The sequence below is a fragment of the Phalaenopsis equestris genome, unplaced genomic scaffold, assembly GCF_001263595.1.
Source record: "Phalaenopsis equestris unplaced genomic scaffold, ASM126359v1 Scaffold000354, whole genome shotgun sequence".
Classification (NCBI taxonomy): domain Eukaryota; kingdom Viridiplantae; phylum Streptophyta; class Magnoliopsida; order Asparagales; family Orchidaceae; genus Phalaenopsis; species Phalaenopsis equestris.
The window spans coordinates 87,996-160,084 of record NW_018164796.1 but is presented as its reverse complement, the minus strand read 5'-3'; the positions used below and the strand labels follow the sequence as shown (position 1 = coordinate 160,084).

General features: G+C 33.8%; 2 protein-coding genes across 5 annotated transcripts in view; both read right to left on the bottom strand.

Annotated features, from left to right (window-relative positions):
* Window positions 1-21,350: 21,350 nt before the first annotated feature.
* LOC110026173 (UPF0183 protein At3g51130) lies at window positions 21,351-55,330 on the bottom strand. 3 transcript variants are annotated; one of them, XM_020727025.1, is made up of 15 exons: window positions 55,059-55,330; window positions 54,299-54,381; window positions 51,903-51,977; window positions 51,248-51,315; window positions 51,068-51,170; window positions 50,873-50,933; window positions 50,615-50,781; window positions 45,197-45,259; window positions 44,730-44,777; window positions 44,465-44,578; window positions 44,288-44,387; window positions 44,138-44,211; window positions 22,262-22,366; window positions 22,131-22,178; window positions 21,351-21,581 (listed from the first exon to the last, which is right to left on the bottom strand). In XM_020727025.1, the coding sequence occupies exons 1-14, from the start codon at window positions 55,216-55,218 to the stop codon at window positions 22,131-22,133; spliced, it is 1,269 nt and encodes a 422-aa protein (XP_020582684.1). In that variant the 5' UTR covers window positions 55,219-55,330; the 3' UTR covers window positions 21,351-21,581. The 3 variants fall into 3 exon arrangements, with proteins under 3 accessions (XP_020582684.1, XP_020582685.1, XP_020582683.1); XM_020727026.1 differs by having other exon boundaries at window positions 50,615-50,778; XM_020727024.1 differs by having other exon boundaries at window positions 21,352-21,581; window positions 50,615-50,787.
* Window positions 55,331-61,454: 6,124 nt separating this feature from the next.
* Window positions 61,455-72,089, bottom strand: part of LOC110026171 (protein ACCUMULATION AND REPLICATION OF CHLOROPLASTS 6, chloroplastic) — a 13,954-nt gene continuing 3,319 nt past the window's right edge. Inside the window, exons 3-7 of one of the 2 annotated variants that reach the window (XM_020727021.1) lie at window positions 68,930-69,154; window positions 67,908-68,168; window positions 66,630-67,590; window positions 65,510-65,646; window positions 61,455-62,019 (exon numbers count right to left, since the gene is read on the bottom strand). In XM_020727021.1, the coding sequence (XP_020582680.1) occupies window positions 61,729-62,019; window positions 65,510-65,646; window positions 66,630-67,590; window positions 67,908-68,168; window positions 68,930-69,154 (1,875 nt within the window). In that variant the 3' untranslated portion in view covers window positions 61,455-61,728. The remainder of the gene's footprint in view (window positions 62,020-65,509; window positions 65,647-66,629; window positions 67,591-67,907; window positions 68,169-68,929; window positions 69,155-72,089) is intronic. The other variant, XM_020727022.1, reaches the window with a different exon arrangement.

Below are 72,089 nucleotides of genomic sequence, written 5' to 3'. Positions count from 1 at the left end.
GTTCCTTGGCCAGCCTAGCAAGAGCATCAGTTTTGTCGTTCAAGGAATGAAAAATTTTGATCAATGTAACATCGCAGATGTGCTCTAACAATGTGATCACTCTCTTATGATAAGGTAAGAGATATGGTTTGAGAACTTTGTAAGTTTGAACACATGGCTAAAGATGATTTATGAATCCCATACAACTTAATCTATTTGATATTCATTTAGATGGCTAACTCCAATCCAAAAATCAAGGTTTCACATTTCACCTCATTGTTCGTGCATGACTCTATCAAGTTATAAGAAAAGCAAAGAATACAATGTTCAGGGGACATAAAAATGAGGTTGATGCCAGCCTTCACCCTCGAGAGGGATCCGAATTGGCCTTCCTTCATGGAAGATGCCCCATCAAAGTACAAATCCCACTTGGGGGAATCGTTGATCAACATTTGTTCATCTGGAAAGTCATTGTTAAGCAGCAAGTCAGCCGGGACTAGATGAACTGCAATAAAATCAACTAAAGTCTATCCTTTGAAGGCTTGTTGAGGGACATATGATATGTCAAACAGTGATAGAAGCATGACTCATCTCACTCATTGCCCAACTAGAGTGGGATGAGTCGTCAACTGCAAATGGTTTACCTTTGAGAACAGATCGATGTGATGTGAGAACATGTAATGCCTCAATTTTTGAACTAAAAATATCAATGTCAAATAATGTTTCTCAATTAACAGATATTTCATTTCATATCGGATGAAACACTGACTAATGGTAGTACAGAGCATTCTCTTTCTCATCATTGTTAAATTTGGTTAGCAAAGCTCCTACCAACTCATCAAGAACAACGTTATGCGGAAGGATTCAGTGTGTTATTTTTGCAAGTATTTTTCAATATTACAAAATATGCACGGCAGATACAACAGTAAATATATAAATTAATCTCAACAAAAATAACTTTAATGAAAATAGTTTTATCTTTTAAAAATCTTTAGTCTGTCAAATCCTCTAAAAAATAACGCAAGTATACGTATCGCTTAAGTAATAAAGGGCTCTAATTGAGTCATAGATATCGATCCCACAGGGAAGTTGAAAATGCTTACAGGTAAATTCTTATGATTATAATGTAAACTAGAATTTAAACTACAAACGTGAAGTAGAAAATTTGAATCTAAAATAATTAATTGAATGCTAAATAAAATGCAGTTAATTAAAATAATTGCTAAACTTTCAAAAGTAAACTTAAGAAAACTAAACAAAGTTTTTGTGATGAAGAGTTCAAATTTAAGAAAGCATCCTTCCCAATTACAATGAGCATATGAATTGTGAAGAAATTAAAATCATTTGAATATATATATATAATATATATATAGCTGAATATGAGCAATCCAATTCTTTACACTCTACCGAGTGCATAAAGATCATTGACTAATCCAAAATTTGGTCCCTAATTCTATAGTTAGGCTAGAGGATATCGGTTTCCACTCTAGAGCTCCCACTACTCCCTCACCTGAGGGCTAACAATCTTGTATTAGTTTCCAATCAACTGGATTAAATTGAGGATTTTAATTCGTCACCTTAAAATCTCAAATTCTACATCTAACAAAGTATATTTCCCTATTTATTTGCACTCAACTCCATGGATGACATCCTCTCCCATGAAATCAAATGTGATTCTCACTATGTTGTAGAAATCATAGCCCTTTCGGAATATTTATTTCTCAACACATTTTAATAGTTCAATTGGTCAAATAAAAAAGTAAATTAAGATCGGAGTTCAAATCATCAAAAATTTTTCACATTTAAAATCGTATAAAATAAAATCAATTCTTCACAAAGTCATGTGTCAAAGTAGGTTTGAAGTAGGGAGAAGGATAAAGAAGACTACTTAGAATTCATGAGAAGGATACGACAAAACACGAATTTCATATATAAAAACAAGTTTATGAAACAAAGAAATAAAAGACACAACGTATCTCACAATCCTTCCCAAGAAAATCCCTAGAAGTTCTCTTCAAGCACTTTCCCTCTTTACAAGCACTCTCAATTCACTCCTAGAAGTGTAATGAAGAAGAAATCACTCATCTTCTCTCTCCTCTTACAATCCTTGAAGAAAATCTCTAAGCTCTTGACTTTCTCTCTCTCCCTCTCACTTGCCTTCTTTGAAAATCCCTCACACGCCTCTGAAAGCCTCCTCTTTTTTTTCATGCCACCCTCTCTCAAGCCCTAGACTTCATTCTCTTTTATTAGAGGTTGCCTCCCTCCAAAAAGAATTAAAATTCTTTCAAAAGTTTATCCAAACGTCAACCCTTTTGAATTCAAAAGATATGTCTATTCATCCAAGAGACACATCCCTCATCCCTTCATAAAAGAACATTCAAAGAACATTCCAAAGTGTCTAGATGCATTGAATCACTCCGTGGGGCGTTTAAAACAAGTGTCCATTTTGAAATTTGTGAAAAATTTGTCCCGAACCGCCTTAATCCTCAAAAAAGTCTTCTTCGGCGGTTCAGGCGCCATCCTCCGCGATGTTCTGGGTTTTGGCGCTTTAGGCACCAACTCTCTGTTAAATGACATTTTATGTGCCAATTCTGGCGCTTCAGGTGTCAGAATCTCAAAATTCGCTGTTTTGGCTCCAAATTTCGTTCTTTTTGCTACTTTTGCTCTAAATGCCTAAAATTGATATACCTGTAACAAAAATATGAAAATACCCTTCTTTAAAGTGTAATATCACAAAAAATAAACATAAAATGTATGCTTAAAACAACATATTATTTTGATATATCACAATAATATATAGAATCATGAGTTTCTATGGGATAGGAGCAGCCAAAACTAACAGATTTAGGAAGTAATGCATGATATTATTGAATCAATGGAAATGAACATCCTTTTTGGTCAATGTCGAAAAAATTATACAACGCCCAAAGAGCCTCCTAAAGAATGTAAGCTTCCCTTGAAGGGAGCGTAATTGGAGTAAGCTTCTAAGAGGTTCAATCTCTATGATGGATTTAATCTTACTGGTGTCAATCTCGATGTCCCTATGCTGGACTATAAAGCCTAGAAAAATCTTGAAAAATAGGTCAAAAGTGCACTTCAATGGGTTCATCCTCAGATTGTATTTTCTAAGGCATTCAAAGAAGGTCCTTAGTTCTGAAAGATGATCTTCTTCAGAATGAATTCTGAGAACATCGTTGATGTAACATTCAACTTGGTGATTGATCCCAATCTTATATGACAGTATTACGATGTATGCAGTTATATTCTTAATTTTTCCTTAAATATATTTTTTGCTTTGCAACGGTGCCAAAAACTTGACTTTGAAGCAAATAAAAGTGCAATTATTATATTTAAATATGGGATAGTACGCAAGTAAGATAGTATGCAAGTATACGTATCATTATCAAGTAACATAGGACTTATCAAGAAATATAGGACTATTTGATTAAGCCCCGAATATTAAACCCACGGGAAGAATTTCAATCTTTAAATAATTCAGAAGAAATTAGATAACAAATTCTACTGCTACTATGCAAAATATTCTTACTCAAACTATAAATGTTATAATAGGTAGGAATGAAAGTTTGATTCTTTTTGATAATTTTTTATAATTGAAAATAAAGTAAACAACTAACTAAATTTAACTAGATATTTGTAAGATGAAGGCAATATAAATAAAATATATTTTTCCTTATCATAAATCAGTAACAAATATAGGAATTTTTTTGTGAAAGTATTTGAATTGTGTTGTGTCAAATAGGAGTAATATTCTTCTTTACCCTTACTAAAGATGCTATAAAGAACATTGGCTAATTTAAATTTTGAATGGCCTTAAAGACGGGCTAGGTAGGAAAGATACTAGATCTCACTCTAGAGTTCCCTCTTCTCCCTCCACCTGGGGGCTAACATCTCATATCAATACCTAAAACTATAAACTAAATTGGGGGCTTTAGCCTTTTACTCCAAAGTCCTCCAACTCTACACCCTTCAAAGATGATTTCCCTATTTATTTGCACTCAACCATATGAATTACAATCTCATGTGATCCTTACCATAGTCTACTGAGACAATTCCATCATGGATCTTACATGTTCTCACAACAAATATTAATATCTTAATCGGCCAAATCAAGAAGTAAATGAAGTACAATATTTAAAATCATCACAACTTATTCCAACATTAAAGATTAATACTTTACACAACTTCCATCTAACACTTAATCACTTACTATTTTAAGAAAAAAAGATAAAGAAAACTACTCAGAATTCATGGAGAAAACACAATCACACTTAAGTTTAAAAGTAAAAATCATGTAAACAAACAAGAAGTCTAAATTAAAACCAAATGTAGTCACAAAGATAAAAACTTATCACAAATCCTCTCCACCAAACTCTTGAAGTTCTTTTGAATCACTTCTCTTCCTTTCTCTTACAAAACCCTCAACTAACACACTACAACTCCTTTTCTTCTTCTCTGTAAAAGTATCTTAATTAATCTATGAGAGAGGCATTGGTGGTGTGGTTAGGGGGAGCGCGGGAGATTTTTCTTCAATCCAATCCAAGTCTTATTTTATAATTTTACAAAAGGTGTTTTGGTGTCTCTTCAAAATGTGTCCATATTCAATGAATCTATTCAATGTGTCCATATTCAATGAATCTTCCAAGAGTTGCCTCCTTTCAAAACCCATTTGAATGTATTTTTGCGTCTATTAACCATATCCCAGATTTTCACCAAGAGTTATTTCAAACACCCCTTCAAAAACTCGTCCAAATTCATTGAATCATCAAGCAACTACCTCTGGAGCCTAAGCGCAAGATCTGTGGCGTGTAGGTGCGGCCTTCTCGGTTTTTCTGAAGCTTGAGCGCCAGTTCTGGGTACTTAGGCACCGCAGTTATTTTGCACCTTCTTCATTTTTGCTCCAAATTTGATTCTTTTTCACTCCTTTCACCATTTTCATCCATTTAATTGTACCTGAAAGAAAAAAACACACAGATACATTCCATTAAAGCGCAATATCCTAAAAAATAGGTATAAAAATGTGTACATAAATGTTATATATTTTAGGTGTATCAGTGATGCAGAAATGATCCAAGTTGTGAGCCATGACACGTTGGTAGGTCACCAGGCATTTATTTAAGGAAACTTTCATAACCCTGTAGCAAAAGATGCCTATAGGTGTGTGAAACGTTGTATGTTGTTCCTCTTTTGGGGCCATCCAAATCTAGTTATATCTGGACAAGCCATCCATGAAGGAAACATCACGTGCTAATGTGAAATCTACATCAACTCTGAGATTTTAGAGGAAAGTCATCTTTCTGGCAGACCTTATTCAGGTCCCAAAAATCGATGCAAACTTGTATATGTCTACTCTTATTCCAAATAGGTGTGTTGTTTACAATCCATGTAGGGTAAGAGAGTTCCCTAATGAAGCCAACCCCAATGAGATTTTTGATCCCTTTGATGACCATCAGCTCTATCGTGGGCTGCATTCTCTATGGCATTTGTTTCATAGGAACAATGCTAGGGTTGATGGCAAGATGGTGGAGGACCACCTCCGGGACAAAAATAGGCATTTCTAAATAGCTTCACGCAAGGCAGTCTCGAAACTCCTTGAGAATTTATATGACCTTATTGGCCATAAAATTTGATATGAGCTTACTTATAACAGTATAACAAGTAGTCAACCGTGCAAAAATTGACCTCATTCAACTCATTAACGATAGAAGAGACGCCATCCTCCAATTGGAGAGGGGCATCCTTAACTTCGACCTCCTCATATTGAGAGGTGAAAATCTCATTATCGTGAGATGTGGAGATCATCATGCATGAAGCGTCGGGGAATTTAACATCACCCGGCCATTTAACATATCCTAGGCCAGATTTTCCCAAGGGGATCTCATCTGCCACATAGCCCTACATAATTTGGTTTAGCAAATAAACAACTTCTTTGGCAATAACCTGTTATCCAAAAGCTTAAATATGTGAGGCAAAAAATAATAAGAAATAGGGATGTCGTCTACTTGTTCATTATCATCATTCAAATAGATTACATTATTGTTATTAGTTACACAATAATCTACTTTATAGAATAAAATTTTTTTCTCCTTAGACAGGGTTATAGAAGGTGCATAAAAGGTCTTCAATGATAGAAGCATTTGTGGCTATCAGATCCTTGCGATGACCTCACAACACTTGATCGATAGTCAAAACTTTATCCACCAAAGATAGCTTGGATAAATGTGGGACCATGACCTATGGTGGTCAAAGTATCTCCTCATTGGTGTCTTCTTGACCATCCTTGTATGAGCCTTTGGGCCTATGGTGGTCAAAGTATCTCCTCATCGGTGTCTTCTTGACCATCCTTGTATGAGCCTTTGGGCTTGTTCACCGAGAAGGCTTCTTCTGGCTTAGAATAAGTGTCAGAATCGACAACTATCCTTACTTTAGAAGTTGGTATAATAGAGAGATTCTTAGTTGGCTCCATGGTGAGTAGGGCACAGAGCCTTTCCTCCTGCTTCACTGTCTCTTTACCTTTGACAAGGTGAAAACTAGGAATATGAGGGGTATGTGGACATCCCACGGTGCTTGAGGTTGGTAGAGATTCCTTATTATGAGGAGCAAAATATTTTGCATCGTCGTATGCACCGACTTCGCTGATGAAGAACATCTGGATATCACCTGGGATGGAGAGCTCTTCTCCTTCACACATGTACTTGATGCACTGATGCAAAGTTGAAGGTATCGTCCCATACAAATGAATCCAAGGCATCCGAGCAAGGCTCTTAAGGTGTGTTCCTGTAGATGAAGTGGAACTTGGCTTCACTTTTGAACTCTCTAAATTGAAGAGGAAGGTTTATGGAACCTAAGGTCTTTTTCCCCTTCTTACTGAAGCCATTTAACATGATCTCATCTGAGTTTATCGAATGCTTAATGAAAGCAACTCGAGGGTGTGCGCTCTAATGATATTAAAAAATGCATCGAGATCAACTAATATATGTTTCAAAGGTGTTTTGTATATCATAGTTGTCACATATAAGGGACGATTGTGGTCCATAGTGGCCAATAATAAATCATCCTCTGAAAAGTTGATGTCAATTATGTCCTGTGGTATGACCACCTCCATCATCCTTTTTCTCGGTTTAATAGGTATGGAAGACTTCAGGATCCAAGAGAGCTTTCACCAAGGTCTCCCTCAATTCTTAGGGCAAAAGGAGAACATCGTAAATGCTTACAGATGTTGGCAACCTTTTACGGTGTGTTACATATTGTAATCTACCTTGTTAATAGGATTTTTAGTTCCTTTGCTTTGGGCAGGAGCCTCATGAGGATCATATACGTCTTGGGAATAGTCACCCTCAGGGGAAGCTTTGCAAGCAGACCTCCTGAATATCCTTACTAGGGGACCCAGTGGGATCACTCCTGATGGAACACTCAAGCAATGGCACTATGAGTAGGCATCTCACCTACACCATCTAACGAATCGCTCTAATCATCATGTATGCAATAAACGCCATCGAAGGATAATAATAATGGGTATTGCTCCTATCCTTCACTATGATAATATGGTCAGAGGACCTTATAAAAATTAAAAATCAAAATTAAAAGAGTCAATATGCAAATTTCTATTTAAAATTAATAAAAATTACTAAAAATTAAAACAATACAAAATAATTCAGAAACTTACCAAAATATCCTAAAATGAAGAAAATGGTCTTGTAAAGTATTTGTAAAAATTTTAAAGTAAAAAAAAATATTTTTAATAAAAAAATATATTTTCTAATTAAAAAGGATTTTTGGCTTAAAATAATTATAAAAAATAAAAGAAAAACCAAAAAATTATGAAATTTGGTTTGGAGTATTCCTTGAGACTAGAGCGACTTAAGAAAAATAAAATTGAAGTTAAATTAAAAAGTTAATTTTTAGGCATTTTTTCTAATTTAAAAATAATAAAAAATATCAAAAAATCACAACAATAGAAATATACTTCCAAATGTCATGCATCAACTGATTGCACAAATAAAGTGTAAATATATATATATTTAAGTACTAAAATGTATTTTTCCTATTTTTTGATAAAATAATTATAAAAAATAAAATAAAAATCATAAATATTAAAATATTATTAAAAAATTCATGGAAATTGTTTCTAAAAGTCCTTTAACCTGGGTGAACCTCCCAAAATTTTCTTAAGTACATAAAAGATGTTTTGGTTAACTAAATTAATTAGTCTTGAAAATTTCTAGTTTTGGAATAAAATAACTATAATAAATTAAATAGAAAAACAGAAAAATATAAATTCTTCTCTAATGTGTAAATTAACCCATGAGTAGGGTAACATCAAAGTTGTAAAGTCTTCGAAATTAAATTGAGGGAATTATAAAGTAAAGAGCCCTAGAGGTAAAATAGTAATTATGAAATTTTTTACTCTAATTAAGATTTAGGTCAAGTTAAAAGGTAAATGGGTAATATTGATCACAATTGATTCTCTAAAATGATTAAAACATAATGGGTTAGAAAAGTAAAAACCAATTCACATCATTTTCTATAGAAGGGTAAAATTGTATTTAATCAAATTGTTATGGTTTGGAAGATAATTAAGTTTGGATGATCTTGATGTGAGAGCTTGAGTTAGGAAGACAATAATTCACCAATTGGAAACCCTAAAATGATGGTGGAATGATAATTTAGTCTTTCAATAAGAATTGAACACACTTCACTTATTTTTTTTAAAATTACAAGTTTACCCTTAAAGGATCTAAGACCTTGGTAGTGAACTAGGACTTGATCTGAAATCATTCAATGAGGTTTAGAAAAGAAACACAATCACTTGCAAACACCTTTAAAATGCTACAAGCTCAAGTTCAATAAAAAATTGGTACATAATTCCTTAAGGATACCCTCAAGGGTACTTACCCATAATTGTTGAGCATAACATCAAATGAATGTCTAGTTACCCTACTCATGGGATAATTAAAACATTAAAGTTCACTGAGCATAAGTTAAAACACTACAACTAAATCATTTAACTAGGGATGATCAATTCAATAAGATAATAGACCCAAATGAACTCAAAATGATTCAGAAGATTTTGAAGTTGTTTAAGGTAATGCCCCAAACCCCTTTGTAAGATTCTGGATATTTTGGAGAACATTGGAACTTATTATGATTTGTTGAATAAAATCATCCTCAAAATCTTAGGGACCCACTAAGATACGACACAGAACCCGTTAATTCACACTTCTAGTAAAATACCCTGCACTACTTATCCTATTTTTATAACCCAAAGCTCAAGGATTTGAGGCTTGAATAAGGTATTCAAATCCTTGTGAGCAACTGGGGATATTTGTTAATGCCACATATGGATCATCGAACTTGTGTAAGTAGGAGGTCTAGGTGGCAAAGACGATGACGACATTGCATATTTGTGTTAAGCAAGGGATATGATGTGGGATTTAGAATAATATCTTCTACCTCAGAGACCTCTATGGGGAGAGGATAGAGCTGATGATACTGCTCACCAACTTTTGGGAAGAGGTTGCTTCCAACTTTCTTAAGTTGTCGGTAGTTCTAATCCGACCTGGACGATTAACTTATGGACTATATAATTTGCCAAAATACTTATATAAGGCATAAAAAATATATTTTTTTTCTTATGACACCACTACTTTTGATTATTAAACAAACTTCAAGTGCACGAAAAATTGAAGAATTTTGAATGTGATCCTATAAAGTTCACTTGTCAATCATTCTGATTTAGGCAAGAAATTTCCCTCCTTAAAATTGCTTTGTTGGTAGCTTCGACCTAGGGTTGGATTATAAAGCACACAACCCAGCTCTGAGCCCCCACCTTTACTAATTTCTTACACTTAGCCTCGTTCTTTCATATGTGACATCAGGTTTTGTTCCACTTGCTCGTGTTTTCTTACGACTTCCTTGGATTTCCTTATACCAGGTTTTCTTGTAATTTACTTAAATTTCCTATCATCATACAATGTTTATGATACTAACCTTACAATAGCAGCAGGAGTGCCAGGTATGCATTTACAGTTTATTTACTTCAATTTTACTACTTTATTTTACTATTACATTACCATGCATACTTTACTTGTAATACTTGGAAAACAAAAAAGCACACACACACACACTTTCAAAAATAACATATATACTTTCAAATTAGTGAACGAACATAACACACTTTCAAAGATAACATATATACTTTCAAATTAGTGAACGAACATAATTCACCCATTTTAGATTTATGAGAATCACTCAGATGAGGTAACATATGGTTGCTAACTAGAATTCTTCGGTTTAAATAAGTTTAACTTATTTAGCCTAAGTAAATTCAAGAGAAAATAATGGTGTCGGGATGATGAAACCATGAGGTATTGACCGGTGTCGCTCAATTCAAATTAAAATCACCCCAAACACTCGAACAACAATGATAAATAAAACCAAAACATAATACATGAACAATCATAATACGTAACACACACACATTGAATCTATTACTTCAACGAGAAGCATTGGAGCAAGCCGCAATAGACGAAGGATGACAATCTACAACAACAAAATAAGTCTACATCAGCTAAACCTTTCCTAGTTTAAAACAACAAGATATAAGACTTCGAGGTAGTCTGTTTAGTGCAACATAAAAACTCACTCTATCTTTTAGGCTTTTTCACATTATGCAATATAACCCCTAAGTAATAAAATCGGCAGGATGAAATACTAAATAATATCTTTTCAAAATTGAAGCCAAATAATAAGATAATTTGGGAAGTCACCGAGGTTCTTCTCAGTATTCATGACGTCCCCTACATTTCTTCCTTTGGATTTCAAAAAATAATTGTTTCTATTTGATCCTTTTCCCACTTGATTTTCCATGTCTTTCCTTGAAACACTAAAAATTTAATTCTTGAAGACAAGTACCTCTGAAGTGACTTCGGTCGTTTAAGATGTAATTAATTATTGGGATTTGCCCTTATAGGGAACTTGGAACCTAGGTAAAATAGCTCATATCTAATATTTATATTAGATAGGGGAACTTGTCAGTCAACATATAAAAGGTTCGCAGACTAAAACGAATGTCATGATTTCCTTAGGTTTTTATAATCGAGCCCACTGCCAAGTAGTATACCTATCTCTTGGGATGGTGTACTACATGTAGTGTTGTGCTCGATTGTTTAAACTATTAAATGTATGGAATCTATCTGATCTCATATTTTTCAAAATTAAAATACTACTTCTCAAAATAAAAAATACATATATATTAAATTAAATCATTTTCAAAGCAACCGAAAATTTTCTGTTTTGACGACCGAAACTTTTTTCAAAAACTTCAAAGATATTTCTTAAAACTTTAGGGATTCCTTTAAAATAAGTTTTCTTAGGATTTTCCTCTTAATATTTTTCAATAAATTTTTATATTTAAAGAGTGAAATCAATCTCTTTTTCAAAAGGATATATTTTAAATTTTTTTTAGATTTAGGAATAATAATATATAAGCTTGATAGATTGTTTATCATTTGTTTTGCCCAGGCAAGTCTTATACATTCACTAGAATAAGTGACTACATAAATGAATATGTTTCTTATAAGAAACTTATGATTTCGTAGCCTTATACTTTTGAGTATAGAAGTCTTGGGTCATCTTAATTAAAATAATTCATATAGAAGATAAATATGTATCTCATATATTTTTGAATGATAAAACTTATTTCAAAAAATTCATTCTTTTGCATGAAAAGTATATTTGTATTATCTTAAATGAGAATACAAATAAGTCTTAAATATAAAAACTTTAAATTAAAAAATTTAATTTAATTTGTTCAGAATATTTTATCTCGACCATAATCAAAATTTTTGTGGAGAGAGCAAAACTTAGAGATAAGGACAAAAACAATGTGATTGATAATCTAACTAGAACCACATTTAGAATGGAAAAACAACCAAACAACCCTTAGAAAAATTTTGTTTTTTCATAATAACTGATAAACTAAGGGGAAAACAAGTAGCATAATAATTATCAAACCCATAAAAACTTGAAAATGACCAACTCTAATTTTTATAACAACATCATAGGATAGCTCCAAACTATGACCCTAGGATAGCTAGTATAGAAAAAAACCTAAGACCACACACACCATAGATTAGTCCAGTCTAGAAGCCCTACCCAATAGATATAATTAAGGACTAGGACCTATAAAATAAATTGACCTACCCTCTGGATTATAAGAGAATCTTAGAATGATGTATCTCATGCTATGAAAGATGATACTCAAAACCACTTTATAACGAGAAGGACTACCTTAAGTCATTACTATGGCGATAAGGGAGAACTTCTGTCATTATATTGGTTAATAGTCTATGGCTATTGATATTCCTGGAACGATGGAAATTCATGGGCATCTTGATTGGGCGTGTTACTCCTAAATTTAGGTTAGTACATCTATTTAGAGATAATTAGTTTAGGGCTTCACCCCCACCTAAGAAATTATTACCCTTTCATACCCTTAGACTAAGATATTTCTAAACTTAATCCAATCAAATTTAACTCAATCCTATCAAATTTAACTCAATCCTATCAAATTTAATTCAATCCTATCAAATTTAATCCAATCCTCTCAAACTTAACCTACTCATATTAAAATAAGTTCCAATCCAAATCTATTCAAATCTAATCAAAAGCTTTGCATCATCACTTTGATTGTCAAATGTTGGGCCCAATCCTAAGAGTAAACTCATTGTTAAAGCTCAAGTGATGTCAACCTTTGTCCAAACTCATTCTTTTTATCTAAGTCTATAAACTCCATTGTAAATATTCATTGATGAATAAGAGACATATAAAGCATAATTTTAATCGAGAATACTCTTAGGAGTAATTCTAGGGATATAATTAACTACAAGGGAGCCCCCTCATAAGGATACCAGAGCTCAGAATAAAATAAACATTATTTTACATCTGTAAGGTAAAGGAAAAAATCCTAATTTTGTAGATAAAAAAATCACAAAGAATTTCCTCATCTGATTGATTAGATCTATTCTAAAGTAATATTTATATACTTTGGGATAGTATATTATTCTTTGAATGTCATATCTGATCATTTAGATAAAAATATTTGGAGGTCTATGGTGGCCCCAACAACAAATAAAAATCCCACAATGAGTTAGAATATTTAGTCGAAGCTTTGCCCTTCCTCCAACATTGTTCCTCTTCAGAAATGGTAGGCTCGCACTCTAGAGCAATCTTCTACTCAAACTCCTCGTGTCCTATTGGGTTTCCTTCAAGCTTTCTACTTTCACTGGTGCAATTCACGCCCGAGGAAAAAGCCAACTAGCCCCCCTTCTTTTAGAGAAAGGAATGAAGCCCGAGGAATACAGCCGAGGAGCTCCCAGAGTTGACGATCACTCTGATGACCATCCTATCTAATGATGTTAGGTTATTCTTGGCGGCGAACCCTCGAGGTCCCTAAGTCCATAAAGATGATTTTTGCTTGATCATGATTAATTCAATGGTGATAGTGGTTTGAATAAGAGCCATTGTTTCAAAAATAGAGTGAACTAGTTCTGAACTTGGGATTGACCCTACCACCTGGTCTTCTTCTTCATCGGCCTTTTCTCTCCTTGATGGGGAAGCGACACCCTTCCTTTTCCTCAATTTTTTTTGAGACAGCTGCATAAGCTTCTCAATCTGCCTCTTCTCCTTCGCCTGAAGCATCCCAAAATTTGGGAGTATGACACCGAACTGTGCAGAGTTCAACACTTGGTTCATTGTCATAGATAGTTGTTTGCCCAAAATAGTCGAAGCAATTCCCATGAAATGCTTCAAGACTCCCTTCTTATGTTTATACAGCTTCTAAGTTGGTCGTGTGATGATTCCATAGTCCTTGCAGATCCCCAAAAGGAACCAAAACTTCCAATTTTTTATGTTGTTCTCCACATCGATCATATAGAACTTTTAATTCGACCCAAATACAACTTAAATGTCAGGCTCCACTCTGAAAGAGAACATGTATGAATATAGCTCATAGGACCAAGAGACCTCCATCCCCCGCAAGTACATAATGAAAATCATCACAGTCACAATTGAAATTGGCTTTCTCTATACAGTGATGACTTTGTAATGGTTGAGAATAGACCAGATCTCATGATATAACATCAGTGGACGCACCCATCAAACTAATTCTGATAGAAGATCAGATTGTTGTCAAAGTGATCAGTCGCCCTCGCTTCTGGTTCCACCACCTTGAGTACTACACTTGTGTTGAATACACAAGTGCCTTCCAGAATCTCAACATCAAATGAAGTCAAGGTAGAACTCTTACTCGCTTGCACAGAACTAAATAATTGTGGAGAATATTTGGAAGCCATAGGAAACGCTTGGAGAAAACCAGCCCAAAGGAAAGATGAGAAACAACCAAAGGGAAAGAAAAGGGAGATTTGAAAAGAGCAAATTCCTTTTTTTTTTTACTTATATATAAGGTATTTAGAGAATTGAAATTTTCACAAATTTGTACCTTGATCTCCAATTTATATCAAATCAACATGAAATTTAAGAAAAGGAAATGACAAAAAATTTTAGAAATCATCAAAATTAAATTTTTATTTATGAAAAGAATTATTTTGCACTAGGTTCTTCGGCCGTCTCGATTGATACAAGAACCAGACTCACAAGACTATGGAATAAAGCTCGCCCTCAAATTTAAACTTCTCAACGCTCTTTTCCTATTAGCTCCATCTTGAGAATTGCCATGTTCACCCAGAGAGCTACCAACTTTACTTTATATTCCAGGGGAAGAGTTGTCAATTCTTCCTTCATATTTGTTATGACATTCTCTCTCTGCAGGCCATCTTCCCGTATGAAAGAGTCCACCTTTTCATCCAACTGATGAACCAGTGACGCTGAGATCCTCGCCGACCATCAGTCTCCCTCTCAACATCCTCAAAGGCAAGACAGATGTTTGGAGGCACTTCCATCGTAAGTCAAAACAAACAATCCCTCGGTCGCATCAGGAGCAAAGGGATGATTGGTTCCCATTATCTATGAGTCAATAATTTACACGGTCTCCTCTGTACAAATAATCAAATGTCAGAAAAAAAAAGAAGAAAAATAAATATATTGAGTCAAAGAAAGTTGGGTTTTCTCATATTAATGATTTGCTCCATCTCAAACAAATGAAAACCTTCCTCAAGAAGCAGTTGAACAACCACCTAGCTAGTCTCACTGATCGAAGGAAAGGGAGTTGCATGGTTGTTTCCTGGTCTTTGTGACCACCTGGACCGGTTGTTGAGCTGGTCGTTCATGGATCAGTGTCGGGGCAAGGACCATCGCACTGGTAGTGTACACGTCTGCCCTACACCCCATCTCACGATGGAGCGGCATTGATTTAGATGACTCGCCCGCTTCCTCTAGTACCTCCCCTTTGTTTTTTTGTAAGTCACATGTTTGACTCGTTTCTCTCCCTTTGGTTGGCTCCCTCCTTCCAGTCTCTTTGTTTTGCTCGTCTGGACTCCTCCCTCTAAGCTCTTCGTTGTTACTAGTCGGCCCTCTCCCTCCGACCTCTTTGTTATTGTTAACCGGCCACCATCCTTCGATTTCTTCTCTACTAGGGGTCTGCTACTTTCCAGTTTCCCTTTCTCCCATGCATCCTTGAGAGAAGGCAGTATTTTTCAATTGAAATTTCGAAAGCCTTCATCGAGACCGCCTCATTTACAAATGACTTCTTGGTACTCTCCATAACTTTCTCTTATTAACTACTGACTAAACAATAGGAAATTGAAGAAGAGTCATGGAGAAGAGTCAATCATGTGGGCATGGAAATCTAAAAAGTTTAATTATTAAATTACTTATTACATAATAAATAACACAATTTTTATATTTAATTCTCTTATATTTATCGCAGTTATTGCTTTCAATAAGAGAACCATAAACCTAAAATATATGCATCAAAAATACCACCGCATGAATCTCAAGAACATCCAAAAAATTTTGCTTATGAACACCAAAGGACAGGTATTGGGATAGTCAAAAAATAGAAACGTCAAGCTTCATTTCGTTTGGTCATAAATCTGAGCCGACCAAACGGAAGCACAATCTAAAAAAAACCAAGGGACGAACATTCATAACCAGTTCCCTCACTTGATTCCAAAACTCCACAAAAATGGTCAAAGGGCACCTCACAAAATACCTTTCTAGTCTTATGAGAAGGCCCCTTATTAAAGGAGAGTTGCTCGTCAAATTATGGTGATACACCATCTGACTGATTTCCCAAGTTCACCCTAACGACAAGATGACCCCATTGTGAGGGCCAATCGATAACCTTTCAGCCGACCGAATGCCCGCTGACTAACAAAAGGATACTAACCGACCGAATGACAAGAATAAATACCCCCCTTCAAGCTGTTAGGAATACGAAATAGTGCCAATGACAGTTATGAATATGAAAGGGTGTCGAAATTAGTTACAAATATGAAAAAATGTCATAATAACTAGTAATGTCCCTATTACAATATGAACAAATATGTAATTTTATACTAGATACGCCTGAAATATATAAATACGGGGTCATTTCTACAAAAAAAAAAAGTACAACTTAATTTAATCTATTAAGATTCTTGTGTTATCGTGTATTCTCTCTCAATCTTCCTCTTTCTCTCTCTCTTTGTTTCACAAGTCTGTCGTATGCTCTATACATTGGATGTGATCCACATGAGATATTTGGATTCAACACGTCGATTTATGAAATTTCATATTAAAGATCTGAATTTTTTCTCTCATTCATCTTAAATCCGAAATTAATAAATCCAATGAATGTGCGGATTCAATAAATCCAGATTTATTAAATCCTACTAATGTTAAATCCTACCTGTAGCCAAAATCCCCCAAATGGTTGCTTCATGTTTTTTAAAGAGTGATTGTAGAGTTGTGATGAAATTTTTATTTTTTAAGGCCACTAAAGACCTTATTTATTTTTATTTTTTTGTACTTAGCAAACCTTATAATAGTTTGTGAAAAGATTGTCAGTTGAATTTCAATTATTTTTTTTGTACTTAGCAAACCTTGTAATAGTTTGTGAAAAGATTGTCAGTTGAATTTCAATCATTAAAATCATATGAAAGAGGATCAATACTATTAATCATGATGGTAAACATGACATTATATCGTCTATATTACTGAAATCATACATGAAATTACAATAGTACTGAGGATCACACAACTATTACTCAACTAGCTTTTGAGCATAATAGTAGTTCATAAATATATGATGCATTTAGTCCCACCTTTTTCGAGTTCTCATTAATGCTGTAAAAAAAAAGCTTTTTATTTGTAAACAACTCGTGTTAAAATCGTTCATTAAACGAGTGAGCCGAATACAAAAAAAAAAAAAATTAAGCTCTAATAATAAACAAGTTGAACACGAACAATCATTTGCTTGATTGTGTTCGACTCGTTTTAGCTCAAAATAGTGTAGATTCAAATCCAACACTCAACATTTTTTTTTTTTAATTAACTTAATCGAGTCAATTTAGAGCCGAGCACGAATAACAATATGCAAACACACAAAGGTAAAGATTGTATCAATTCATGGTATGAAAAACACATACCAATCATATATATATATATATATATATATATATATATGATGAGTAGTATTTTTTAAAAATTTAATTGACTACAAGGCTACAAAGATTTATGATCAATATTTTTACACATATTTACATGTAGAATATGTTAATAAATAAAATTCTTTTGACGTAATATATTTTATAAAAAATATTATTGGCTTTATATGAGATAAAATAATCGAATATTTTTCTAAATTATTAAAATTAAGTATAGCGTACATCTAAAACATCATACGTGAGTCTGGACACATACAAACACATATTCATGCAAACTATGTGTGTATATAATATGTGCATCTCATAAGTAATATATATATATATATATATATATCTGCAAGTAATGCTCTGTGATGCAAAGCTTTCTCGTTACAACATAAATGACATCTTCCAACTTTTTAAATACCAAACATGTTTTTGGGCTTGCAAGACAACTTAGCAAGTTAGCATGCATAAAATGGGTTTTCCATTCGATATTTTTTCTTTCTTTTTTTCCTTCATTTTGAAAATGGAAGATCTTCATACATACCACTCAATCCCTGTGCTTACATATCTAATTCAATTTTTTTAATACATACCACCTTACTCATACAACGACAACAATAACAACAATAAGCCTTTATCGCACTAAGTGGGGTTGGCTACATGGATCATTTTTCTCCATTGCATCCTATTGAGTACTATATTTTCATTTAATTCTAATAAATTAAGATAATTACTCATACAATTTGCCCTATTCTTTTTAGGCGCACCTCTGCCTTTTTTAGCATAAGTTGAATCTTAAATATCTACTCACCTAACAGGATCGCCAAATGAACGACATTTAATGTGACTAAAACATCTAAGACGACTCTCTCTAATATTGTACGCCAATAGAGTTACACAAACCCTATCACGGATATATTCAATTCACATTTTCTCTCTAAGTGTCAAGCCACTCATCTATCTAAGCATTCTCATCTCAGCAACACTTAACTTTGTTTTAGGCTTTTCTTTTAAAGGCCAACAATCTACACCATAAAGCATTTCATGGCTCACCACCAACTCATAATTTTTTTCTTTTAGTCTAAGTGGTACTTTTCTATCACACAATAGATTCAACACATTTCTCCAATTCAACCAACCAACTTGAATTCTACTACTAACATCCCCATCCATAACACCATCACTTTGAACAATGAACCAGAGATATCTAAAATGTTCACACCTTTTTATGATTTAATCGCTCATAATTACAACTCTGTCACTAGAGCTGCTACTAGAAGAATTACATTTCATATCCTAAATTTTAGATCTACTCAAACAAAGGCATTTAAACTAAAATGCGAACCTCCATAATTCAAGTTTTTCCCAAACTCTTTCTGAGCATTTCATGTCTCACCACCATCTTATAAAATTTTCATTTTATTCTAAGAGTTGCTTCTCTATCTTACAATAGACCTGAAGCATTCCTCCACTTCAATCAACCAAATTGAATTCTACTAATAATATCCCCCTTCTACATTACAATTACATAGAACACCAGATTTGAGATATCTAAGGCGTCCGCACCTTTGCTCATAATTACAACTCTATCACTAGAGCTGCTACTACTAGAATTACATTTCATATCCTAAATTTCAGATCTACTCAAACAAAGGCATTTAAACTAAAATGTGAACCTCCATAATTCAAGTTTTTCCCGAACTCTTTCTCTAGTCTTATCTACAAGAAGGATATCATCAACGAATAGAGGTATGCCCTCCTATAAATGTACAATAGGAGCATCCATAACTAAAACAAAAAAGAAATTGACTTAAAGCCAATTCCTAATGTAATCCAACAGAAATAAGAAATTACTTGGTTAATCCTCCTGTTCAAACACAGCTAACTGCTCCAGTATACAAATCATTAATGACTTGAATATAATTCATATCAAAACAGAAAATACTTGGTTAATCCTCCTGTTCAAACACAGCTAACTAATTTTCATTGTACTTCTCCATCAAACCTCTCAATAAATGTATGACTTTCATAGTAGACCTGCCCGACATAAATACAGACATAAATCCAAAACATAAATCCAAACTAATTATGAGAAATCTTTGTAACACGTCTTAACATATGTTCAATTACCCTATCCAATAATTTAAAAGCATGACCCATCAACTTAATTCCTCTATAATTTACATACACTTGTGCATCCTCTTTATTCTTAAAAAAGAGGACCAAAATGCTCTTCCTTCACTCCTTAGGCATCTTTTTAGTTTTTAAAATAATATTAAAGAGTTTCGTAAGCCAAGAAACTCTCAAATCTCCTAAATATTTTCATACTTCAATTGGGATATCATCAAGTCCTACTGATTTCCGACCTTTGGATTTCTTTAAAGCCTCCTCAACTTCATCTCTACTAATGTCGTGGTAAATAAACATTTTATTATTAATGAAATTAAGATCACTAAGATCGATCGTAATTTCAAAAACTTTATTGAAAACATTATCAAAATAGCTCACCACCTATGTTGAATATATTCATCTAAAAAAAACACCTTTTTATTTTCATCTTTAATACACTTAAACTAAATCTCTACATTTCTTTTCTCTTTGTTTAGCTAGTTTATACATATATTTTTCACCATCTTTAGTATCTAATCTATTATGAAGATCACTGAAGGCAGAATTTTTAATATCACAAACTGTTCTCTTGGACTCTCTACGACTGACCTTATATTTTTCTCAGTTATCTAAGCTTTATATTTTAACTACTTTTTATAACACAACTTCTTATATTTTATCTTTTTTTGCATATTATTATTTCATCACCAACTATTTTTATTTATAGAAAATTTTTCTTTTGACTCTCCAAGTACTTCTTTCGCCACTTGTTTAATAGTGTTATTTTATCCCACATCGAATTTGCTTCATGAACATCTCAAATCTTAGAATCTTGAATTTTACTCATAAAAATAATTTTAGCTTCATGAACATCTCAAATCTTAGAATCTTTAATTTTACTCATAAAAATAATTTTATTTGTTTTTTAGGTTCCTCATCTAATTCTATGATAATAATTTCTAGTTTTTTTTTATTTATAACTCTTCAATTTTAAAATCCAAAACTAATGATCGATATTAAGTACTTAAATTCTCACTTTGAATTACCTTACAATCTTTACATTCTTGATGATCCCTTCTAATCATAAGAAAATAATCAATTTGTGTTTTATTAGATCAATTCTTATAAGTAATAATATGTTCATCTTTTTTCTTGAATAAAGTATTAATATAACAAAATCATACACTAAAACAAAATCTAATATAATTTCAATTTCTTCATTAATCACTCCAAAATCATATCCACCATAAATTTTATAAAATCTTCTATCACTCTACCAACAAGTGCATTTAAATCTCCTTCAATAAAAACTCTTTCTTCAAAAGGTATCATTTGTATTCATTTTTCTAGGTCATTCCAGAAGTTTTCTTAAGAACCTATATCTAAACCTACTTGAGGAGCATGGACACATAACATTAAAAGTCTTATTATCAACAACAATCTTAAAAGTTATAATTATATCTCCAATTTTATTAATTTTTACAGCATTATCTTTCAAACTCTTATCTATAATTACACCTACACCATTTCTAGTGCGCCTCTTACCAGAATAACAAAATTTAAAACCTCCAAAATTTAAAATCTACAATATCAAAATTGTTGGATATGTAAATGCATATATATTAGGTGGTATGTCTGCAAATTTCCTTATCTAAATATAACCACTTGAATAAATATAAAGTAAAATTTGCGGGAACTAATTGTTTCTCGAGCAAATCATCATGCTATACATAAGTTTCTAACTTGGTTAACACGATGCTTATTTACAGAAGAATACATGAAATTTAGGATTTTGAAAAGTACCAATTTACAGGATTGATTAGACTATACAACAACTATGATGCAGATGCCGCCATTTGAGTGGAAGGAGAACGCAGCAGGTTTCTGTAAAGCAAATCATCTTGGTGAACAGATATGCCGAGTAAGTTTAATTACAAGTTTTTAAAAACATTTGCACAATGAAAATTGAAGCTCTCGAAAGAGCTACTTATTTCTATCCTAAGAAAATAAAGGATTACTACATACCACAGAATTCCTATGTATTTACATATCTGACACCTCAGCTTTGCTTTTTTTACATTCATACCACCCACATCTTTCATATCACATACAACTTTTCACACATAGTTAAGGTGGCATGCATATATATATATATACATATATCTTTTTTTTTCACACACGCGCACACACACACATATTCAAACTTCTAAAAAATGAAATACAACTTTTCACACACTCTGTGTGTGTGTGTGTGTCTTTTTTTTTCACACACGCGCGCGCACACACATATTCAAACTTCTAAAAAATGAAATACACGTGCGCGATTGAACTTTTAGGAGTTAGATATGTAAATACATAAGAATTGAGTGGTATATGTGTAGATCTTCCTAATAGATATGCCCAAAATCAAAGAAGATAGCCGAAAATATATACCTATGACTGGAAGAGTGTAACAGTAGCAATATAACCATTTCTCATAACCTATTAAAATATAAAGAGATAAAGGCAAGTTAGTGCTTGTTTTATGATAGATGAGTCTTGAGAAATGGTGAAAGGTTTAGCACCTCAAAAGCTATATTCTGATATCCATAAACAAAAGTGGGGCCAAAAGGGTTGTTCATTGATCCTTGCGTTTGGATTGCAGCTCGGCCACCATCTCCAAGGATCTCCTAAAATGACAACAGTTCCACTTGAAATTATTTTTGTCTTGACAAAATAGCATTTAATTGCAATAAAAATTTAAAAATCATTTTTTTTTTTTTTCAGCGAACTAGACATCAGCATAAGGTGAATTGAAATTGAATTGAAATTAAAGCCAAATAAAGCCAAAATACAGAGTTCAATTAAAAAAGGTTATTTTGTGGTGAACCTGAGCAAGGAAAAGACTAATCATGTAAAACATTAAAAACCTTCCAAGGAACAAGACTAGCTGTTCTCATTTATACCAAAATTTGCACTGACTTTATTTTCATTACATAAACAATTTAATGAAGTTACAATTTTTCAATAACAGAGGAAAAAAGTGAAAACTAAAAACTACTTTCAATTCAGAAAACTATTTTTTGAGGTGGTATTGTAGATTGGTTGCTTAGAAAAATTTTGAATTTAAATTGAAATGGCCCGCAGCCAGAGAGAGTATCTGAGTAGGGAGTTTCACTCATCTTTTTTTGCAAATTTAAAATTAAATTAGAATAAAAATTAACGATTAAATTAAGGCGAGTATTGTGCCACATCCAGTCGTCTAGAGTATAAGGAATCTGTAAATAGATGTTTTGAGGCATAAAAAGTAATAAAAATCCGTCTCGAATAAAATTAATCTCTTAATTTCTAATAGTTGGATGTGTGTACAAGTGTGACTACCTGATTACAAGTAAAACTACATTCTTGTACCGGCTCGACTATATTTTTTTCTACATAATTTGCTATTGGCTAGTTCATTATGCTCATAATTTTTGAAAATTAATTTCGGATCTGAGAAAACTAATTTGTTTGCTAATTCTATTTGTTTCCAAATTCTTCCTAAACTTGTGACCATTTCATCAATTTAGCTTAAAATCCGCTATTAATTATTTTCATTAAAATAAAATGAGCTGTGACAATCAGTAAACATGTGATATGTGATTTTTTTTTTCTTTCTTTTACAAGAAAGCATACTAAACATCATATCAATTGCATTAGAAAGTCTAATCCTAAATCATTAAATATCATTATTGCAATGAAGATGAAATCTTTAGAAGGAACAAAACTATTGAAAGAAAAAAAAAATCTTAAAAGAGGTAGAATCTGTAGATATGAGCCGATTTTTGTGTAAAAATCGGTATTTATGTGCCAATTTAAAGCAGTTATGCCAACATTAATTGTATGGTGATAGTTGGCAGACGGGTGAGGGGAACGGAAACGAGAAATCCTTTGGTCTCACGCGAAATGAGGCTCCTGTAAATGTTGAAACTCACCGTTCATTTTTCAAGGCTCATGACAGAATTATTTGGAGAGGCTTAGAGAGGAAAAAGAATGATAATAATAATAATAATATTCGTAATGGTAAAAATTTTAATAAATGAATAATAATAACAGTAATAATCCTTTTTTTTTTTTGTAATTTGATTTATTTAACTGTGTAGACTTGTACATTTGGTCATTTAAAGTAGTTCAGTTTCAAAACTCATATAAGTTATGACCATATCAACTAGTGAGCACATTTATACAACTGGTGAATACATTTATGCTTTCGAGTGACTAGATAAGTTAGTGAATTCAATTTGTTGAACATGGTGTTTGTCTTAAGGCTAAATAAAATTTTATCAAAAAGTAAATAATCTAAGAGGAGCTTGAGACGTAAGGGATCTTATACCCCCCTCCTCACCTAGAAGTTCTCTTAGCCTAAAATTTCACTTTGGTAATACATTTAAAGAAATTTTAGCTAGAAACATAAATATTTATAAATGTGTAATGAATAAATCACAGTCTAATGAGAGCTTGGTTGTATTCAGATTAAATTTAGTTAATAATAATAATAAACTGAAAAATCATAATTTCTAACTTCAAAACAATAGCAAAAAAACATTTATACTTATATATTAGACAACTGACTTGACTCAACCCAAAAACTATTACGTGGATTCATTATCAAAGATGAGTCGACAAATTTCAATCTTTATATTACATTATGATGGTGTATTAGTCACTTCTGATAACTTCAACCCGAGCTACAAAGGAGGTCGTCGTCAACCGCTGTGTATACCTACACAGTCAACATTTGATAATCTATGTCGTAGAGTTCTTAGTGCCCTGAGTGGTGTTCCTAGGACTTACATCATATCGATCGTATGTCAATTTCCTGTCGGTCAAAATTATATCGCAACTCCAATTGAAGATGATGAGGTTATAGAATGTAATACAAGTTGCTCAACAATAAAACTTGACACTACACAAAAATTGAAAGTTGGGGTGATGTTCATCAGAGTAATAATCAAATATCACATTAAAGTGCAGCTGATCCTTTAGAATATCCAGCTCGTGACAGTAACGATGTCTCAGCAACAAATCTAATGAATTATCAAGACTATACTCCTGATAGACATTCTTGTTTGGAGGCAAGTCAACGTCCGTGGATACATATGGATCACATAGCTCAAGATGATACTCAAATTACAAGAGAGAGTTAAGGATATGAGACAATGAACAGTAGCACAATTGATGGTTCTGATAATGACTTCGATAGCAAAACAGATGCACTAATATCGACAGATGTATCTGAGATTATGGGCAGAGAAAAACTGTAGAGCATTCCACAAATAGTGCACCCATTCTTGACGCTATAATATCTCGCAATGATTACATTTGAGTATGTCATAAAACAGAGTAGTGGGACAAGGATGTCAAGGTTGATGCTCCAACATTTCCAAAAAACAAGTCTGAAGGTCATATTTCAGATGTGTTATATGAGGGCATGATATTCATCAACAAACAGACTTACAATTTACAATAAATGGCAGGAGCATACAAAACAATATTGAACTTTCAAATATACATTCCAATAAATCTCGATTAGTTTGAAGTGTATGCACCATGAATATCCATCTCGACCATGCCAGTGGTGTTTGCATGCAACTTGGAGCAAGATACTTTTGGGAGTATGAAAAATATCATTTTTCATTGATCATCACTCTTGTGCACGTAGAATTCATACTGGTGGACACCGTCAATGCACATCAAAATTTATGTATTATTATATTCTCTCCATCATCAAATGTCAATTTGACTTGAAGCCTAAATAAATTATGCTCTTATGGAGGTTAAATTTAACATCCGAGTATTTTATATGAATCCACGATATGCAAGGTGAAAGACCATCAAGTCTATTTTTGGTAGTTGGGAAACTTATTATCCATTGCACAAGTTAATGGTAGTCATTTTGACTGTAATTCGGGATTCATTTATATGATAAATTTGAAAGCACACCTCGATTTCAACGGCTCATTTGGGCATTTGGGCAATCTACAGAGGGTTTAAGTAATCGTTGCTCTATTTTGAGTTTTAACAACACATTTTTGTTAGAAAAATATCATGGAACTTTACTTAGCGTTGTTGGTGTTAATGCAAATAATGGTCTCTTCCCATTGGCATTTGCGCTAGTTGAGTCTGAGTGAATCGATTCCTGGATCTAGTTTTATGAAATTTATTTCAGCTCTTGCCTATTGTTGGATCACGTACATATCTTTTGTATAATATTGGATCGTCATTTAGGCATTGTTCGTGAGAATAGAGAAATTGTCCCAAGGGCGTCACAAAAATTCTGTTAGTAATCTTAGAGAAGTTTTTTAAAAGTAATTATACAAATAATTAATATTTATATAGAGATGTGTCAAAACATGTATTGGACAGAGAATACAAATCACATTCAATTATTCAACCAACATATAACTGATATCTGTAATTGTTGACCTCATTTTTTAGGTCATTACTCATTTCAGAATCCTAGGATCTAGCTCTAAGGGTTTCTATTAACTATCCTAGAAAACTATAAATTGATACCCACCATTTTAGAAATTCCAAAACATTTCCTATTTTCCTGTGATGTCTAGCATTTATGGTCTCAAAAACATCGTCTTATGGATGAGCGATTAAGGTCTATTGTGTGGAGACTCAGGGAGAAGTTCTCAATAAGATTTCAAGCTCTAGGAAAACCTCATCAGGACTTTATCGTCACATAAACTCACCAAATGCACAAAATTCATTAAATTGCACAAGATCGGACTTCAATTGAGCCTAAAGGACGGGTGAAAATGTAAACTTCTTCGGACGACCTCCGACGATAAAATCAACTGCGTCAACGCGTCCGAGACATTAATTTTAGTAGGAAAAGACATCCATATTGTCATATTTCCGACACAAAAAAATTTGCACACAAATCGATGAATTCACCAAAATGGCTTCTGACGACGAAATGGACTGCGCCAACGCGTCCGGAACGTCAAGATTTCCAAAAAAGAATATTCAATTTTCTACAATCTGACGCACGAATAAAAATGCATAAATTAAATTTTATTTTTGAAATATTAAATTTTTTTTATTTATATTACTTATTATAATAAAATTATAACCCTAATTTCTATTTCCCCTTTTCCCACATGCTTAAACTCTCCATTCGATCATTGCGGCTAGGTCAGGTGTCGGCTGGCCTCCAAATCGATGAATTCACCAAAATGGCTTCTGACGACGAAATGGACTGCGCCAACGCGTCCGGAACGTCAGCCTGAGCCAATCGATTAAGGCCAAGGCCAAGGCCGCCGAGCTCGCCTCCTCTCCCGCATCTCTTCCCTCACACGTGGCATTCCTCTTCCCTCACACGCGGCATTCCGCTGCCATTCGGATTTCCAAAAAAAAATATTCAATTTTCTACAATCTGACGCACGAATAAAAATGCATAAATTAAATTTTATTTTTGAAATATTAAATTTTTTTTATGCGAAGTTCCACCTAGCCGGCTTTTCCTCTGCCATAGGTTGCATTTCCTCTTGCCTTAAATCCTTCTCCTCCTTTCCCTTTACCTGATTTGCTTACCAGGGAGGCTGGTAGGTGGCTTCTCCTCTCTCCTTTCTTTGCTATAAAAACCCCATTTGGGATAAGGTCTAGGGCTGGCCGAAATTTCTGAGAGTTTGGAGGTGCTGTCAAAATCTCCTCTAATTTCATTCTTACTTGTTCTTTTCATCCTCTGCAGCCTGAGGGTTGTTGAAAACTTCTGGAGAAAAAGGAGAGGAGTGGCTTTGGGGTGTTGTTGAAGAAGCTGCATTTTTTTTTCTTTGTTGTTCGAAAGGCTGTTTTCCTTCTTCTTTACTGTGGGAGGTCTTAGGAAAGAAAACTCTGCTAACATCTTATCCAAAATTTGATTTTCGTGTGCTGGAGTGTGGAGCATTCGTTGGTGGTTGTTTTTCGAAGCTTTTAGGAGGAAGGCCCTGTCAAAACATCTTCTTGACTAGTGTTTTTTGCGTGCTGGGAATCTAAGGGATTTGTTGGCTGCTACTTCTTGAAGCTTTTAGGAAGAGGATTCCTTTGGAAGGCCTTTTATTGGATCTGTCTTACTTTTTTTGCTTTAAGTCGGCATTAAGAGGTATTTATCTTCCTTCCTCTGATTTGCAACGTTTCGGATGGCATAAAAACATTTCCTATTTCATGTGTAAGCAAGATTTGGGCTTGTTCTAAGATTTAAGCATGAGTAGTTCCTAGAAATATTTAAATGGAGCATAATGTGGTTGCCTTCTTTTCTTTTTCTGCTCGATGCATGTTGGAAGTGCTAAAAATTAGGGAATGCATGAGAGAGACTTTGATTTATCTCAGTTGCGGGGTCATAACGGCATTGATATTAAAGATTGGGCCTTTAATACTCTTATTGGATTTGATTTAGAAGCTTTATGTGGATTAGTTGAAATAGCATTTTAGGGAAAGCATGTTTAGGTCCACTCTCTCATACGAATCTTATTCTTACGCTTTTATTATTTCTATACTTATATGTTGGAAGTTATGGATTTCTTTATTTGCTCCTTGCTGAAGTAATTCATTGCTAAAAGAAAGATGATTTTTTTTAAAAAAAAAAAAAGAGAAAGCTAGCTTGTGTTTCTTTTCTGATTGAAATACATGAGAAGTCATGGCTTTGGAATAACGTTTACCCATCTAGAATTCATGTTGGAATTCATTTTTTAATGAGGAAACATGTTGGTTGGAATTAGTTTCAATGCTAAATAACATGTTGGCATTAGGAACTTGTTTATGCTTATTCGTTCCTGTTACTTGCTGCAGTTTGGAACATATATTAGTTTTAATACCTGGGAATATAAAAATCTTACGGATTTGATTTGGATTTGATGGCCAAGTTTTTCCCATCTTGTTGGGTATGATTTGGATCTTTTTGGACTAGATTCATGCTGGAAAAGCTAATCTCTGTTTTTCCCCTCTTGTTGGGTACGATTTTGATCTCTTTGGAGAGGGAAAATGCTGGAAATTTTGTCTTGTTTTGACCCATTTGTTGGGTGCGGTTTTAGTCCTTTGGAAATGGAAAATGCTGGATATTTTACTTTATTTTTCCCACGTTAGTAAGCTCGGTTTGGGCTCTGTTTTTGATTATTTATATTGGATGAAGTCTCTTATTGTTTTGGACTATTTCTGGGTTTGATTTGCCCTTGTATTGGGCTCGGGTTGCCCTTTTTCTGGGCTTGGTTCGGGCTTCCTTTGGTGATTTATATTGGCTGAGGTTTTGGAATATTTCTTGAGCTTGGTTTGCCTTTGTATTGGGCTCGGGCTGCCCCTTTTCCTGGCACTGCCCGTAAGCTTGTTTGGGGCTAATTTAATGATTGTTTGGGAGCTTTTAAACTGCTAGGTTTTCTGTAGCAAAACTGTAGGAAGCTGTTGTTGGTTGTAGGAAGTTCAGAATTGCTGGTTGGAGCAGTTTGGAAGCTTAAAAGTGTAATTAATTGTTGTAGTTAGCTGTTTGGGTGTTGTAATTACTGTTTACACTCATGTAGTTGGTGATTGGGCCCCATATAGATGTTGTTTGGTGGCTATTTGATTGTTGGTTTTGTGGTGATTTTGTTCCTTTTGTGAGCCTTACCCGTGAGCTATTTGGAAGCCTGTTTTTGGGTTGTTTTCCTTTCTTTGTCGTGCTTTCCCATTCACTCTCCTATGTATATCAAAGGCAATGTAATGATAATACCCATGAGGGTTCTCTTTCACTATTTGTGGCCATGCATGGGGTTTGTTTCCCTCTTTTCTGCCTTTGGCCGTGAGCTTCATTGATGTTGTCAGTATTGTATTTAGCTCAGATTTAGCTTTATTTTCATTTCTCCTGGATGTGGATCTTTTCCTTTAATTCTTTTATGATTGAAAATGTTTGATTTGGGATTAGTTTCCCCTTTATTGTCCCTAACTGCAAATCTTAATGTGATGAATTTTCACATTTGCCGTGAAAGCTGGTTCATTGATTGGGTGAACCGTACTTGGAGCACTTTCTAGTGGAATGTTTGAACTACGTTTTTTTTTTAAGTTTTATTCGTCATATTATGAAGTTTTATTCGTGAAAGTTTAAATTACATTTTTAGGTTTTTAAACCCTTTTTTGAGATTGAATCGGTTATTTTTTTTATTTTATCATTTTTTTAACGAGGTTTTAAAAAATTCTAGGCCGATGTCTTTAAACGTTTTTAGGCCGATGCACTTACGATTTCACTTAAGGCTTATTGATTTAACTTTGTTTTAAAAAGTGGATCGGCCTCTTTTTTTGTTTGTATTTTTAGGCCGATGCACTTACGATTTCACTTAAAACTTATTGATTTAACTTTGTTTTAAAAAGTGGATCGGCCTCTTTTTTTGTTTGTTTTTTTTTTTAAAGTTAAGTTAAGAATTTCCGATTTAATTATTTTCAGAAATGATTCATGATCTTAAAGAAAAATATGAGGGAGAGAGAAAGGGAGAGGAAATTAAAAATGAAATTTGGTCTGCTGAGATGATAGAAAATTAAAGAGGCGATAGGATAGCAAACCATTCATCATTCCTTTTTGCATAAGAAAGATGAAATTGTAATTGGACGAATAGTTGAAAGTTGGAAGAAAGTAAAAGTTTAAATGATGATTAGGAGCATGAGTTGAAAGATCAATGGACTTGCATTTAGGCCCCTTAAGCTTTGAATAAACTTAAACACAATTATTTTAACAAGAATTGAAGCACATTTCACAACCATTTTGTCAAAATTATAGGCTTACCCTTAGGTCTTAGGAGTCTGATAGCGAGCTAAGTCTGATCTAAAGATGTTCGAGGATTAGTTGAAAAACACTTAATTGAAGATAGACACTTTAGAACACTTCAAGCTCAAACTAAAGTGTAGACTTCCTAGGTCTTAGCAGCACACCGTGAGAGAGAGTTCATCACCATAATTTTCAAATGAACCTAAGAAACCAGACATCTGACCCTAGTTCATAAGTCAATTAGGACACTAGACACGAGGGTGCACTAGGTTGTGGTTCATGACTGATTTAATTAAATCAAATAATGAAATTCTTGCCTTCAATTGACCAAAAATGAAATTCAATGCTTCGGGATTTGAGCTTGAATCTTACACTCAGATACTCCTGGCAATTGGGGACATTCTCAATATCACATATAAATCTTATATTCTTAGTCCTTTATATGTGATATTGTGTTTTGTTTTGTTCGTATTTTCTCTACGATTTGTCGGTTTTCTCGAGTTTTTCAGGTCGTGTTTTCTCTTATTTACACATCACATACTAGTTAAGCTTAAAAGAGCAGCAGTCCTCTCAAATATACAGGTTTAATTTACATTACAACATTTTATTTCTTAGCACGTTATACTTTTCCTCCTGTCATGTATACAACATTTTATTTCTAGTTTGTTATGTTATTTTTCTAGCATGTATACTGTTTTGCATAGTCTGTTATACTATTTCTTTAGTTTATTATAGTATTCTCCTAACATGTAATATTATTTCTTTCTTCTTTTATATATCACATGATTTGTTTGTTTTGATTACACTATGCCTTAGTATAGGATAACCTAGTGGTTAGGTGCATTTTCAAAACTAAAACTAAACCCGGAGGTGCTACGACGAAGAGCTTGGAGCGAACATCGTGGGCAGCACGACGAGGAATAAAGATGGATCTGCAACATTAAAACACATTCACATCACCTATCACCCTCTTTAGTTTAAATAACAACTCATATGGTCACCTTTTAGACTTTTCGCATAACCCTGTTGTGTAATTATAAGCCCTAACACTTTAGGATTCCGAAGTTACCGTCCGGTACAGTATAAATCCTCCTATCTTTTTAGGTCATTTGCACGATCAGATATCGTGCGAATGTAAGTCCTAAATTCTAAAAAATAAATTGCAGGATTAAACATTAAATAACATCACTAATATCATTTCAAAAACATAAAGTCAAATAATAAGATAGTTGGGAAGTCACCGAAGTGTTCCTCGAATCTGTGACATCCCTTAGTATTCATTCCTTTAAATTCCTTAAAATAATTGTTCCTATTTTGAATCATTCCCATTTGATTTTCTTATGTCCAATCTTAGAAACCTAAACTTTGAAATTTTGAAGGCAAAACCACTGATCTTAATCGAGAGTTTTCTTAAGTAACTCAAGTCATTTAAGATGTAATTAACTATAGGGGTTTGACTCTATAGGGAACTTGAAACTCAGATAAAATAAATCATATCTAATTTTTATATTAGGTAGGGGAACTTGTTGGCCTCATATAAAATATTTCGCAGACCAAACGGATGTCACAAATTCTTTTGTTTAGGTAATTGAGCCTACTAAAAATGATATGTTTATTCTTCGGGATAAATGTATTATTTGTGGTATCGTGCTTAGTCACCCAAACTATCCAAAATGTGAGACTTATTTGGTCTCACCTATTTTTAAATCAAAATGTTACTTTCAAAAATCATATTCATATCAAAACTATTTTCATATTTTTCCTATAATTTTACAACTGCAAATGTGAGACTCTTTTTTCGTTTGTTTTGTTTTTTTTTAACGGTCAAGTTAAAAATGAGAATTTCTGATTTAATTATTTTCAGAAATGATTCATGATCTTAAAGAAAAATATGAGAGAAAGAAAAAGGGAGAGGAAATTAAAAATGAAATTTGATCTGCTGAGATGATAGAAACCTAAAGAGGAGATAGGATAGCAAATCATTCACCATTCCTTTTGCCTTTTGCATAAGAGATGAAATTGTAATTGGAAGAATAGTTGAGATTTGGAAGAAAGTAAGAGTTTAAATGACGATTAGGAGAATGGATTGAAAGATCAGTAGACTTGCATTTAGGCCCCTCAAACTTTGAATAAACTTAAACCCAATTGCTTTAACTAGGATTGAAGCACATTTCACAACACTTTTGCCAAAATTATAGGTTTACCCCTAGGTCTTATGAGTCTAATAGCGAACTAAGTTTGATCTAAAGATATTTGATGATTAGTTGAAAAACACTTAATTGAAGATAGACACTTTAGAACACTTCATGCTCAAACTAAAGTGTAGGCTTTCTAGGCCTTAGGAGCACTCCCTGAGAGAGAGTTCATCATCCTAATTTTCAAATGAACCTAAGAAGTCAGAAATCTAACCCTAGTTCATAAGTTAATAAGGGCACTAGACACAAGGGTGCGCTAAGTTGTGGTTCATGACTGATTTAATTAAATCAAATAATGAAATTATTGACTTAACTTGACCAAAAATGAAACCCAATGCTCCGGGATTTGAGCTTGAATATTTGAGCTTGAAATGCTCCGGGATTTGAGCTTGAATCTTACACTCATATCATTTTGGCAATTGATGATATTCTCAATATCACATATAAATCTCCTATTCTTGGTCCTTTATATGTGATATTGTGTTTTGTTTTGTTTATTTGTCTTTTTTCTACAATTTATCGGTTTTCTTGAGTTTTTTAGGTCGTGTTTTCTCCTGTTTACACATCACATACTAGCTAAGCTTAAAGAAGCAGCAGTCCTCTCAAATATACATGTTTGATTTACATTGCAGCATTTTATTTCTTAGCACGTTATACTTTTCCTCCTGTCATGTATACTGTTTTGCATAGCCTGCTGTACTATTTTCTAGCATGTTATACTGTAGTCTGTTATGTTATTTTTCTAGCATGTATACTGTTTTGCATAATCTGTTATACTGTTTCTTTAGTTTGTTATAATATTCTCCTGACATGTAATATTATTTCTTTCTTCTTTTATATATCACATGATTTATTTGTTTTGATATACATTGTCTTAGTATAGGATAACCTAGTGGTTAGGTGCATTTTCAAAACTAAAACTAAACCCGGAGGTGCTACGACGAAGAGCTTGGAGCGAACATCGTGGGCAGCACGACGAGGAACAACTTCAATATGGATCTGCAACATCAAAACACATTCACATCACCTATCACTCTCTTTAGTTTAAATAACAACTCATAGGATCACCTTTTAGGCTTTTTGCACAACCATGTTGTGTAATTATAAGTCCTAACACTTTAGGATTCCGAAATTACCGTCCGATACAGTGTAAATCCTCCTATCTTTTTAGGTCATTTGCAAGATGAGATATCGTGCGAATATAAGTCCTAAATTGAATGTAAGTCCACATAATTCATAAATCCTAAATAATTTGCAGAATTGAAATATCAAATAAGCATCATTTCAAAGACAAAAAGCCAAACATTAGGATAGTTGGGACATCCCCGGCAAGAAATAAAATATGTATTCAATAAATTCAAAAACTAAACGGATAAAATAAAATTTATACTATTCCTTAAAATAATTGTTCCTATTTTGAACTATTCCCATTTGATTTTCTTATGTCCAGTCTTGGAAATCTAAACTTTGAAATCTTGAAGGCAAAACCACTGATCTTAATCGAGAGTTTTCTTAAGTAACCCAAGTCATTTAAGATGTAATTAACTATAGGGGCTTGCCTCTATAGGAAACTTGGAACCCAGGTAAAATAAACCCTATCTAATCTTTATATTAAGTAGGGGAACTTGTTGGTCTCATATAAAATATTTCGCAGACCAAGCGGATGTCACAAATTCTTTAGTTTAGGTAATTGAGCCTACTACAAATGATGTTTATTCTTCAGGATAAGTGTATTATTTGTGGTATCGTGATTATTCACTCAAACTATCCAAAATGTGAGACTCGTTTGGTATCACATATTTTTAAATTAAAATGTTACTTTCAAAAATCATATTCATATCAAAACTATTTTCACATTTTTCCTATAATTTTCAACTCCAAAAATTAAAACTGCCGACAGTAATATTAAACAAGATGCATATGATTGGTTGATTACCTGAGATATTAAAAGGTGGATTATATCATTGATGATGGGCGAAGACATGGAATAATGACAACCAACGCATCATCGATAACTACTTGAATCAGTATAGCATTACAAAGTTATGAAACTGAAGCTAGAAGATTTCCTGCACCTACTCGCATCAATCATAATGAGTATGAAGCATATGACTTTAGTTATGGATCATTCCGAGTTGACTTACATGAGGACAAGAGCTGCAGTTGTATTTGTGGAGTACCCCCAAGGCATATCATATGTCTCGCCCCCAAGTCATAACTACTTTAGGTAACAAAGCACATCGATCATTTATCATACGTCTCTCAATATTACACTATTGAGTTTTTCAAGAAGACGAACCCATTGGAGTTCCATGTTATCCCTGAATGAGCATCATAGCCTGATTTTGACCCATCGACTAACTTCATTGAGTTAGCGCAACCAAATTTCAGATGAAGAACATGAAGATCACGCACAAAATACTACACAAATATGATACATGAGCGTGTAACTTGAGACCATTGGATATGTTGTGTGCCTCGTACTATTAGACATAACAAATCAACTTATCCTACAAACCCACAAAATATTAGGTAAAAGAAGTCAAACACTACAACTCCTGTGAAGACAAACAATTTTATTATAATTTTTCATCTTTTTTTACAGGCATCATGACATACTCTAGGCATATTCGGGGACGAGATGGAGTATCACACTCTCAATGATGCACGGCTAGACCAACAACATGAGACTAATGTTAGACCAGCACCTCCTAAGCTTCACCATGCCATTGTTCCACTACGCGAGAAACATAAAGTAGCACATCCATATGAAGTAGTGTCAAACAAATTTCAAAATATTTCCCTAATTAACATCAAGAGATGGAGAGTTTAAATTAATAATTTTATTGTAGAGTACCAAATGGATGTGTAATGTTCCCGTTTTATTGTTGTCTTAAGAGATATTAGACTAGACTGCATCAGTTATCTTCAGTTCATCAGGTTGGATCCTCATTTGCTAACGGCGTTTGCAGAGCGATAGTGTTCGGGTACTAACACATTCCATTTACCAGCTGATGAGATGATTATTACTCTACAAGATGTTACTTTAATTTTGGGCATTAGAGTTGACAGACCAGCACTGATGAGGTCGAGAGTTGTTGGCCAGGGCAGGAAGTGGGCTTCATGGTCGGTCTCTTGAGATGATTTACCGGGCATTCACCCAGCTCTACACGTATTGTACTACTAGTGTGATGCTCCAGATGTTATAGCGAGTTTCGGGATGGGTCAGGCAAAATCACATACTTGTGTACCTTTGTGATGGTTGAGGTGAGCACTCTATATGGACATATGAAGATTTAGATGATATTATCTTTTAGAAACATATACGGGCTTATATACTCCTCATACTAGGCTTCTTTCTCATTCCGAATAAGTCAAAATTAGAGATTCATTTGCAGTACTTACCGGTTATAGAGAATCCGTCAGTTTTCTCCCAATACTATATTGGAACAGCCATATTTAAAATTAGTACAGGGAGTTCACACATAACTACAAAGCCCTGCTTGGTGAATGTGGCATGTTGTTGGCATTTGCTATAATTGTGGCCTTGGGAGAGATTTCATGTTGGCAGACAAATAATACAAGCTCCTTGCACTTCAGAGATCGATGGGATGAGTGTTGGATGCAGATTCAAAAATTATTTAAAACTCGTATTTAGAAATAATATATTATTAATATTGTTAAGGAAGACTTTCTTGATTTTTTTTAGGTTGAACCGGTAGTATGTACGGGAGCAGCGGTCGTGTCATATTTGGGTATACCAAGATGAGTTTGATGGACTCTTGCTCTCATAGATATTGAAATTTTATTGCATCATTTCATGTTACATAATTTTATTTCTAGTGAGAATCAAATTATTTTTGCTAACTGCAGGTGACATGAGTGTCATGTCGAGATCTATTCCACATCGGTTTGCAGATCTATGCACCTCTGGATCAGCTGTTTGGGAGACTGGCGTTGGTTTGCTGGTAGCGAATAGAGTAGCACTTACCAGAGGAAGTGACACGACAATTTGGACAGCTACCTAGAATGCATATTCAAGCTAGGGAGTCTGGTTTTCAGAGGGTTGATGGACGGGGGAAGAGCCGACTATCACCGACAAGATGATAGAGAGACATATGTTGATGCCCAATATTCTGGAGGTATAAATCTGGATCGAGTTGTTGTTTTATATATGGGATAGTTCAAGACACTAGCTACACTACACCTGAATTGCCAAGGAATCCTCCATACACATTTTTTGAGGGCAAATATATAAGAAGCACTGATGTTTTACTAATTTTCTAATAAATTAATGTTTATCTACTCTAATTTTCAAATGTTTATATAATGAATTTTTTTGCAGTATGATTAAATCGCGGAGATAGATGGTTAGTTATTGACCTTCTGGGGCTCCATTGATGAGAGTCCCAAAAGAAGATATATAATGTGGAGGATGTTTATAGTTGCATGAGACGATCAAACTACCTATGACAAGGACGATGTCACATGTACTCCACTGACGACCTATGATGACCCCAGGCCTTCCAACTCTGCATTCACAGTCTCACAGCCTCATGTTCACCAAACTCGCTCTTCATACGAGTGCACTCTTACAACATATACCAAAGCAAGTTCTCCATGGGCGACACCAGGTAGTGCCCCTTCACAACAGCAATTTTGGATTTCATGTCTGACAATACCTTCACAAGATCAACAGTTTTGGGGGTATGATGCAAATTTCATACATGATCAGAGATTGTTTACATCATATCCTGTGCATCTATCACCCACACCAGGGCAGAAGGACGACCCAAAGCAGTTACATGGCCAGCAGCAACAACACCCACAAGAGCGACCATGGAGAATGATACAACATCGACATCATGTTGTGCAATTAATGATGTCATAATTGCTTTAAATTGGCACAAAAATACCAATTTTGACACAAAAATCGGTACCTACCTACTGATTAAGTCACATTTAAAAAAAAATCAAAATTTGTTCCTTTCAAAGATTTAATAGTATGACATTTTTAAAAATTTTGTCTTGCAATGAGTTCTTAAGATTTATGGGGTTGCTCTTAAATCACATGTAATAATGAAAATTTTAAAAATTAGAGAACAATAATACTAGAATAACCACCATGAAGATCCCGCACATAGTTATTACAAAATAACATTAACAGAGAACGAAAAGAAATATAAGGGCGTGTTTGGGATCATGTTTGTTTTCTATCTTTGATTTTTATTTTTGCTTTATTTTAAAAACATATTTGCTTAGTAGATTTTTTTGCATATTTTTTTTTATTTAAAAAAAACAAATCAGCTTTGTTTTAAAAGTAATCAAAACATATAAACATTTTTTTGGATTCTTCAAAACAACTAAATATGTCATAAAAACATGTTTTATTTTAAGTAAAATATAGACAAAACAAAACAAAACAAAAAACACTAAAACTAAAAATGATCCCAATCGGCCCCTAAATCTTTGAGGAAAAGACAATCCTCCGACATACAGATGCTAGAAATACAAAATCACTATCAGGATCCAGAATAATCATACATTGGATGGTAAAGTTAAAATTCATGGAGATCAGTTGTCTATGAATGAAGAGATTTTGAACTGAATGATTACACATAGCAAATTAACTAATATAAACTTCAAAATCTTAAAAATGTTTCAAAGCCAACCTGCTTGTGTTTCCAGTTATAATAACAAAATTTGATCATTTCATTTACTGGCATTAATTTTTTGAGAAGAATACCAAAAAGGTAAGTGGGCAATTCACCAATTGTCTATGTAAATTAAAAATGAATAACATGATCGAAAAAACTTCTGTGGATAGGAAAGACAAAGAAATTAAAAAAAATTATATTAGATTTATAACGACAATCCCTAATCATTATTACTTATCATTAGCTTTTATTTCCTCATTTTATATTTCCTATTTATTTTATTTTGTTTTATTTCTTTCCAATTTGTTTTATTCTGGTTTATTTCTTTTTTTTTGTTGTGTCTATTGTAATTGGATTTAAATACCCTCATTCTATCAATAATATTATGATGTTTTGTTTCAATCCCAGTTTTATTTTAACATGGTATCAAAGCCATGGGTCTGACCTAGCAGCCGCCAAACCCTCCCTTGTCGTCGGCTGGCCTTTCCAGGCGTTGCCTCTCACTCCAACCGGTTGGATCTATTCTTCCAAGCGTCAAATCTCTCCTACCAGCCAAATTAACCGCCAAAATTCCTGTCCAGGCCAATAAGGTTGCTCCCAGCCAACGTGAACTCCACCAGGCGCTCCATTATGTCGGCCATAACTTATGTCCAGGCCACTGGTCCTATCCAAACCTGCTCCCAACCGCCAGACCTCCTTCAGGTATTGTATCCTGCAGACCAAAATTTTCGTCCAGCCAGCCAGTTTTTTTCTGTACAACCGCTATACCTTCTTTCCTTCCTGGAGCCGGAGTCTTCCGATGTCACAACAATCCGACATCTCATTTGGCTTAGTCAAAATCATGGTGAACTCCATTACTGAGACACCTTCAGAAGGTGTTCTTGATTCCACCGGAGGATCTACTCCAACTCTGCAGACCAAAGGACCGGAAACCAACATGAATTTCTTAATAAAAAACCATAACCTGAACAACAGTACCTTTCTTTAATGGTCCCAAGTGATGCATTTGTTCATCAAATGACGCGGGAAATTCGGTCACCTCACAGGTATGATTCGTGAGCCTCCAAAGACAAACTTGACGTATGGAGTTTGGGAAGTGGAGAACTTCGTGGCATATCGTAGCTAATCAACTCCATAGAGACTTTGATTGGTCATTCATATATGTTTCTCCCTTCAGCTAGTGCCCTATAAACGGCAATCCGTGATACCTACTCCGATGTAGGAAACTCCAGCCAACTATATGAGGTGTCTAAAAAAATTCGGGAGGCAAAACAGAGGCCAAAGACCGTGACCCAGTACAATGATGACCTTGTTGCATTATAGATTGAATGTGACATGTACTACGACTACACTTGGGATTCTCCGACCGACCTTTCTCTCTTCCAGAAGATTGTAGAAAAGGACCACATGTTCCAATTCCTAACTGGCCTTAACAAAGAACTTGACGAAGTCCAGAGCCATATTCTTGGTCGGAACCCTTTTCCTTTTGCTCGCGCTATTTTCACCGAGATTCGTCGGGAAGAGTCAGAGACTTGTCATGCTCGACACTTCTACTCCTTCAGTCGAATCGTCTGCCTTGATCTCGAATGGTGCTTAGTCCTCGTTCATGCAACCTCGGACCTGTCATCTCACTTGTGATTACTGCACACTCATCCACACTAGGGACAACTGTTCGAAACTTCATGGTAATCAGCATACAAACCTTCAGCTTAATTCTCTACTACCAAGGGTCTCACTGTGACGTCCGAACCTACCACGGTTCAGCCGATTAGTACCCGGAACATCTCAGAATCTTCTGAATCCCTGAAAACCAAATGGAGCAATTGATCAAGCTACTTGGATTTAATCAATTCTCTGTAGGTCTGTCGACCTCACATGTTCGATAAGGTACTCTTCATATGGCTCTCACGATTCTTTCCTCCTCTGGTTTATAGATTATTGATTCAGGTACCACATATTACAATAACAAGATAATCGCAAGCTATCTCGACTTAATATCCGTGCTCTGGGAAAGTACTGTCAGAATTAATGATGGCTCTTGTAATTTCTTTGTTGAAAAAGGGTCGGTTGTACTAACAATCAGCCTAACTGTAGTGTTTGTTTTACATGTTACATTGTTGCAATGTAACTTGTTATTTATCAACAAGTTGGCAAATGATATTGATTGTGTGACTAATTTCTCTTCTGATGATTGTGTTCTTTAGGATCGTCGCTCGGGGAGGATGATTAGAACTGCCAATAGAGTAGCTGGACTCTACTACTTTCAAAAGAAGAACACGGAGAGTGAGAACACACCACTCAAGAGTTGTAGTTTAGCTCGAGTCAATAAATGTTTCATCATGTTGTTGCATTATCATTTGAGTCATCCTAGTTTCCAATATATAAAAAATTTGTATCCTTTGATGTTTTCTAATAAAAATCTTTTTAATTTTGATTGAGAGACATGTCAGTTAACCAAGCATCATTAGTTCTATTACAAATCGTACACTTCACACACCTTGTCATTTCTCTCTCATTCACAGTGACATATGGGAACCCTCTCGCACTTCCAGCTACACCAATAAACGGTGGTTCCTGACGCTGATTGATGACCACACTCAGATGAAGTGGGTCTACATTTAAAAGACAAAACTGGAGATTGTTATAACCTTCCAAAACTTCTACACATTCATTTTAACTCAATTTGAAACTCCAATTAAGGTCCTTTAGTCCTACTATAACCATGAATTTTTCAAGTTTATTTTGGGTGAATTCTTAATGAGTAAGAGCATCATCTACCATAGCTCGTGAAAGGACTCTCCTCAACAAAATGGGGTAGTCGAGAAAAAAAAAATTGTCACCTCCTCGACGTTGCTCGCTCAATTATGTTTCAATCTAATGTACCGAAATAGTTTTAGAACAAAACCATTCTGAATGTCGCCTATCTCATAAATAGTTCCCTCTAAAATTCACAAGTTCTGAACCCCCTTTGTAATTCTAATATCATTCTTCTCCGTCAATCGAGACTTCTCCACATTAAATCCCAAGATTTTTGGGTGCATTGTTATTGTTCGGAACACTACCCCCACTCGAAGTAAAGGTAATCCCAGATCCATAAAATACATCTTCCTGAGATACTCCGCCACTCAAACGGGATATTGGTGCTTTGATTCTACTATAAACACAATCTATAAGAGTGTTGATGTCTCCTTCTTTGAAAGTGTTCCCTATTTTCTTAGCTCGGCCTCAAGTGAGGAGGAGCTTAAGTTCTTAGACACACTTATCTTACTCCTATGGATGTTTCCCACATTATCCCGGTCACTAAGGAGTCCCATATTCCATTGAGTGCACTATCTACTCCTCTTATTGTCTATGTCTACACTCGGTGCACCCGTCTCAATGCTCCTGTCCTTGAGCCCACTACCTCCTTACAAGGCCATGACTCCACTCGGGGCAACAAACTCAGCATAACCCTCCTCTGAATGAGGTAAGTTCTCCGAGAAATGTATGCAATCAAACATGCTCTCTCAATTCAATGACAAAAGATGTCTTTTTTCGCAGTTTATCGCCGAACTACAAAGCATTTGCTACTAACCTGACGAACCATCGGATCTCAGCTAATATTGAGGTTGCTCTTGCTGAGCCAACCTGGAAAACGACAGTAATGGAAGAAATAAATGCCCTTCGGCGGAACTATGTGTGGGACGTCGTTGAGCTTCCTTGGGGTAAGAAAGTAATAAGGTGTCGATGGATTTTCAGCACCAAGTTCAACTCTAATAGATTCTTTGAACGTAACAAGGCACAATTGGTCGTCAAAGGGAACTCATAGACCTACAAAGTTGACAATGAGGAGAGGTTTGCTCCAGTAGCTAAGTTAAACACTATTCGAGTCATGTTGACCCTTGCGGGGAATCAGGATTGACTTTTATTCCAGCTAGATGTCAAGAATGCGTTCTTGAATGGAGAGCATATAGAAGAGGTGTACATGTCTATCCCTCCTGGCTTTGACTCTACTGCCTCCAGAGGGCAACTGTATGATGCAAAAGTCCCTCTATGGGCTAAAGCAATCTCCAAGAGTCTGGTTCGGCAAGTTCACAAAGGTAGTCCTGGGCCATGGTTTTACTTAGGCTCAATCGGGTCGGGTCATGCTCTCTTCTTCCAGCATTCCTCCAATGGCCAGATGGCTATCCTTATTGTCTATGCTGACAATATTGTTCTTGCAGATAACGATCTCCCAGCATTGGAGTCCTTGAAAAACATTTTTGCTAAGTCCTTTGAAACGAAGGACTTGGGATCTCTCCGGTACTTTTTAGGCATAGAAGTGACTCAATCATCTCAAGGCATTTTTCTGTCTTAGAGCATGTGGTTGATCTCTTGACAGAGAACAACACTCTTCTATGCAAACCAGTGATTGTACATATGGATCTGAATGAAAAATTATTTGACATTCTCAATATTGTGTTTTTCAACAAGGCTCATTACCAGCGTCTTGTGAGGAAACTCATCTACCTCGCCCATACTCGCCCCGACATATGTCACACAGTTGGTATGAGTCAATTCATGCATGACCTCTATGAGCACCATCTCTAAGTTGTCCAACGGATCTACCACTATTTAAAAGGTACATTGGGCTTAGGTTAGTTTTTTTTTTTTTCTTTCGTCACACATCGATCTATTTTGTTCATACATATATTAATTGGGTCAAGTCAGTTTATGATCGACATTCCACCTCGGGGTATTGCTCATTTGTATGGGGCAATCTTGCCACGTAAAAAAATAAAAAATTGTCCGTGGTTGCCCAAAGCATTGTTGAAGCTGAATTTTGATCTATGTCTTTGAAGATTTGTGAAGCTTTCCAGTTACGCATCATGCTCTGCGAATCTTGTATGCTAACATTTGTCCCGTTGCAGCTATTTTGTAATAATAAGGCCTCCATCAGCTTTGCTCACAATCCAGTCCAACATGATCGTACCAAATATATGGAGATTGACAAACACTTCATTAAGGAAAAGATTGAATCCGGAGAAATTTGTGTTCCTTTTGTGTCGTTCAATGGTCAATTAGCAGATATCCTTACCAAGAATCTTTCTCATCATTTGTTCGATGGCTTCAAATCCAAGTTGAGCATGACTGACATAATCCAAGTTGGCATTTCTTTCTTATTTGTTTTATTTTGTTTTATTTATTTTCTTTGTTGTGTCTATTGTAATTGGATTTAATAACCCCTCCTTCGATCACTAATATCATGTTATTTTATTCCATATCCTGGGTTCTATTCCAACAATTTGTCAATGTCAACTACGCTCCTTGTTATTAGATATTTTTAGGAGCCTCGTGTGTTGTTAGAATTTTTTTGTTCTTAAATTATAGTCAATACAAGAGGACTGACATACATAGCACATAATTCCTATGTATTTACATCTCACATTTAAACTTATATACACCACATATCAGTCAAATATTTATTATCACATCAAAAACAACACTATTATCACTTTTTAAACCTGCAATTTTTTAAAACACCAAAGTGCTATGTATGTAAATATGAAAGTTTAGGCGTGAGATATATAAATACATAAGAATCGTGTGCTACGTTTGAAGATTTCCCCACAAGTAAATCCTGGTGAAAACCAAGTGAAATTGAAATCAATGCACAATGATAAATATTCTCGTTAAATTAAAAATTTTACAAATGTGCATCAATTTGTTTTTCTAATTACTGCAATGTATAGTCAATACACCTTCAAACTGAATAGAAAACATCAAGCTATACGTGTGCCATGACAATAAATACCTCATCAACCAGGGACCAACATGCTATCTACTTGTAAAGCAATTGAAGAATGAATTATGATAAAATACTGAAAAAAATGTTACCTTTACTTGTTCCCATTTGGTCCTAGGTGTTATGCAACGCTTTGTGGAACCTCCTAATGGAATAGTTCCTTCAACTGCAAAAATGGTATAAAGCATGGATTTACAGGCAAAAACATCAATGCCAAGAATTTTTGTGCTTTTAATACTCACTTTCAGCATCATAAATAACAAAATTGCATTTGGTGTAGGCGTTAAAATCTGAATGACCGGGATAATTTGTATGTAGAACGAACTTCTTGATTCTATGAGTCTAGATATTCAAGTAAAATAAAATAGCCTCAGTAAATAATTAAAAATAAGCATATTAACCATTAAAATGGAATATACCTGTCCATCAAACAATATGTCTAGACCACGTGAGAAATAATTGTAGAAGTAATCTCCACAAAGAGTTGTGCGAGGGTGTGGGTCTGAAGCAGAGTGGATAACCATTTGGTCAACCTAAAACATTAAGATGAATGCAGGTATTCATTTTCACATTCAACAAACAAATTAGAGCTGGATGAAATTCAAACTAAAAAAGATTATTTTTATAGGCTTTATCTCAGCGCTAGATATTTGGAAAGAATTCAACTTTTGAAGGCAGGCCCACCTGCTTCTGATGGATGCCACAAGGACGTCCTAACTCTGTCCATACATCCTTCAAATAAAAACAAAAAGAATCAAACGAAGGGTCATAATGTATTATACATTTACCAGAATGTAAAAATTGTTTCAAAAGAAGAATGAATTGATTGAAAAAAAAAAAGAGCAAATGTATCTCGAATTCCAGCTATTGATCATGTATACGTTACAAGGCATAGAAGTGTTAAGAAAATTCTAACACAAAGATAAAAGGCAGTTGTTTGTAACCTATGGCAATATAAACGTGTAAAGAAGTTCTAAAAGGCTTAAGGCCCTAAATTTGTAACATAATTCAGAATAATGGCGTTTGTTCTAAGTTGAACTTCAAGCAAGGTTCCTGACTTTCTTTGTTCAGTCAACCGCCTGAATGGTTAGCACTTGATGAATACATAATGAGGGAATATTTAATTGTCAATCAAATATGATAATTAATACCTGGGGTGAGGCACCAAAAGGAATATGCTGGTTTCCAATCGTGAACCAAAGTTCTTCTCCAAGCTGACAAAAACAAAACCAGGATATAGCAATGAGATAGACAACCAAGGCAGATAAAAAAAAAATGCTTCCATGCAAATTATAATTGTTAGTTAACACGCTCTTCAAAGAATAAGTTACTAAAGGAAAAAGTTGAAACCAAATATAGAGACATAATTTAGCTTGAAGCTAGACTGATGACGTAAATATTGTATTTCCATAACAATCCGAGTTGTAAAAATCTTTCTTACCCACCAATATCAAAAGGATGAATAAAATTCATATGTCTAAAAAGTCCAATTACATACACATATTCAGTCACTCAAGTAGCACATATTGAATCCCAAAATGATTTCGGAAGTGGCTAATTTAGTCATAGAGTTATGCAATACTCCTATTTAGTCCCCTAATTATTCAATATTAATCCAAAACGGTCCCTCATGTGGATATCATGATACAAAAATGATCCCAATTTAATCCCCCAATTATACAAACTTGATCACAATTTAGTTCCTTAGGGACGAATTGGGATCAATTTTTGATAGTCGAGAGACAAAATTGGAGCACTAAAAAACTCTAGAGCTAAATTGACCACATATGAATAGTCGAGGGACCAAATTAGGATTTAGATCCAAGTAATAGTCATAAACCTAAATCATCTCTACAATTTGTCATTTTGAAACAAACTAGGAACAACCTTTAATAAATACAATGATTAGCTAGTGTTATATAGAACACATTGATATTGATATAACACAAAACTCAATGATACTAAAACAATTAATCATGATAACAAATATTAAAAATGAATTTACATTTATATCAAACGTTTTGTTCTTTTAAGATAATATTAATAAAATTTACGTAATTTGAAGTATTTTCATGACTCGCAATAACAAACCACCCCTATCCTCCGCTTGAACTTTGGTTTGTCTATTAGTTTATAAGTGAAGTTCCTCAGATTCAAGAAATCACTACTCACTAGCTTGTAAATATGATAAGTTTACAGACCATTTGCACCACCTGAGTTATCTTGGGAGTCCCTTTATATGACTAAACATTTGCAATCCCATCATTCATTGATGAATACTTTTATGGTATCCATCAAATTTTATTTAAAGATTATTATTAGTATTATTATTATTAGTGGTTGTTGTTGTCATTTTTTTTTTTATGTGATGTGATTGTTTTTATCACAGATGGCTGCCACTCTCTAGCTCAAATAAAAAAGAGAGTTATTATTAGCTTGATAACTAATTATTAAACTCATGTTAAAACTAATGACATCTAAATTTGAATTTTGCTAATGCTAAGGTTTTCTCTGAAAGTGACTCACCATGACTAAACCTAAGTGTAATAAGAAGAGAGCAATGGGAAAGATACCCGAGTAACACAAAACAACCTAATCTAATTGTAACAAAATCTAAGAGTGAGCAAAGACAATACTTACGAGGTACACCACAAATTAACTTAATTGTGATGAAAAATAAGCCTGGACTGACAAACTCTTATTCTAAAATTAGATTAATCATATAAAAATTAGGAATTTTTAATGGAAAGACAATAAAGGGTAGACTATGATAAGATAAATATTGTTTATTTACAATAAATCAAATGGAAAGTAGAAAAAATCCAAGGATAATGGGCAAGGTTCTAAGTTTTTGTATAATTGTTTAAAAAAGGTTATTGTATGTTGAAAAGATTCACAGTAGGAATGGGCCATGAGGTTAGATATTTAAAAAAAGTTGGAAGATAAAATCATTGCAGTTAATAGGTGTAGTGACAAGGTTATTGCTATTAAAATAATTATGGTGAGAAAATTATGAATGTGATCAGTGCGTATGCTCCTCAACTTGGATTTGAAGATAGTTTAAATGCTCAATTTTAAGAAGAAACAGATGAACTATCATATAACTACTAAAGAAATGGTCTATAGGTTTTAATAGGATGAGCTATAATAGAATTCATGATGATTATGGAGTAGAAGATAGAAATACAAATAGGGGAAGCTATATTTGATTTTGCGGTAACATATAATATCGCAATAGCAAACATATTTTAAAAAATTGAGAAGAATACTTGGTCACTTAGACAAATGTAGTCAATAAATCACAGTGAAAAAGAAAAATATTTATATAAGGATTCTAAAGTGAGTTCAAAAAAAAGCTTAATCACACAATAAATGGTAATAGTTATGAATTTATATATGAATAGTACAAAAATAATCAAAAGAAATTTTGAACTTAGGATAATTTGATGAAATTCAAAAAGATAACATAGGGCAATAGCAATAAATTTATGTCTTAATAGCATAAGAAAAAAAAATCATAAGGGAGAATAGCCCCAAAGATAACTTGATGGAATTTGAAATGTCAAAAATGTTAGTCTTTAAAGATAAGTTATTAAAAGAGAAAATTGAAATTCTTTAATTGAGCCAAATCTAATATGAAATAAGATTTACAATTCCATCTAGTTGTTGGTTATAAAAAGGTCTATAAATAGATTATATACTAATAAAAAGATTTGGTTGTAGACTGTGAAGTTATGATGGTTTATCAAAGAAAAGAAACAAGATTCTAAAATAATTAAAAAAAAATTAAGTGCTATTAAGGCTTTATCAAAATTATCAAAATGCTAGAAATCTTGCAAAGAAAGTAGTGAGTAAAGGTTACAACTTAAATATAATAGATAACGTTGGTGATAGTAGATATACGATGTTGATCAAGCTATATGACTTAAAAAAGAAGATAATAGGGTCATGGTTAGAAATTGAATGGGGCCTTATCCCTGCACATGTTGCTAAGAAACCCTCATTAAAAAAAAGTCTCTAAAGTTCATCGAACATTTTTAGGATATAAAAATAGCCCTTTTTATTAATGACCAAAACCAACTAAGTTAATCAAAATGCCTCCATTTGACCAAGGTGAGGCCAACCATCACACCATGTTCGCTCCCTCCTAGGCCTAGTTGGTTTACTGACATATTTAGATGGACATTGTGTAAATATCTCCAAATTTTTTAAAAAAAAAAAAGTTTGAATAGGGACCACTCATTTATACACAATATTACACATGTTTCTAAGATGTCCCTCACTCAAGAAAATCCTCAAAGTTCATCACACATTTTTTAAAATAAATACATAGCCCTTTTATGAATAAAAAAATAAGCCAATCTAATCAAAAAGCCCTCCATTTTGAAAAAGTTGAGACCTCCCATCACACAATATTCACTCTCTTGTAGGCCTAGCTAATACAAACTGAAATGTTTAGATAACAACATTTTTTTGTCAATATCTTTGAAATAAAAACAAAATAAAGGACATAAAGGCTTCACATTTCTACACATGTTTCTAAGATAACCTTCATTCAAAAAAATCCCTAAAATTCATCCCCCACATTTTTTTAAGATATAGAACTAGCCCTTTTTATAATGACAAAAAATCAACCAATCTGATCAAAATGCCCCCATTTAACAAAGTTGATACCTCCCATCACACCAAGTTCACTCTCATATAGACTTAGTTGATGTGGACTGAGATGTTTAGATGATCACATTTGAGTAAATGTCTCTAAATTAAAAAATAATGAAAGTTTGCATAGGTTGCTGAGACATCCCTCATTCATGAAAATTCCTAAAATTCATTATATATTTTTTACGATATAGAAAAAAACCTTTTTATAAATGAAACAAGTTGACCAATCTGATCAAAATGTACACTATTTGACAAAGAAAAAACCTCCTACCACACCTTGTTCACTCCCTTGTAGGCCAAGCTGGTATACTGAGATGTTCACATGGCAACATTTGTCTAAATGTCTCTAAAGTTAAAAACATGAAAAGTTTTCCTAGGAAACCATTATTTCTACACATGCTATTGAGATGCCCCTCGTTCACAAAAAACCCTAAAGTTCATCCCACATTTTTTAAGATATTAAATAGACTTTTTTTATGAATGAAAAAAGAACAGCTAATCTAATCAAAACGCCTTTCATTTGACAAAAGCAAAGCCTCCCATCACACCATGTTCACTCCAATGTAGGCCTAGCGAATATAGATAAAGATATTTTGATGCTGACAATTTGCCTGAACTCATCTACCCTCCATGTAGATTGCCATGAAAATTCCATGGAGATTACCATGGATGTTCCTTAGTGCTTAGTGCCTGTAAAGAGATGGAGTAAAGGTAGCAGGTTGCAATGTGGTGATGAGGTGTGAGCTTGAAGTGCCTTTGCTGTCAGAAGGTCTTGGAATATGGCTGTCGTGAGATGATGGAATCATGTTGGAAATTGTGAGAGAATATATCTTGGGATGAGTGGCAGTTATAAGAACACAGAATTCTGGTTAGTCAAGAATGAAGGGGAAAGGGAGGCCTAGATGAGGGAGGAACAGTAGAGGAAAGAAAAGAGGAGGAAAATTATTGGAGGAAAATCAGCAACAAGACAATTAAGAGAAATAGAAGTAAGATGGCGTAAAGGAGACAAAGGAGAGAGCACGTGAAAGGGGAGGGCCACCTTCATTTTAATCATAAATATTTTCTATTACACCGCACCCTTTTCTATTTAGAAAGAAAGACTCCAATATTTCAATGAAATGAAAACTATAACAAATGAAACATAAAGCATTAGACAAACATAAGGCATTAAGGATCATCAATTCGGCCCATGATCTTCCTGCACCACTAACCAAAGCTGAGTTCAATAAGGCAAAAGGAAAGATGTGTATTGCAGCGAAAGGGAGGAGGATTAATGTTGGCAATCAAGTAAACTTCAAGGAATATTTATGGTGCTTCAATGAGAGGGTAGAAGTGTCCAATTTGAAGGACCAAGATGTAGTTATCGAGAAGGGTATTATGAACCTAAATCCTACCCAGATTGTAAATTTGATGTCACCTGCCAGCGTCAAAATATAAGGAACCTAATCTGTAAGTTGCATAAAAAACAAGGGAAATTTACATGCCTAGCACAAAATTCTTATGTATTTACATATCTCACACCTCAACTTCCATATTTACATACACAAAAACTTTGGTGCTTTAAGCTTATGCTTGATAAGGTGTGGTTTACTTTTAAGAAGTGGTAATAGTGCTATTTTTTATGTGACATTAAATAATTGAGCACTATGTGTGTAAATAAGAAGATTAAGGTGTGAAATATGTAAACCCATAAGAATTGTGTGCTATGTTTGTAAATGCCCCAAAAAAGAATGATGTATCCCCCCAGCCCCCCACCCCCACGAGCAAAAAAAAAAGAGGAACAAGGCAGTAAGATGCAAAACAGCATCAAAATAGCCCACAGAAAGCAGCATTATCAACACATGCTTCACAGTTAAAAGCCAAAAATGAAGAGGCCTGAAAAAGAACAGGAGATGGATGCTGCTGACCTTAGCATGCACTTCCTCCATGTACAAGCTACCGGCTGGCAATGGAGGAGCAAGGGCCCTACTCATCAAGGAGCCCACTCCAACTTTACTATCAGAAGAGTTGTCATATATTGACACTCGGCATGCTACAGGGGTCGTTCCATCAGGAAACTCCAGAGGCAAATCTGCTGAAACTGTCATGATCATGAGCAATGAGAGTGTGTGATCACAGCAGATCTCAATAACATGCAAAACATTTATAGAAATTAAAATGCAAACCTTCCCCGTGATGGCAGCAATTTGTAAACTGAGTAGGGATTGGAAAAGCGAATGATAATCCCTGAGAGAAAACTAATTAGAAGAGCCAAAAACGACAGGAAGATTGAATAGCATGCACAATTGAGAATAATTCACAAGGCATACTGGGTAAAATAATGTATATGTCCCTCTATCGATTGAGAATAATTCGCATACTGGGTAAAATAATGTATATGTCCCTCTATCTTTGTCATAAATGCCTGGAAATGTTGGTCCAAAGAGAGCATAAACTGCCACAAAAGTTGCAAGGGTTGGGCCACTATAAAAAGAACAAGTGAGATCAAAATTGTACATTTAAAAAAATAAAAGAAGTTTCAAACTTTATATAGCACTTGCCCAATCAAAGAAGTTGCATAACGCATTTGCAATTTTGTAACTTCATGAATCTCAATTAGCCGCAATCTCTGCGTGGAAAAGAACTAAACATTTAATCATCACATCAAAAATGAAATCACTAGTGGATTAATATAAAATTTAATAAGTGGTGAAAACAAGGGTTGCAGCATTTGTTGAAACTGAATAAAAGACATTGCAATAATGTTTGAGAACTTTATTGGGCTTAGGTAAAATTTTTGCTCCCAAAATCATGGTTTTGATGATTTACTTTCCTCCTCGAACAACACAGCACTAGATATTTATAAAAAGAAATCATCAAATTGATATATTTTATAAATGTTTGTATAGTTTAACAAAAATATTAACTTGTAACTAAAACAACCAAGTAATGGAATCTAATAAATTCATAAACTTTTGAAACTTGAATTCTAGCTTCAAGCAACCAAATGAGCTCTAATTAAAATCAACCATAAAATGACAGATGTAAAAATTCCTAACCAGTGAAATAATTCATCAATTTCAGAAGCAAATATACAGAGAGACACAACCACAGATATGCTTGCAGTAGAGTTTCATAATTTCATCTGAGTAAATGCTTTGAAGATATGATGATGAAATATGTGAAATGCTTAATAAAAAACTAAAGAAGCGATACCTGTGACCAAGGATCGAAACGAAGATGAAAACCATGATCTGGAAAGTTAATAACAATATCCAACTTCAAAGGGTCCTGCAGGACATGGTTTCCATGAAAAAAAGAATTAAAAGTCAGCCGAAACCAATCCATTTCAGTTCGTGGATAACTTTCAGCTGATAGCAAATTGAAAATGTAAAATTTACTTAACAACAGGTAGTTTCATTACTTTCATCCAAAACTAGCATATCCAGCAAACTCCAAAAAAGACGTCAGACAATCCCAAAAACACAGAGAAGGGATGATTTATACCCAAAAAAACAAAAACAAATCAAAACAAAGTGAGATCAGGGTTACGGGCAATTTTCCATTGCTTTCCACGACCACTCATTGCATAAGTTGATTTTCTGACATCGCCATAGAAAGGCCTCTACTGTTTTCATCAAATAATGAATGTTGTTTCCCTAGAATCATGTGGATTAGTGTTGCCCAGCCATATCACTACATCTCATTTTCAAGGTAATATTTCCCTCGGAGGCAAGGAAGAGACAGAGAGAAGTAAGGGAGGGCAAAAGAATGAGATAAAAGATAATTTGAGAAAGGAATAGTCACAGTTGCTTTTAATATCACATGCCCACCAGCTGAATTTTTCCCCAAATTAGCATCTTTTTGACTGATAATTAGTATTTAGAAAAGCAATATAAAAAATGATGATTTATCCTAGCTCATCTAATTTATATTATGTTCAAAAATTTACCTTCAAGCATCTTTATTAGTTGAAGCTTTCAGTAATAAATTACAATGTTCATTAAAAAAAATTCCCTTCAAACATAATCTATTCTCATAAATAGTTTTTATGTTAGAAATTAAGAAAGTAGGAAATGTCAGCATCAACTATGTCAAGAAATTACAATATGATCTAGTTCACTTTAGAAAGCATAGATCATTTCAATGCCCTAGTCATGTCATGGATAAGCGCTCTCTATGGAGCTTAAATTGCAAAAGAACCCTAACTGAAACTGCATCCAACTGGTTTTTTTGTACATGATTGGGTTCATTTTTGCATAAGTTTGTAATTTTTTTATTAGTTTATGCAAAATGCAATATTTCAGGAAACTTCATCCAATCATAGGGCCATTTTCTGTTCATTTTTAATCTCGAAAATGAAAAGTCAAGCCACCTTGCCGATAATCATGCATGAGACAGGACCATATAGGAATATTGAAGACCTTAATGACCCTATGGCTCTCATAACTTGTCAGATAAAAAAGACCTCCATAAAATAGTTCAAAGTTTCCGATTGTTTAAATAACATGAAAAAAGTGTAGCAAAACAAGAACAATGAAGTAATACTATTATGCTTCTTTGCTGGCTAAGTTTGTTAAATATTATGGCGAGTCTGCATAAGTTTTCTGTAAGAGAATTACACTAATAAAGAGTCTACAAATTTTTAGACTCCATTACTCCCCATCTGTAATATCAAGTTACCTGGATAGCATAAATTGATCCCAAGTCTTTCCAGGTTTGGGAGATAAAACTCTTATAATCTTTAAGATTCCTGCTAGGCAGGACAAGTGGTACAATATAAGCACCTTTCCTACCAAAAAAAAAGAAAATTTACATATGTACCACTCAATCTTATATATTTACATACTAACACCTAAACATCAATTTTTACACACACGCAACGAATGTAAGTTAAAATGGTTGTACTTCTGATGTGAAATGAAAGATTTGGATAAATGTAAAATATAAAGTTTATGTTTTAGAAATATAAATACAAAAGAATTGGGTGGTATGTACGTAAGTGCCAAAAAAAAAAAAAGGAAAACATGAATGTGGATTCACACATTTTCTGTCATCGGAGTTTTCAACTAATGAAAGTGAGCATAATTTAAGGGATGTGAATAGCATAATGATAATAGCAGAGAAATTTCAAAAAAAAAGAGCAGTTAGAGCCTTGGCCAAGTAGTTGGTAGTTTTTTTTCTGCCTGTTGCCAATTCAAATTGGAGCACACAAACTTAATCCAACATTACTAATATTTGTACTTCAGTTCTAAACACTCAAAAAAAAAAAGGAAGATTTACGTACATACCCCTGACATTTTATGTATTCACATATCTAACGTGTAAAGTTCAATTTTTACAAACATGCCACCTTAACTGTGCATAAAAAGGTGCATTTCACCCTACAAAAGTTAAGATAATGATATTTTTTATGACATTTGAAAGATTTGGGTGGTATAAATTTAAAAATGAAAGTATAAGTGTCACATATGCAAATACATAAGAATTGGGTGTTATGTATGTAAATGGCCCAAAATTTTGTCAAAATCAACCTCATTATAAAGAATCAGGCAGCTGCAAAGCATTCTAAGAAAAACCTAGAAAGGAAAATCATGAAAAAAATTGCAAACCTCATCATAGTATTTGACATGGACCACATCATAGATGTTAGGCTGGTGCTCTATTTGCGCAAATGCTTCACGAATGGACATTCCTTCAGAAAGCACGACACAACATCAAAACAAAAGCGAGAGATTTATATAAAAAGAGACTTCAGGTAATTAAACTTTGTATCATGATTGACATATACGATAACAAGATGCACACAATATAAGATCCGCAACCAAGGTCGAAGAAAGTAATTAATTTAAATCAGTTTAAAAAACTATTACAATGACACTAAAGTCCCAACAACTTAAATCCATTCCAAATTCGAACTGCTAATCATAGCATAATTTTAATCACGCGGGTCAAGAGTTAGCAATTAAAGTATCAACGACGTTACACTGTCACATACAAAGGACCGGCAAAAAATATTCATCCCGTACAAATGACTGCAACGGCAAGGTCAATGCCGTAAAACAAAACCGCTTTAGAATTCCAAGAGACCGGCGAGCTAATTTGATTCGGAGAACTCGATTATGAACAGAGAAATCACGCAGGTCAAGAGTTAGCAATTAAAGTATCAACGACATTACACTATCAAATACAAAGGACAGGCAAAAAAATATTCATCCCGTCCGACAGAGCAACGAGTTATGACTACAACTGCAAGGTCAATGCCGTAAAACAAAACCGCTTTAGAATTCCAAGAGACCGGCGAGCTAATTTGATTCGGAGAACTCGATTATGAACAGAGAATATACGAGCAAATAGTGGTGGGGTTATTACCTAGGGTAAATGGTCCGACTCCCAGTCCAGGACGGAGGTCAAGGGTGATAGCACCCATGGCCATCCCCTCGCACCTCCTCCTCGGCCCAGCTACCACCGGAGCGACTGCTGCCGTCGCCCCCGCAGCACCGGATCTCTGCGGACTCTGAAGCTGTTGCATCTCAATACCCTCTCTCTCTCTCTCTCTCTCCTCCCTCTCCAAGTGACGACTTCTGCTTTGTCTTTGCGACCCGGGATGGGTAACCCAGCCGCCCAAGCAAAATCTGAATGGGAAGGAGAAAACAGGAGAAGCTTGAATTTTCTTGGGTGATTTGCTCTAATACATCAAACAGCGAAACACCACTTCTTTGGATGTCTTTTACTCTTTAATAATGATTTATTCATTTTTTATGACTAAAAAGTCAACTAATGACAAAATTGATATTATTGTGTGCTAGAAAGATAATTTAATGTCTTAGAGCTCGTTTGGGGCATCTTTTTGGGAGCTTTTCATTTTCAAAAAGCATATTTACTTGTTTGATATTCGGCTTCTTCCTTATTTATGGGTGTCAATCATTCACGGAACGGAGAAAGCAGAACCGCTAGAGAGGCAATGCATTTTGCGACGTATACCCTATTTCGATTACAAAATCTTTTCGCTATCCCCATGGAAATGGCATTATCTCTTCTCCATGTCCCAACCATTACCCTCGGCTCGCCTTCTTCTCACAAACGATCCCCCCTCCCAAAACCATATTCTCTTCCGTTGTGGTTTTAGAGCAAAATCTTGATCCTTCTCTTTCAGCTGTCTTTACTTCTCTTTTATGTATGTATAATGTCTCTCCTTATCTCTACTCTTGTGATTTTCTTTTGATGATTTTTTTATATGTGTTTCTCGTTTTACTGTTTTGTTTCATTACCCTCAGCTCGCCTTCTCTTCACAAACGGTCCCCCCTCCCAAAACCACCTTCTCTTCTGTTGTGGTTTTAGAGCAAAAATCTTGATCCTTCTCTTTCAGTTGTCTTTACTTCTCTTTTATGTATGTATAATGCCTCCCCTTATCTCTACTCTTGTGATTTTCTTTTGATAATTTTTTTTATATGTGTTTCTCGTTTTACTGTTTTGTTGTTGAAAAGTTTAAGTGTTTTATGCACTTTATTGCTTTCACAATTTTTGTGCTCTAGTGGCACGGTTCAATTTTCATATTTTCACATTAGATCTGTGATTGCATTTCCCTTTCATCTTCTTTAAACTTGGAAAAGATTGTATGGAAAGATTGTAGGAGCATTGTTTGTTATTTTAAAAATATATTCATGATCATTTGTTTTTTGCTATTGCAAATATATTAATTTTCATGTTTAATCGATAATTACTTTATTTCCCCTTCTCTTCAAATATGAAAATGATTGTATGAGAGAATTTATGAGTAGTGTTAGTTCTTTTGAAAATATATTCATAAGAATTCAGTTTTCAGCTATTGTAACAAGCTTACTTTTCAAGTTAGATCGGTAATTTCATTTCTTTTTTTTTTCTATTACAATATGGAAAAAAAACAATATATAAAGAGAATGTAGAGCACTAGTGGCTCTTTCAAAATATGCCTTGAAGAAAAAAAAATTGAGTTGGTGCAAATAAATCATTTTGCATGTTATTATAAGTAATTGAAGTGTCATTTCCTCTTCTTCTAACTTGGAAAGGATTGTGTGGAGAATATCTAGAAGTGGTGTTGGCTCTCTTAAAAATATATTCATCAAAATTTGATTTTGTGCTAATGCAATTATTTCAGTTTTCATAATAGATAATTATTTGCATTATCTTTTCTTTTCTTCAAACTTGGAAATGATTATATGCAAAGAATTTATGAGCAGTATTTGTTCTTTTGAAAATATATCTACGAGAATTTAGTTTTTTTTATTGTAAATATCTTAGTTCTCATATTAGATAAGTAATTTCATTTCACTTTTCTTTTCTTCAAACTTAGAAATGATTGTATGTAGATAATTTAGGAGCAATGATGTCGCTTTTGAATATATATCCATGAGAGTTTGTTCATCTGATATTGCAAATCTCTTAGTTTTTCATGCTGGACCAATATTTACATTTCTCATTCCCCTCCTTCAAACTTGAAAAGGGTTGGAGAGAATTTAAGAGTAGTATTGATTCTTTTGAAAAGATATTCATGAGAATTTAGATTTCTGTTATTGAAAATATTCACGAGAATTTGATTTTTTTGCTAATGCAAATATCTCAGTTTCCATGTTAGATCAATAAATGTATTTCTCTCCTTCTCTTCAAACATGGAAAATGAATGCATGCAAAGAATTTAGAAGCATTGCTAGTTCTTTTAAATTTAAATCCATGAGAATTTAGTTTTCTATAATTGCAAATATCTCAGTTCTCATATTATATCAGTAATTATATTCTTCTTTCCTTTTATTCAAACTTGAAATAGATTGTATGTGGTGATTTTAGAAGTAGTGAATATATATTAATGAGAGTTTTGTTTTCTGTTATTGTAAATATTCATGAGCATTTAGTTTTTTCTAGATTGTAAATATCTCAGTTTTCATGTTGGATCAGTAATGACATTTTTCTTTCATATTCTTAACTTAGAAAAGGTACGGAGATTATATAGGGGCAATGTGGGCTCTTTTAAAAATATATCCATGAGTATTTGATTTTCTACTATTGCAAATATCTCGGTTTTCATGTTGGGTCAATAATTACCTTTCTGTTTCCTCTACCTCAAATTTGAAAAAGATTGTATGGAAAAAATTTAGAAGCAGTATTTGTTATTTTTAAAAAATATCAATTAGAATTTGGTTTTCTGCAATTGCAAATGTGTCAGTTTTCTTGTTATATTATTAATTGTATTTCCTTTTCTTTTTCTTCAAACTTGGAAATGACTGTATGCAATGAATTTAGGAGCAATATTGAATCTTTTGAATATCTATTAATGAGAATTTGATTTTCTGCTATTAAAAAAATTCATGAGAATTTGGTTTTTTTTATTGTAAATATCTTGATTTTCATATTAGATCAGTAATTACATTTATCTTCCATATTCTTCTAACTTAAAAAGGATTGCATGGAGATTATCTATGAGCAATGCAAGTTCTTTTGAAAATATATCCATAAAAATGTGATTTTTTGCTATTACAAATATCTCAGTTTTTATGTTGGGTCAGTACATGCATTTCTCTTTCCTCTACTGCATACTTAGAAATGATTGTATGAAGATAATTTAGGAGCAATGTTTGTTCTTTTTAAATTACATCAATTGTAGGTATTGTCCAATGCAAGGAAATTTAGACTTGCTGACATTGACCTAGAACTAGAGTACAAGCTTGATACTATGTGCCTCGGAATTATGACCACAAGCATTAATGTGTGGGCTACAATAAAGGACCCCATGTAGAATTTCAATGAGCTCGAATGTGCTCATTCAAATAAGGTTCAACAGGAACAACATGAGGATCGAGAATAAGGTGAGTGCAGTCAGTCTAAGCGTCTTAGACCCTCTACCCAAAAGGGAAAAATTTTAAAGACGGTGGCGACACACTTATCTATGCATATCTCATAGTGATAACTAATTGCATCAGCTTCACATATAGTACCCACACAATGTTGCATGGATATTCGACTTGATAGATGTTATGAAGTTGTTATACTCTATTCAAAAGATTTTTGATGACATGCTCCTCTATTTATTTGTTGTAAAACTTCTAGAGGACCATATTAAGCGAGAATTTTTTTTCGCTAGGTTCTGGAATGAAGGATTCCTTCCCTTTGATAGTTTTTAGAGATGTAGACTTTGTTGTTATTTTCTTTTTATTGTTACTATTATTTGGGATTTTCAGTTTGTAATAATTCACACTTCTATGATGAACTTTGGATTGTGGATTTTTTGTGTGGGACTTCAGTATAAATGTTATGAGTATATATAGTACTTTCATTTTCAGTAATTTTAATAGTTACCTGCACTCCTATCATACTTATTCTTATTGTTAAATCCTAACATGCATCTTGCAAATAAATGGACCTACCAAATGAAGATGAAATTATAGAAATATTATAGAGAGCAATGATTCTGACAACAACAGTTGGTCTCATCAATGATTATTATCAGAGAAATTTGTGTAAGACCCCTCGTGTGTCAACATCATCTGTGAGAGACAAATGGGTTAGCAAACTACTCAAAGCTCATTCCAGTAGAATTCATAGCATCAAACTTTAACCTCACAATTTTTTAGCATTCTCTATCAAAATTTTTCTATATGAGTATCAAATTAGGAAGAAGCATATTTATTGTTGGACAACTTGAGTTCGAGAAATTTTCAATTATTTGATGAAAAATATGAAACAATTCTCTTATTTTATCAAATTGATCACAATCATTCTTTGATGACAACCAAACATAATTAAGATCCCACAAAACATATTCAAAAAAATAACTTTATAATGAAATGCGAAACCTAACATTTTGTATGTATAATTCTAATGTGTTAGCACATCAATGCAAAATGAATTTGTTGTAGATAACTCACCATGCCTTGCAATCTCGCCAAATTTATGTAAGCGACTAGCTGATCTTTGATAAATAAAATTGTCTCTCTAACATTTTCAATTACCTTACCTATTTCTTTCAAACCCTCTTGCATCATTAAATTTAAAATATGAGTACCACAACAAACATGAAAAAAAATCTCTCATAATGAAAAAGCTAGACCTTCTAGTAAACAACAATTACTAGAATGTAAAACTCTTTCAAATAATTTCAAATTTATTTCAATTGGTCTTTCTCAACTTCATAAACTTTTTTGCACACTGTTTTTAAAATAAATGCTAATTTTTTTGATAGTTTGAATTCATCGATTGCATTAAAATGATTGATTGTCATGAAGATATATTCGTGAGCAATGATCATCGTAGCCATAATATTTTTTATTCCATTATGATCACATATATGAGACACATAAAACAGAAATATGCTCAGTTCTTCAATATCTTCAGTTATTGGGTCAAAGGCTTTTTATTTTTTATCTCTACCATCTATTTTAATGTAGTGATTTGTTCTGAAATGTCTAACCATTTAAGAAGTATCACTTTTCTATTTCACATAACACTTGACACTACAATTGCATTTTCATTTCATAATATGTTTCTCCTTTTTTATGATTAATATTTCAAGAAAATGTTGTGAAACATCTGATCTATGCATTTTACCATTTTTTTTTCTTTTTAGTTGAAGTAATTTCACTTACACTTTCATTTTGAGTTGTTGCTTCATAAGCAAAAATAAGAGGCTAACTTGAAGAACTATTAAATTTAATTTAAGATTGGGTTGTCATTGTCTCTATAAAAATTTCAAACATTCAGTTAGTAAGCAATTAATAATTAACTTTGTTGTATTTGCTGGTGGAATAAAAATTTAGATGGTTAGTTGTGGTGTCCATCACATATTTTGAAAGATTTATATCTAAATGATCTGATTCGTTATTTGAAAAATAACATCCTACCCCAAAATATATAAATATTACCTTAAAATGAATCTAATCATCATAATGAGGAAAATCTTAAATTTATAAGTCTATGTAACTAAAACTTTTTCCCTAGCTTATAGGTGTAAAATATGGTTTATTTTATTCTGGGTTGTAGTATCCCTACAAATGAAAGCCCTAATAGTTAATTACATCCTATGAGTTAAGGTTCTCAAGAATACTCTCTATCAAAATATTAGCTTATATTTAATAAGATCACAAGATTGATGTCTTCAAGATTGAAGTTTCGGGACTTCAAATGTATAGACTAGAGGTTTGAAAAGAATTGTACTTGGAATCCAAAATGACTGAGATTTACAGTCCAATGATGATGTGTCATGAAGAGGCTCTGGAAAAGGGTTAACCAACTTTAGGTAGAAGGTGTATCCTAGATTGGCATTGTAATATTGTTGAAAAATATTAAGCTTTGATTTGAAAGTTGGTTTTGATTTATTGGCAATGGTTTGACTTTTTCAAAAAAATAAAAATTTGTAATAGTCACCGCACCTAGCTTGTCAACAGATTATTCAATAAGCTGCAGCTGCCCCAAACAGACCCTTAGATGTTAGACAAACACAGAAATTGGGGGGTATGTCCCTTTATTCTTTTACTTTTCATTAACCTCTCTCTCTCTCTCTCTCTCTTCTATTATTTTCCGTATATCTTAATGGATCAAATCCAATGCCATTTTGAACTCATTAAAAGTTAACTTTCATTGCCAAGAGAGACATATTTGAATAGCCAAGATCTTAGAAGATCATGTACAACTGATACTTCAAATAGAGAAAAAATCATGAAATTTTTTCAATGAGGCTTTTGTTCCAATAAAAATCAAGTTTTTGCACAAATCGCTTTTTTCTTATAAAATTTAGGTGTCAGATAGGTAAATAGATAGGAATTGGGTGGAATGTATGTAATCAGACTTCTCTACAGATGCAATCTAAAGGTTCAAGAACTGCTGCTCCAGTTATCTTCAAATAGAAAATACATCAAATATCAAAACAAAAGAAAATAAATAGAACCACACTACTGTAAACAGCCTAATAAACACAAGTACTATCATTAAATGACCAGCACTAACGGTCATGAAAGAACAATAATTCTAAAATGCCCAAAAATGGAGAAAAATCTGTTAAACTCACAGATGTAATCTATGGTTTGAGAACTGCTCCTTCAGTTATCTTCCAGCCCGATTCGAAGCAAACCAGCTCGTACCGAGTCGTATAGGTTGTGTTGTACGAGTCTTTGTGCTCGGACCGAGCAGCATCTATCAATCTCGCTGCTTCGTTGATCGTAGCTTCGACAACGGCTCGACGACCATCCAATGAAATAGTAACACTATCGATGGTCAGGTCCTGTAGAGTGTACTCCCAAAACCAGCCTTTTCGGGCAACTTCAGCAGCACGGTCCTTCCATATCTCCAGCATTCGGTCTTCTAGAACCTAATCATAAGTTGAAATTTATACATAGCACAAAATTCTTATGCATTTACATATCTAACCCAAAGTTTGATATTTACACTCATAAAATCTTGGTGCCATAAACCTATGCATAAAAAAGATATATTTCATTTTTAAGAGAATGCGATGGCGGTGTTTTTAAAATGATGTTAAAGATTTAAATGGTATGCTTCTAAATAAGAATATTCAGGTGTTAGATATTAAAATACATAAGAACTGTGGTATGAATGTGAATGCCCCTTTGTATTTCTACTTAAAAAAAAAAAAATCAAAGTAGATAATAAGAATAGCTGAGCTCACCTACTAATACTACTACCACTAATAATGATAATAATAATAATATAGTAGTATGGTTTCTATGTTTTTTGGATCATTACCAATTATAGTTTCATTATTACAAGCCGTTATAATATAAATGCATTCAATTTATACTCATATTTGATAATATTTTAATCAATGTTCAAAATTAAAGCAATCTAATGCCCAAATAATAAATAATGAAGAAGAATAGATGTAATTCTTTATTGAATAAAATGTCACATTTTTGCAATATTTTGAAATTAATGTTTTAGATACAAACTCCACCTTCAAAGACTTATTGACAGTTAATACAAGGAGGTGAAGAAATAGCAACTTTGTATCTTTATCATGTCGAATTGTTTTGTATTGTAGTTGATAGCAAATTCAAAGATGGATAATTATTCTCCGAAACAAGTACTAAGTTATTTCTTTATGTGACATGCATAAACCTAAGTGATTTATTATTTATTTCTTATAAAGGGAAACTACTACTCCTTACAGAGTAATATCATAGTAAATCTCCTAAGCTATCCACATATTATCGATGCATACATCAATCATGATTTCTCTTCTTTAAACGACAATGCTATCTTGCAAGATAACTTGTTTAAGATAAAAATGGATGACATGTCTCCTAGTTTATAAATTTATTAACTTGAAATCAACTTTATCAGTAGTTATTACTACAGTTGAGAGAACATTTTATACAATAAACATTATCAAACATCGATTGCATAATTGAATATGAGATAACTAGCCACTGGCTTCTTTATAACTGATACTGAGAAAAAAGTATTTGGCTTGAATCTCAATGAAATTGTTATATATGTCAAACAATACAAAATAGATTGAGGAACTTTGTAATCATTATTAACTTCATCGATGATAATGGGATGTAATAAATTTATTTTGAATTATATGCTTTTTATTTTATTTTAATAAAATTAATTTATTTATACAATAAATTTGGCTAACCTAAAAAGACGGCCATCTGCCGCCTCCCACGCCCGAAGTCCCGCTTAATTTATCTCTAATTATAATTTATATTAATAAGTAGCAAATGACTATCTACTCCCATCATGAAGTAACTATATTCTTCCAAATTTATATAAGCTGATTTACTAAAACTCTATCTTCAAAGAATGTACAAACATTTCTAAGTCTATTTCTTAAATTAAAAGAAAATAGTCATTTGTTTCGTTAAAGAAGAAACACATGGTTATAGGAAAATATACAGTTAGCATTCATTCAATATCTCTAAGAAAACAAAAAAAAAAAAAAAGATTTCAAATAAACCTTATATGAACCATCATTGACAGAATGACAACTTCGAATGCGTCCGTACATCCACACCAAAACTGATAACAACAGTAAAAGCTTGGGTTAACTCTAATAACCAATGGCACTTCTAGTCTTCAATATCTGTTGGCTCTAATAGCTAAAAGTGGAATTTAGACTGACCACAAAATCAAAATTCAGCCTTAATTTAACGAGGTTAGAGTTGTCCAATAACCCATGATATACCCCAAAATTCCCAATCCCACTTCCTCATGAGATATATTACGCAATCTGCTCTCTACAAATTCTCTTTAGTTGTGTAATACTCCCTTCAGCTTTCTTCATGATGAAAGAAGGGAAACTCCTACAAGTCACATCCAATGATGTACTATTGGCTAAAGAAATGCAGACATCCAATGCAATGCATGCCAATATTATGCCATACTACCAGTCTCAAATTGAATCAATGAACATGCAAGATATTTGAATCTCACTTAGCTCACACTTTCTTCTTTGAGTTAGAAGTGCCGCATTAACTAAGTTGGGTTGAAGTCAAGGTTCCCAACGCAAAAAATAAATCAAATTGTAGGTTTGTAATTTCATGCTTAGTCAATTTTGGGTTAGATATTAACCAGACATGTTTAACAAGTTGATAGCCATAACCATTAAGTAGAACTTATCTATGAAAGTCCAGTCCCAGCGTGTGTAATTCACAATTCCATTATCCTTGCAATTGCTTAGAAAAGAGAAGCATAACATAAATTCAGAGCAGCTAAATACAATTTTTCATCAATTTTGATCAATGTACTTGTCAGTGGAGCTATCAAAAAAGCTTATAGTTCACGAAAAAGTCGTGTTCGGCTTGACAAGTAGCTTGAGTTCAGCTCCTTCATTAAGCAAGCAAGATGGACACGGAAATTTTTTTGAGCTCGATTTATGAACAAACCACACACGTGTTCGACTCATTTTAACTCGAAATAGTTAAATAATAAAATTTATTTATATCTTTTTATATTAATTTTTTATAATGTATTTAAAAAAATACATATAAGAGACTTGAGTGGTATAAAAGTAAAAAGTAAAGCTTAGGTAAATACATAGGAATTGGTTGGTAGGTATGTAAATGCACAAAAATAAAAATAAAAAAGAGCAAAGATGAGCACAATCTCATCTCAGAGTCCCACTCTCCCTCGTATTTGTTTAGGTGTTAGATATGTAAATACATAAGAATAGGCTGGAATGTAAGTAAATGCCCCCCAAAAAAAAGGCCACTGTCCATTTTTCTTCTAATTTTTAGTCTCATATCTGTGGGAGAGGTTTCCTTGCAGCCTTAGAAGGTGCTTAAATGTAAAGAACTCTCTCTTTTAAACACCATCACCATGTGGCCGACGTTGGAGTTCTAGCTGTTAAGCTCCAGTTTAAGCCAAACACAAGCTTAGTTCAAACATTCAGGCTTGAATCAAGCCGAACACAAACATGCTATTCACAAATCATTTCGAAACACGAGCTGAACACCAACAAGAAACAAAAAATCGAACGAGCCAAACACCAACAAGCCTTGGGCTAGCTCAAGCTGGTCTCGTTTACATCCCTACTTATCAGTACATTAAAAAGTATGTTGCAAATGTTCCTTATTTATATGAAAAAGGAAATATAGTCTCCTTTGTTTAAAAATTCACCAGGCAGGCCCTTGAAATTAACAAAAGGAGAGAGATTTGGTCCTTATTGATGGGCATCCAACGATTCAAGCACTTCTTACTAAGGTTAGACCATTTATGAGGATATTATTTGGGCACAAAAAATCCTAACAGAAAATAAGCAATCTTCTAACTAAATTCTTAGGTGGTGGTAGTACAGTAAACCAAACGTTCAGCTAAGTAAATGGATGCCTAACCTCTGGGAGTTTCCCAACACGGTGATGAGGACCCAAGGCTTGAGATTTGACATTTTGCCACTTGCGGAGTAGGGTTTCAGCATATCTTGCATCCATTTTGGGTAACTCCTTTTCAACATTCTGAATTGCAGTAGCAACTAAACACAATATTCAAAGTTACAAAGAAACAAACATAAAAATGTAAATTAATATTATTTTAACATATAATCATTTATCTTCACCTCCAGAAAACAAAAAAAAAACAAAAAAAAACCAAAAAATTCACTAAAGCATTGAAACAATTTTAAGAGCGAAACAAATCTAATAAAAAAAAGGGTGCAAATTGTTGCTAATCTAAATGATTCATAATGTAGCATAACCGATGGTTGAAACTTGAAAGAAGCTCCTGCATGTTTATAGATATCACTTAGAAAGCAAAGGTAATTAAAATACAACAACAGGCATGTATTTCCTAATATATGAGCTAGAGATGGTATAAAGGCTGGCCTACAATGTTGGTAGTTGAAAGGGGGAACTAGTACACAGATTGGCAAAGCCAAAGGAGGATAATATCAGGAAACGGGAAAGAATATGCACAAATAAAATATTCGAGCATGGTGACAGGATTTATAAAAATTGTTTCAAAGTAAATAACAAGTCCACAATGCTTTTGAAGAAAAGAGCTCGACATTAGCAAGCAATTGATAAAGACACATGTTATCAAGGACCATATCCATAGAATTGCACAATCGTTAAAAAAATTTAAAGCCACGTCTACTTTCCAAATGGCAAACTAATCAACCCATAATACATCTAACAGAGTGAAGTGTCAAAATAGCACCCTCTCAAAGTATGTAGAAGTGCAAATTAGTCATCAGATTCTTTAAATTGGGGCTTAAATAACCCATATTAAAAGACACCGGGACTAAAGTGGCACTTGAATAGACTCTAAGACTAATATGACCCGCAGCAAAGAGTGGACTATTTTGACACTTCTCTTTGACACCACATTACGAAGGAAAATTTTGCAAAGAAAACTCACAACATATGATTGAAAATTTTCCAATGGAAAACTATTTACCAATTTACCATTTGCCAAACAAATATATGAAAAAAAAGTTTCAGAATATTTAATAATTACCAGAAAGAACTGCATTTGCCGCCATTTCTGATCCAACTTCTTTTATTGAACCAGGCGACAAATTTCTCCTTGGTAAATATCTAAGAGCAGCAACTGTCAGTATGCCAACTGCTATTCCAGCACACATAATCTTAATGCTTGCTTCCTTTATCATGTACGTATAATCTTGCTCATTGGAAGATTCAGAATTGGGTTTCTCATAAGCCTCATTCTTATTTTCTTTAACATATTGATAGATACTAATTCCGGGCTCTTCAATTCCTACTTCAAACTTAGAATTATGTACACCAGCGGAAACCTCAATGCTATTTCTTCCTTCCCTCTTAGTCAATGGAAACACTTTCTGTAATGCATCAACTACATTTGATTTTACATTACCAAATACAGCTGTAGCTTCGGCGCCAATTTTTACAATGGAAGCAGCAGCTGCTAAAGGTGAAGCCCCGCCTCCTTCCATCTTTTCTAAATATCGCAGCACAGTGGGGTCATCATAGTAATCCCTGAGCCTAAACTGTACACCTTGAGTATCTCTAAATCTTGAAAAAACAACCTCAATAAGCCATGTCTCCAACAATTTGCAAAGTCCAGGAAGAAAATCATGATCTTTGCCAACATTCAAATTGCTCATGATGAAATCTACGATATCCTGATTCCTATAAGGCGAACTCGTATCGTCAATGCCCAACCATGAGTAGCACTCATCAAGTTCTCCCAAAAGCAGTGAGCAGAGACCCCTTTCCAGGGCAAAGTCTACATCTCGGTCTGCTTTCATGGTGTATTCACTATTAGAACCTAAGGAGGTAACTTTGGACTGCTGGAGTTGTTGAAATAAATTGCCAGCATCTTTAATAAGATGGGCCTTTTTGCCCACAATGGCATGTGCTACTAAAGCTAAGGCCACATTGTACACTTCAAAGCTCTCTGCTGGTATATCACTTGGTGTCGCAGCAAACAAATCTATCTTTACACCAATAAAAAAAAGGAAGATTTACATGCATACCACTCAATTCCTATGTATTTAAATATCTAAAACCTAAAATTCAATTTTTTACACATATGCCACTTTACCTATGAATGAAAAAAGTTAAAATGAAGGAATTTTTGATGTAATATGAAGGATTTTGATGGTATAAATGTAAAAAGTAAAGAATAGGTGTTAGATATGTACATACATAGGAATTAGGTGGTATGTAAATGCCCCTCAAAAAAAAAAATCATGACAATCAACCCCTTATCACAAAGCATACAATGACTACTCAAGTAATAGTTCTCACAAACCTGTTCCGAAGCCGTCATATGTACAAATGCTTCATTCATGAAATCTTCGCGTGTGAATCCTCCTCCTATTACTGCAGCACCTCCTTTACCAACCGTCCACAATATACTGCGTACACTATGCAGACCATCTTGTCTTTTTATAACGTGTTCTTCATCAAGGGGCAAAGCTAAAAGTTCAATAGCACAACGAGGAGATATCTCTTCCAACGTCTCATCAATTTGTACCAGCAGGTCACGAGCAAGGTTGCTAGCCCCTTCCTCCTGTAGCCATGAAGATTTTGATAGGTAAAAAAATGCAAATAAGGATTTAATTGCATAATTTTGATAAGGATGAAAAAGTTTGAGCTGGCATACAATGCATACTATAAAACTAACGTCATATATAAATAAATAATTTTACGATCATTTGATAATCAATCAGAAATCACAAATTTGAACTAAATGGATTATTTTTCTGTACAAAAGATAAGGGGCGTTTCATAAATTCCACCCAATTCTTATGCGTTTACATATCTAACACCTAAGCTTTACTTATTTACATATAGAATACTCAAAATAATTTATATCACATAAAAAATACAACTATTTTTTATGTTTAAAAAGTGAAATACACCATCTCATGCATAGGTAGGGTGGATTATGAATGTAAAAATTGAAGTTTAGATGTTAGATATGTAAACACATAGAAATCGAGTGGTAGATATGTCAATCTTCCAAAGTATAATTTTGATTTTCAATTCCAATGATATTTAGATCATTCAATTAAAGAAATGGGTTTATGATGATGATTTGAATATATTTGATGGTTTTAATTATTAAAATACATGTTAAAATTACTTTGCTTTGGCTGATAATCCTTCACATATACAAACGCACATTTAAAAATTGTAGCCTTCGTTGTCTAAAAAAACTTAAATATACTGAAGAGCCACAAGATGACAAATAAGACGTTTTGACAGATAAATTCACTAAAATTGATGTAATCCATGGCCTAGAGAATTCGGCGATATGTTGAGAGTTACCTGCAGTAGTTTTAATGCTTGCTGAAGAAGCTCACGACAACCCATGAAATCTGGTGGATTTAGAGCCATAGCATCCCTCGACAAGTCCACATATGCAAGGACCATAGCCAGCACCACATCCTGCTTAAAGGGCTTAGGTAACCATTCACGCAAAAGAATACCACCAACTTCAAGGATTGTCTCTGCCTCACCAGCCTCTTGAAGTAGACACAGAGCCCCTGGAACCTACAAAAAAAACCAAAATTTTATAAAAAAAGCCCACAGAATTCATACAATGCACATAATAGCAGCCATAATAGACAGCAAGAGTGATATTTGCCCGTGTTTCTAAAGACTAGGTCAAGGGTTTTAATGCTTTCAAAAAACAAACCAATTATAGAAACATTTAGAATACTTTTAGGAGAAATAAAGTAAAATTCAGTCAACTTGTGGCTTGATTATGCATATGAAACAAGGCTTGAAACTACAAACTTCCTTTTAATTAGTTTTTGCCCACATTTCTAGAAACCAAACAAATCCTTGCTGAACGTTGAATGCTTGGTCAAGTAAACAATAACGGCATTGAGTTATGAAATAGGAATTCCAAGTTCAACAGAAGTGTAGAAAGTTTGAATATCATTCTTTCCAAAAGATATTTTGAAAACATAGAATTATATAAGACTATAAAAGAAAGGTTTCCAAATTTAAAATGTAAGTTGGAAACTCCAATATGAAGTTAAATAAGTTCATAAGAAACTAAAAAAATAGAATCCTAATTAATTACAATAATTATGACTTTATTCATCGGCAAGCACCTACAACAAGGAGCTCCCATTGGCGAGTCTAATCTTGATACTCAATCTAGAAAAGAATGTGCGCATAAGTGGTTTGTTGAGAGCATTTGCTAGCTTATCATAAAGGCCTAATAATAGCACAGAAATTACTTGAATCATTGAGCTTAATGGATCAGAGTGAAGAATGAGCATTGGTAAGGTAGCAAGCATTTTAATCATAAGAAGGGTTTTCATCATTTTAGTGTGAACAAGGAGATTAAGAACGTATCAACATCGAGACAAAAGATGTCCAACAAAATGTAGAACAACTTCCAGAACAAGATATAGTGTAGTGGCCCAACATCCTTAATATGGAATCATCGAGCAAAAAGAGTTAAATAGTATTACATGGCTATGCTAGAATCACCTATGATATGCATATAATTAACTTAGTGTTTGTTTGGGGTAGTTGCAGCAGTTTGAGGCTGCTAAAGAAGAAATCGGTATTCAAAAAGTTACGGTAGCTATTACAAAAATTTTCTTTTTTGAAAAAGTCAGAACGCAATTTTCTAGCAGCCACCACAAGTAGCCAAGTGTATTGGGAAAATGCAGGTTTAAATTGTAACTTTTTGAGAAAACCGGCAAAATGCAGTGGTCAAACAAGGATGTGGCACCGCATCGCCACCACACCGCCAACCCAAATACAACCTTGAACCATAAGACAGATGGGTGCATCACTAGCATTAAAAAAGAATAGGCTCATCACCGGGAGAGTTGCTAATCCAAAAGCAACAAAAAAAATGTAATGGTTCATGGTACAAAATCACATCATTGAGAACAAAAATGGCTTTGCAAAGCTTGCACACATATGTAGGATGATTTGTGTTGGTGAAGCATTGGAGAAATACATTGTTGAAGGGGTCACAACCTTGAGAACTAGCCATATAGTGGTGAGCTAGACAACTATTGTTGATACTAAGTTGATAGAGGGACCAATAGTCATATAGTAACGAGCTTCCACACATGTAGGATGATTTGTGTCTGTGAAGCATTGGAGAGATACATTGTTGATTTGTGTTGGTGAAGCATTAGAGAAGTACATTGCTGATAATAAGTTGATAGAGGGACCACAACCTTGAGAACTAGTCATATAGAGGTGATATTGACAACTAGATTGAAGGTGCCATGGTAGTTAAATCCCGAGCACTGGCGGAAACCTTTAGCCACAAATAGAGATTTTAATATGTCAATAGAGCCATCAAATTTTTGCTTGACAAAAAAATTCATTTATGTCGTTTTTTTGAACAGAGGTAGAGAAGAACAATGTTGATGCTACATTTTGAATTAGAACATCATATTCATTGGAAATGGCTCAATGTCAGTAGTTATCTTTGAGTACTTGGGTTACAGTGGTGGGTATAAAGTCAGATGCTCAGTTTAATCTAGCTGTGAGAGTTAGTTTTTAAATTGGTGTGAAGGTTATTTTTGGCTTGTGTGTTCATTGGATGAGTATTATTAGGATGGGAGGGGGTTTCGCTACGTGTTGTAGAAGGTGTCGGATTTGTAGAGAGCTTATGGGAGAAGTGAGGGTTTTGTGTGATTTTCCTTTAGTGTGGAGGTTGAATATGATGGCCTTATAGGTGGGATATTATGGATGGAGTGCATGAAGGGAACCTAGAGGAAGAAAGAGGGATCTGTTGATAAAACACCATGAGGAGATTGTTTCTTCGTATGTGCAAGAGATGAGTAAAGGGTTGTAAGAGAAAAGATAATTAATAATTTATGTATAACATGAGATAAATTTTGAAATTAGTGACATCAAGGTAAAATTGGCACTTTGAATGAGGTAGTAGTTGAGAAAGACATGAGATTTGGAGCATTATTCATGTTTGTTTGTGGTGTACAAATAAATCCATAAGTAGCAGAGTCAACCCAACAAAACAGATTTGAAATAGTTGAGATGTGAGCAAAACAATTGTTCATATGGAGAAAACATGTGTAGGGGTGGCATTTTATTGAGGAAGACCGTCATGAAAGCATGACTCCAATAAGAATATGGAATAGAAAAATGAAAAAGAAGAGAAAATTTTGATAATATCTCGATGAAATCTTTCAGGGAATCCAGTCGGTTCACATGGGTGTAGATGTGTTGTAGACGAGTGAAATATGAGATGCTATTTGTAGATAGGAAGCTATTAAGTACTTCATACTTGCCATCATAGTAGGAGCATTGAGTCTCTTTTTAGGATCGAAAATTTTTATGTTAAAATTGTGAAGCTAATGAAGACATCATGAACATTTGAATTTTTTGCTTTTCAGGAAAGTATCATATATGTTCGATATAGTGATAGAATCATGCAATCTGATAACAGTATTTCAAAACAAGTAAGATATAACACTAGAGGAAG

Excerpts from the sequence above, each read along its gene's own strand:
- LOC110026173 (XM_020727024.1), bottom strand. The coding sequence starts at position 55,218 with ATGCAACAGCTTCAGAGTCCGCAGAGATCCGGTGCTGCGGGGGCGACG. Across the intron at positions 54,382-55,058 it reads AGTCGGACCATTTACCCTAG|GAATGTCCATTCGTGAAGCA; the intron begins GTAATAACCCCA and ends TGCTTTCTGAAG. Across the intron at positions 51,316-51,902 it reads GTTTCGATCCTTGGTCACAG|AGATTGCGGCTAATTGAGAT; the intron begins GTATCGCTTCTT and ends TTTTCCACGCAG.